Here is a 72,089-nt window from a genome sequence, read left to right as displayed (position 1 = left end):
AGAAATGAGGCCTCCAGTTTATTCACTGTGTCATAAATTTCTTTTCTAACACTCACCTTCTTTCAGTCCTCCTACTTCACTTCCTTTCACCTCTCATACCTTTCTGTTCTTTCTTACTCATTCTCCTTTCAATTATCAATGCACTATATTTCACTTACTCTTCATTTTTTAAGATTATAGCTCTTTGATGAGAATTGGAGGTAGTTCTGAAAAGAACTTTTGGTTTTCTTCTTTTAACTGAAGAGGAACAAAAACAGGGAATAGAAACTGCTCAACAGGAGCAAAAAGAAAAGAAAAAAATTAGGGGTGGGAAGGGCAGTGATGGTTCTCTAATGCCCGAACCATGAGCAGGACACTTTGCTCCCCATAGGTGAGGAGTTGATTGCAGTATCTGCATCTGACGACCCCATGGTTGAATGCAGGTTGGATGTTTGCTACCTGCCCCTGAGATTGTTCTCTTCCAGAAGAAGTTGCTCCTCCTGTTGATGTAGAGGCCCCACCTCTGGGAACCTCCTGTGCCAGAGCCCTGACACTTTCTCGGGCAAAATTCTGGGGGTGCCTGGTCTCCACATGGCGAATCATAGTGAAGTTGCCAAAAGAGTATTTTTTTTGGGGGTTACCCCGTGACAGGACCTTTTTGCAGATCCTGCACTCTACTTTTGGTGCATTCACCTTCTTCTGGTCTGCTGGAAATTTAAAGAATTTCCAGATGAAATGTCCCTTCACCTTTGGGGTAGGTGGCTCTTCATCAATGAAGTCATCTTCACTGCTGGATGATCTGGCAGCCATGATGAATCCAGGAATATGGAGCAGCAAAAAAGGCAGGTCTTTCAGTCACAAAAGTGAAAGAAGAAGTGAAGGAAATGGGTGGGGATTTCATTCATTGTAAAAAAAAACTGTTAGCAACCAATGAAAAGTGTTATTTTAGGGTCACATGACCTGACGCGCTTACGATGCGCGCTCGGGTGCACTTCCGGGTGCGTTTACGCAGCGCGATCGTAGGCGCTTCCGGGGCGCACACGTGGCGCGATCGTAGGCGCTTTTGCGTGCGTTTAGGCGCCGCGCACGTATGCGCTTCCGAGGGCACGTACGTTGCGCGCCGAAGTGACGTCATCAATCTTTAATAGAAATGCATAATCATTTTCCATATTAAAAAAAACAAATTTTATTTGTATGGTACGAAATGTTTTGCATTATTATTAACTTTTCATTCATATTTTTTTTTCACGAACGACAGTTGCGCTCTGGGTGCGCTTTCAGATGAGCTCTCGGAGAAGCTTACAGGAGAGCTTAGCTGAAAGCTTCCCGGAGCGCGCACCCAGAGCGCAAAAAAAAAAAATTATAAAAAAAATGAATACTTAAAAAAAACAGCAAATTGTAAAAAAAAAAAAGGTTAGAAACTCGATATACAAAGGAATTAGCATTTAAAAAACCTATGAAATACAATGAAAAAACCATAGGTTTCACACCAGTTATAGTTAGGAATTAGCATTTAAAAAACCTTTGAAATTCACTGAAAAAACCATAGGTTTAACACCAGTTATAGTTAGGAATTAGCATTTAAAAAACCTATTAAATTCACTGAAAAAACCATAGGTTTCACACCAGTTATAGTTAGCTGGAAATTTTACTGATATAAAACCATTGAAATTCCCACGTTATAGTTAGTCGGACTCACTATAACTTGCGCGTGCAATGCACTGCTGATGACGTCACATATTACATCACTCATGACATGGTCAGTGACATCACTCATGACATCACTGATGACACCATCCAGTGAATATGTGTCTTTCTGAAAAATAAATATTAGTGAGTTATGTTTAAATATTTAAATACATATATTAGTGTTTCACTTTGTGTATAAGTGGCTACATGTGTTGATAAGTAGCTACATGCGTATGTATATGGGTTATTTGATATTTTTATTAGTATTAGTATGAGTGTCTATATGGTTTGGTGGAGGTATTACTTAGCACATAGATGCATGAGTGACTGACTCTTTGTTTGTATGTGTTTTGAAGACAGCATATGTACAGGACTGTATGGGTGGATGAGTGTCTATATGTGTTTGTTAGTGAGTGAATGACTGTCTCACTAGTGTCTTTATCAGTAACTACATATGTTTTAATCTAGTATATATGAATATTGATGTATATAAGTGAGTATATGTGAGAGTAAGAGATTGTAAGATTTCCTGTTTAAATAAGTATGTGTTTCTATAAGTGATTGTTTAAGAGAATAAATATGTGTAATTTTCAATAGAAGTAAGGTGGAAGTGTGTGTATAACTCTATTTTCAAATAAATGGTTGTTCAATAGTTTATTTGCACGTGTGAATATGTGTGTGAGTAACTTTTGGATGAATGTCGGTGTGTAACAGAATGTATAGGTGTATCTCTTCATATGATGAGTGAGTATATGTATGAGTGACTATATAGAACTGTTGGTGAATGAGTGGATGAGTATATAGATAGTGGAAGTACAGAATTGCTTGTTGTAACTGATATAGGTATGTCCATTTTTTAAAAATTTCAGTTTCTATTTTTGAATATGTGTCTCAAGGGTTACTTTACACTGAGAGGAGGTCTGTCACTGTGTCACAAGGATGGTGTCATCAGTGATGTCATGAGTGATGTCACTGACCATGTCATGAGTGATGTAATATGTGACGTCATCAGCAGTGCATTGCACGCGCAAGTTATAGTGAGTCCGACTAACTATAACGTGGGAATTTCAATGGTTTTATATCAGTAAAATTTCCAGCTAACTATAACTGGTGTGAAACCTATGGTTTTTTCAGTGAATATATATATATATATATATATATATATATATTCACTGAAAAAACCATAGGTTATAGACCATATATAGTTAGGAATTCGCATTTACAAAACCTTATTTTACTCACACAAAGCCATTGAAATTCCATATATAGTTAGTTGCACTAACTATATATCGCGCACCCGCAATCCACTGCTGATGATGTCACATATTACATCATTCATGACATGGTCAGTGACATCACTGATGACATCACTGATGACATCTCAAATGACATCACTGATGACATCTCAAATGACATCACTGATGACATCACTGATGACATCTCATTTGACATTACTGATCACATCACTGATGATATCATTCATGTGATAATACGATGAACCTCTTCAGACTCTAATATAACCTTAGATACAATCAGTGTAAACAGACACTCACAGACTGTCACTCATCCATGGAGTTACTCACACATCTAGTCAGTCATGCAAAGAATCAATCACACCTCCATTTCCTCAACTATACAGTTATACAAACTTTACTTATTCAAACATATACTAACACATATTTACTCTCTTATACAATCCCTGATACAAGTTCACAATGATCCATACAGCCACTCACACATTCACTGGCTCTTATGCACAGTTATTTATATATGTCAACTCTCACATGACTGTGTTTTACATATGTACTTACTTTGACATGTAGCACTGAGATATCCATTCACTCACCAATACACTCATGCACACAGTCAACCGCCCATACAGCTGTTTCCACATGCACTTTTGAAACCATACATCTAGTGAATCAACTGCTCACACATCTATGCACAGAGTCATACACCTCCCAGCCACCCACACACACACTCAGTCTCCCATACAAATACTTGGGCAACCAATCAATAACCCATATAGTTACTCATATAGCTACTTATCAACACATGCAACAGTTTACAGAACAACAGACATAATGAGGCACAAATTAAGACAGTTTAGTCACTAACCCATGCACTCAGTGAGACACATTTAATCACTCACTCATACAGTCAGTCATGCACCTACTAAATCCTTCATCCAGACACTTATACATCCACTCATTCTTCAATATGTAAGACATATTTTAACTTTACAGAAACATACAGTCACTGGATGTTGTCATCAGTGATGTCATCAGTGATGTCATTTGAGATGTCATCAGTGATGTCATCAGTGATGTCACTGACCATGTCATAAATGATGTAATATGTGACATCATCAGCAGTGGATTGCGGGTGCGCGATATATAGTTAGTGCAACTAACTATATATGGAATTTCAATGGCTTTGTGTGAGTAAAATAAGGTTTTGTAAATGCGAATTCCTAACTATATATGGTCTATAACCTATGGTTTTTTCAGTGAATTTTCAAGGTTTTGTAAATGCTAATTCCTAACTATATATGGTCTATAACCTATGTTTTTTTCAGTGAATTTTCAAGGTTTTGTAAATGCTAATTCCTAACTATATGTGGTCTATAGCCTATGGTTTTTTCAGTGAATATATATATATATATACATACATATATAAACATATATCATCTGTATATCTATATAAATACAAACATAAATGCATGCATACATATACTTATATGCATACAGATGCATGTTATTTACATGAAAGTTGAAAAAACACTAATAAAAGCAAAGCTAAAAAGCCACCTCATTACAAACAGAATGGCTTTAACTTAAACGAGGGCGAGATCTATTGCATTTTCAATGCTTGTTTACTTTGGTTCCATCAAGAAGGCATTCAGATGTGTCACACATTTGCCATAAATTCTGAATGTTAGCACTCTAGTTGCACATTAGATCACTGTAGTAAAACTACTGCTCACCAGGGACGTCTGCTGCTGGTATTCAAAGTGCATGTTTCAGTCTGCATGTCAGAATTTTTTTAATGAAATAGAAGAGGATTTGAGAAGTCACTCAAAATGATCCCTAATTTTTCTTTCTGAAGCACTAATCATACTTTCTATGGCAAAATTAACCCCCTCATGTTGTTCCTTTTTAAATTGAGTGTTTTCAGACTTACCACTTCATTCCAATCAAGATGGCTTCTGGTGTGCCATACTTTTGTCATAAGTAAGACTGTTAGCGCTCTAGTTGTTCTTTAGAACACTCTGGGACATTCTGTCATTGGGCTATACTTGGGGTACATCTGGGTGATATTTGGGCTACATTTAGGCTCTTTTGTCTCTGGTGGCCATCTTGGGAGACTGTATGTCAGAATTTTTTAATGAAATTGAAGAGGGTTTGAGAAGTCACTCAAAATGTGCCCTATTTTTTCTTTCTGCACCACTAATCATAATTCATATGGCAAAATATACCCCCTCATTTTGTTCCTTTTTAAATTAAATGTTTTAAGAGTTACCACTTTATTCCAATCAAGATGGCTTCAGGTGTGCCATACCTTTGTAATAAGTAGGACTGTTAGCGCTCTAGTTGTTCTTTAGAACACTCTGGGACATTCTGTCATTGGGCTATACTTGGGCTACATCTGGGTGATATTTGGGCTACATTTGGGCTCTTTTGTCTCTGGTGGCCATTTTGGGAGACTGCATGTCAGAATTTTTTAATGAAATAGAAGAGGATTTGAAAAGTCACTCAAAATGTGCCCTAATTTTTCTTTCTGCAGCACTAATAATACCTTCTATTGCATAATATAACCCCTCATTTTGTTCCTTTTTAAATTAAATGTTTTAAGAGTTACCACTTTATTCCCATCACGATGGCTCCAGGTGTGCTATACCTTTGTAATAAGTAGGACTGTTAGCGCTCTAGTTGTTCTTTAGAACACTCTGGGACATTCTGTCATTGGGCTATACTTGGGCTACATCTGGGTGATATTTGGGCTACATTTGGGCTCTTTTGTCTCTGGTGGCCATTTTGGGAGACTGCATGTCAGAATGTTTTAATGAAATAGAAAAGGATTTGAGAAGTCACTCAAAATGTGCCCTAATTTTTCATTCTGCAGCACTAATCATACTTTCTATGGCAAAATATACCCCCTCATGTTGTTTCTTTTTAAATTAAATGTTTTAAGAGTTACCACTTTATTCCAATCAAGATGGCTTCAGGTGTGCCATACCTTTGTAATAAGTAGGACTGTTAGCGCTCTAGTTGTTCTTTAGAACACGCTAGGAGGCTGCAGTAGAACACAAAGGAATCAACTTACAGTCTCTGTCCTTGTTGGATGTACATGTTTTACTGAGAATGTCAGACTTCATTTTCACATGACTGAGAAAGATAATGTGAATTTACAGAAAATATGCTTTCAGTTTAGCTTATAGATCCCCTTCCAAACCACTGTGGGAAAATCATGAGATATTAGTTTTCTTTCAAACAATATTCATGATATCACAGCAGAAGGTTTTTTCACATGGTAAAATCACCTTAGAACCCACCACAATTCCTAAAACGAGTATGGTACCATCAACAAATGATTTATAATGTAACTAATGTCCTAAAACCCTCTATTAACTACAATGCTTTTTAATGAGGTGCTATCATGTATATTGGTCCCAAGATGGCTGCCAACACTTCTTGGATGAAGTGCTGACAGCCAATCAGATCAGATGTGTGGTTAGGCTCCGCCCAGATATATATCTTTTTTTGAACCTAAATTACTCAAAATCCACTGGAGCACATATATTGAGACCTAGCAAAGGCACATCGGGCTAACAGTCCCTACAATTTTGCCAAGTTTCGTGCAAATCCATTCAGCCGTTCGAGCTAAAAGTGAGGCCAACCGCCCTATGGAAATTAACATGGGAAAAACGCGTTTTGGGACCCCCCTTTTTTCTCGGCCCCCCCTTGATGAAACCCCCCCCAAATTGTCAGGGGCTGCTCAGAAACAAAATGTTCCATTTTCCTGAAAATTTCAGCCAATTCCGTCCACAAACGCCAAAGTTATTAGACATAGAATTTTCAAAAATCCCATAGAGAAAAAATCCTAACTATATATACCTACTGGCGACCGCCAGTAGGTAATATATATATATATATATATATATATATATATATATATTCACTGAAAAAACCATAGGTTTTACACACGTTATAGTTAGGAAGTAGCATTTGAAAAACCTATGAAATTCACTGAAAAAACCATAGGTTTGACACCAGTTATAGTTAGCTGGAAATTTTACTGACATAAAACCAATGAAATTCCACGTTATAGTTAGTTGGACTCACTATAACTTGCGCGTGTAATGCACTGCTGATGACATCACATATTACATCACTCATGACATGGTCAGTGACATCACTCATGACATCACTGATGACACCATCCAATGAATGTGTGTCTTTCTGAAAAATAAATATGTTTTATATATGTATATGTAAAGGTTGATGGAAGAATAAATGTTTAAATTATTGTCTTAATTAATGTTTTTTTTATAAAAATTGATTGGTTAACTGGCTTATTAAGTGTATCTTAGTGAATACATATATTGTCAAGTAATATTTAAATATTTAAATATATGTATCAGTGTTTCACTTTGTGTATAAGTGGCTGCATGGGTTGGTGAGTAACTACATGTGTGTGTATATGGGTTATTATATGTTTTTTAGTATCAGTATGAGTGTGTGTATAGTTTGGTGGGGATGTTACTTAGCACATAGATGTTTCAATGATTGACCCACTGTTTGTATATTTTTTGAAAACTGCATTAGTGCAGGACTGTATGGGTGGATGAGTGTGTATTTGTGTGTGTTAGTGATTGAATGCCTATCTCACTAGTGTGTTTATCAGTAACAAGATACATTTTAATCTAGTATATGTGAGTATTGATTTATATAAGGTCAGTTTATGTGAGAGTAAAAGATTGTAAGAGTTCCTTTTTAAATAAGTATGGGTTTCTATAAGTGATTGTTTAAGAGAGTACATATGTGTAAGTTTCCTTAGAATTAAGGTGGTAGTGTGTGTAAATCTGTATATGCAAATAAATGGATGTTTATTAGTTTATTTGCATGTGTGAGTATATGTGTGAGTAACTTTTTGATGACTGTCAGTGTGTAACAGGATGAGTGAGTATATGTATGAGTGAATATATATAAAACTGTTGGTGAATGTGTACATTTGTATATAGATGGTGAAATTACTGAATTGGTTGTTGTAACTGGTATGGGTATATCCACTTTTTTTAAAATGTTAGTTTCTATTTTTCAATATGTGTTTCAAGGGTTACTTTACACTAAGAGGAGGTCTGTCACTGTGTCACAAGGATGGTGTCATCAGTGATGTCATGAGTGATGTCACTGACCATGCCATGAGTGATGTAATATGTGATGTCATCAGCAGTGCATTACACGCGCAAGTTATAGTGAGTCCAACTAACTATAACGTGGAATTTCATTGGTTTTATGTCAGTAAAATTTCCAGCTAACTATAACTGGTGTCAAACCTATGGTTTTTTCAGTGAATTTCATAGGTTTTTCAAATGCTACTTCCTAACTATAACGTGTGTAGAACCTATGTTTTTTTCAGTGAATTTCATAGTTTTTTTGAATGCTAGTTCCTAAGTATGTAATCACGTTCGTAACTAGATAGTGTCACCGCCTACACGTCCTGAGAAGCGCATGTAAAGTCATGTGACTTGAAAACAAGACTTCCAATTGGTTCTTAGTAGTTTCTGTTCTGAAATTTACACGAAGCACTCCACCCACTTTCCTCACAATCTTTTCTACTCTCAAGAGACAACAACGTCGAGCATCTTCCGGAAAAGTTTGCTGAAATGGCTGCCGTTCTGCATTCATCTTCCGAATCAGAAGGAAATGAGCGACCACCGTTAAGAAGAAAAAAGGAATCTTTCATTTGGCAATTTTTTACTTATCCTGAAGATCAAAAGAAAGTGAATGCGCCAAAAGTAACCTGCACGATATGCAATTCGGAGCTCTCAAGGGGAAATCCAAATAAAAAATATTCCTTTTCTATACATACCATGCAGCGGCATGTTAAACAAAGGCACCCTGAGCATTATGCAAAAGCATCGACAAGAGCCCTGGCCACGCTATTACCATCAGAGGTGGCCAGCACATCTTCTGGTGGAGGACCTGTATCTCCATCGAGTGCTGAGATGGACTTGAGACCATATCTTGCGAAGGTACATATGAAATGCAACCAGTGTGCAGAAATTCTTTTGTATGGAGAGCAGAGCCTTGTTCTTATTAAACTCAAAATTGAAAGTCATAAATGCCCCAAGAAAAAATAAATTTCTTCACTTCATTTTCATACTATTACATACTGAAAAATGTAGTACAAACTTTAAGAAATCAAAAGCATCATACGACTTGTTTCCAAACAAAAAAAAAAAAAAAAAAGTTATTTTCAGAACTAACTATTTCTACCAAAACATGCTCCGAGAGCATCTTATGACATGTTTTTTCGCCGCTTCATTGTAGTGCGCGACCGGGTGAGCGCACCCTCCTATCGCATACAGGACCTGACACTTGCATGTGAAGTCATGTGACTTCTAAACAACACTTCTAATTGGTTCTTGGTAGTTTCTATTCTGGAATTTACACGCAGCACTCCACCCACTTCCATCACTTTCTTTTCTACTCTCAAGAGAGAACAACGTCGAACATCTTCCCAAAGACTTCGCTACAATGGCTACCGTTCCGCATTTATCTTCCGAATCTGAAGGAAATGAGCGACCACCTTTGACAAGAAAAACGGAGGCCACGCTATTACCATCAGAAGTAATCAGCACATCTTCCGGAGGACGACCTGTATCTCCATCGAGTGCTGAAATGGACTTCAGACCATATCTTGCGAACGTGCACATGAAATGCACGAACTGTGGAGAACTTCTTGTATACGGAGAGCAAAGCTTTACTCTAATTAAACACACAATTGAGAGTCATAAATGCTCCAAGAAAAGTTAAATTTCTTCACTTTATTCCGATAGTATGACATACTGAAAAATGTCGTAGCAACTTTAAGAAATCAAAAGCATCAAAACACTTGTTTCCAAAAAAAAAAAAAGAAAAATAAGTTATTTTCAGAACTAACTCTTTCCACCAAAACATGCTCCAAGAGCATATTATAAGATGTTTTTTCGCCGCTTTATTTTAGTGCGAGACCGGGTGCGCGCACCCTTCTATCGCGTACAGGACCTGACACTTGCATGTGAAGTCATGTGACTTCTAAACAAAACTTCTAATTGGTTCTTGGTAGTTTCTATTCTGGAATTTACACGCAGCACTCCACCCACTTCCATCACTTTCTTTTCTACTCTCAAGAGACAACAACGTCGAACATCTTCCCGAAGACTTCGGTACAATGGCTACCGTTCCGCATTCATCTTCCGAATCTGATGAAAATGAGCGACCACCTTTGACAAGAAAAACGGAGGCCACGCTATTACCATCAGAAGTAATCAGCACATCTTCCGGTGGACGACCTGTATCTCCATCGAGTGCTGAAATGGACTTGAAACCATGTCTGGCGAAGGTGCACATAAAATGCAACAACTGTGGAGAACTTCTTGTATACGGAGAGCAAAGATTTACTCTAATTAAACACAAAATTGAGAGTCATAAATGCTCCAAGAAAAGTTAAATTTCTTCACTTTATTTGGATAGTATAACATACTGAAAAATGTCGTAGCAACTTTAAGAAATCAAAAGCATCATAACACTTGTTTCCAAAAAAAAAAAAAAAAAAAAAAAAAGTTCTTTTCAGAACTAACGCTTTGTACCAAAACAAGCTTCAAGAGCATATTAGCTGATATTTTCTCGCCGCTTTCTTATAGTGCGCGACCGGGTGCGCGCACCAACCTATCGCGTACAGGCGTCGACACACGCATGTGCAGTCATGTGACTTTAAAACAACACTTCCGATTGGTTCTTACTAGTTTCTATTCTGCAATTTACACGGAAACCTCCACCCACTTCCCTAGAAAACCAGTTTATCGAAAAACTTTTAAAGCCTCCTCTTATGAAATATTCGACATCAATCACATAGCAGAGTACTAAATAGCACTATATACACTCCGTCCCTTAATTATAAGAGACTTATTGCTATGTAAAAGCAACTTTTGTTTTCACGCGATAATGTGAAATGCTGAGCCTATTACATAATTTTATTTCACATATATGTTACTATTCTCCTTCGAGCACTAACACCGTAGAAAATACCACCAATAGCGGTGATATTTTTTACACCGAGAACGGGCGATTTCTATCGCTTAGAGCCCTTACAATTATAACGTTTTATTTCCTAAGTCTCTGATCTCCAACTGTGCAACGTAGGTCCCCTGTGTGTCGTAATAAGGTCCATAAACAAAAACTACAGGGCCAGCATTATAAACATGCACAGAACCACAAAACGACAAGAGCCACCATGTTGATATATATCCTTAATATAATAAACCTCTGAGAATAAATACATATTTCCGTGGCACCCCATAACACAAATGTGGCGTCCTCTGACTCTGCTCCATTACCAAACACCGTAACTCCCCGCCCCCCTCACTTTTCACTAAACTCCGCACTCCACCCCACCCGAACGCCCTATTACAAACCCCCAACCTACCCTCCCTGCCCAAACCCACCATGAACCTCAAACCGCCCCTAGAAAGCTTATAAGACACAGGATTACTAAAACTCAAAGAATACGCAACAGGCAGATAATGTAAATAGTACATAAAGGCACATATTTTTTCCAAAATACTATTTAAAAACATGTTCTATTTTTTATAAATCTATCATGCATCTGACCCTCTAGAACTGCTTTCAAAACGTGAACTATAAACCTCTACTTTTGATTTTCAAACCATACACTTTCATCTGACCCTCTAGAACTGCTTTCAAAACGTGAACTATAAACCTCTACTTTTCATTTTCAAACCATACACTTTCAATTACATTATTTTTTTTTCCACAATTCATGTAATGTTACACACCTTTTCTAAAATACACCAGTCCCTATCATTTATAAGGATTTATTTTCAGTCTTCATCAGTGACACTTTCTTCACATATAATAGAAATCACTATAACTTTTTAAACGACAATGCTAACGCGGTAAAAATAATCCTTCATTTGCTTTCCTTTAAGAATGCACACTATGTACCCCACGCATGCGTTTCTTGATCTTTGTATTTGGCAGCGAATACCGACCTTGAATCGGAAGACATGAACAAGACCACCATTGTCACATTTAAAACTGAACGTTGCATCTGCTCACACACATATCTTTCACTAAGCTAACATTCACAGAAAACAGCATTGATGTAAAAAAAAAATGACCTTGCTTTACAACTCCCTCAAATCACTCCCTTATTTTTTAACGCATCCTCCAGTTCAAAAAAAGCTACTTTTTTGATAACCACTAAGCAATATATAAGTGACTAGACTCCTAGAGAATGTATCAAGTCATTCTGCTCCTCTCCACTGCATAGCCGGCGACCTAATTCTGTGGAGTTGCTATACAACCAGCGGTGCTGCGCCGTTTCCTTTACCATCTTGGTAAATTCAAAATGGATGTCCCTCCTGCCTTCGCAAACGAGCCGGGCCACTTAGAACTATTTCGACAGAGAATGCTTCTGTACTACGGCACCTTACCACTCTCAACTTTGAATACTTCATATCGATTATCATTTCGATATTCGTATTTCACCTGTGTGCAGCCTGTATTTCATTGCCTGAGCTGTGATTTCACGTGGGCCCTGGATTTATGTCTCTGCAATTTGGTACCTCCTGAACCGAATTACAATCACCTCATGAATCCGTTACTTGATCATGAACAGCTTTGTTACAACGGAGGGTTTATGGCCTTTGCAGCGATACAAGGAGTTCTGGGTCATTGGAATATATTCGCAGCGGCGCAAGATTTCCTAACAGAGAGCTACATCGAAAACCCACCGAGCTGCCCTATGATGGTAAAAGACGCTCCAATAATGACAGATCATGAATGCTCCTTTCATCTTCTCAATTGGATGGCTGACATGTTTTCAGATGATAACAATGATTTCATGTTAGAGGCACTTGCTGCATACTTTGCCTACACAATGGGCGGTTAACTCTTTCCTAACAGCGAGCTACATCGAAAACCCACCGACCTGCACTCTGATGGTAAAAGAGGCTCCGATTATAACAGATCATGAGTACTGCTTTACTCTTTTCCATTGGATAGCTGAAATACTTTCAAATCATAAAACTGATTTCCTGTTACAAGCACAAGCTACCTATTTTGCCTAAACAATGCTTCAATAACTCTCAAACAAGCCATTGACGTCCTCATTTCCTTTTGGTTTTCTATATTCTTCACGTTCTTTTCCATATTTTCTTTTGAAGAACAGACCTATTTGCTTTACTAGCAGTGGACATTATGATTTCGTGTTGTTTGACAGCTGATTCATAAAGTAATGATGTATAACCACTTGCATTTTCATATATCGTTCCTAAACTGAAAGGCCAGAGACCTTCTTCCATTTATTAAAATATAATATACTTCCTTATAAGAGTGTACAATGTTTTTTTCCAACTATATTCATTTTTCTACAACTATAGCGTTTGTATTCCATGTACTACTGACAATACCAATCACTGTGTTTTTTGCAATTTCTGTACTCATATTACATAATGATTTGCCTTTAAAACAGTACATTTCTAAATAAACATTTCAAATATTCACGGTTTCTCTTTTAATCCATAATCTCAACTGAAATGATTTCATATTGAAAAAATATTCATGGGTTCCACATAACCTTAACTGTAGTCACTGAGGACCTTATTTATGAAGACCTTCCGCCGCCGGTGCCTCATTTTTTAAAATGGGAAAAAGTAACGCACCGGTGGCGCAAGGCCTTCATAAATAAAGTCCTGAATGTTTTCTTTTCTCGACCTCACTTACTGATACTAGAACCTGCAAGCCAATTACGGCCCGTGAACTCTTTCTTAGTAGGTCGCGCACCGTAAAGACAGTTATACCACTGTTAACATTTTTTTTTTACTGTTACTAAGCACCGACACAGTTCCGCTTCACTCAGAGTTAATCACTGCTCCCACGCTTCTACAGGCCAGACGCTATGTCGTATTTCTCTCCTTATCACCCTTTCATCTCTACAATAACAAACAGTTGTCCGCCTGCCACCAGAGAACAGGCTCAGATACAGAGGCACCAAAGAGTGAACCCATCACCAACTGCCATCTCCGGCTGTTTCCATGGTTACACCTCATTCTGCACCTTGCTGAAGGCACAGGTCAAAAGTTCATGTCTTAACATTCTACAACAAACTAATAACACTATTTTCCCTCCAGAAACACCTGCCAATACACAGCTCTGTTACATATCTTGTTTTTTCACACCCAATAGTACTTTTCGTTTAACATAAACATTAACCTGTTCAATCTCCACTTGTTACAATCAACCAATCATTTTTATTTTTTAAACCACACCCAGCCTCTTCCTTTTTCTTTATTTAGAATTTCAACTTCTAACTACCATTCCACTTCCAGAACCGATCGGAGGACGACTACAAATCCCTTGAAAATGAAGGTCTGGCTAATAGGACACAGTTATATTCACTGGAGTGAAAAATATGCAGTAAGCAGACGAATTTGCAACCTCAGCTTGCCAAATGTAGACATAACATGGATTTCCAAAAGAGGATTGAAATGTCACCAATTGATTCCATTGGTGAAAACTTTTATGCATCTCCCAGAACCAGACCTTATAATTGTGCACTGTGGTGGGAACGATCTAGGCACAATCACTGGGGTAGGTCTGGAAATGCTTCTAAAAGACACCTTTCGACAATTGATGACACTTTTTCCTCGATCTGCCTTGGTATATTCCAATATATGCCAAAGACAGAAATGGAATTGGTCCAATCAACATTGTGCACAATTTGAGAAAGCAAGGAGACATGTAAATAAATCTGTTTCTGCGTTCCTCAGAGATTATAGCATGGGTTCTATTTACCACAACAACTTGCGATACCACATGCAAGACGTCTATAGGAGAGACGGTGTTCATTTCACGAATGAGGGAAACAGAATCTTCCTCTGCAACATCAGGCTCTGCATCGGTACTTACTTATAAATGCAGAAAACACTCAATTAACACAAGGGCTCTTTTCAGAGCCACCTTATATCTAAGCACTCAAAATTCTGATTTATCTCCATTTTCACACTCTTGTAAATAGGTGTGCGCGACCGGGTGTGCGCACCCCGTATTTTTTTTCGGGGAAAAATTATATCTTTTCGCGTTTAAGGGCATTACTGCACACCCCGAGAAAAGCTACGCAGCAAAACAATCTCTAACTTCTCCCCTTTCCATGTTTCAACGCTTTGAAATGAACAATATATTTACTCGCAGTGACAAAAAGGCGGACAAAACTTCCTGATTTCCTTCGAATCGAACGTTAACAGACGTCACGCAGCCAAAAAAAATTCCGCTCACGCGCAGCCGCTTGGGTGCGCGCACGTGTGCGCGCCTATAGATATATAATTGACTTTAACTTTAGTTTTCTCAACAACTACTGAGCGGATTTACACCATTCTAAAAAAAGCGTAATCTGCGAACAAGACTCTACAGTTTTGGCAAATTTCTTATAAATCCATTCAGCCGTTCGACCTGTAGCCGAGTCTAAAGGTCCTATGGAAAATAACATGGAGAAAATACGTTTTGGGACCCCCCTTATATCTCAGCCCCCACTTGACCAATCCCCCCTAAACTTTCAGGGAAGGAGCGCAGCGGACCGAGCCATCTTCTTTGAGATATTTGCAAAGACTCATCCACCAGGGCCAAAGTTATTCCAAATAGAATGTTGAGGATTTCCTATGGAAACTAGGTCCTAACTATAACTACCTACTGGCGACCGCCAGTAGGTAATATATATATATATATATATATATATATATATATATATATATATATATATATATATATATTCACTGAAAAAACCATAGGTTATAGGCCATATATAGTTAGGAATTTGCATTTACAAAACCTTGAAAATTCACTGAAAAAACCATTGGTTATAGACCATATATAGTTAGGGATTAGCCTTTTCAAAACCTTATTTTACTCACACAAAACCATTGAAATTTCATATATAGTTAGTTCCACTAACTATATATCGCGCACCCGCAATCCACTGCTGATGATGTCACATATTACATCATTCATGACATGGTTAGTGACATCACTGATGACATCACTGATGACATCTCAAATGACATCACTGATGACATCACTGATGACAACATCCAGTGACTGTATGTTTCTGTAAAGTTAAAATACTTCTTACATATTGAAGAATGAGTGGATGTATAAGTGTCTGGATGAAGGATTTAGTAGGTGCATGACTGACTGTATGAGTGAGTGATTAAATGTGTCTCACTGAGTGCATGGGTTAGTGACTAAACTGTTTTAATTTGTGCATCATTATATCTGTTGTTCTACAAACTGCTGCATATGTTGATCAGTAGCTATATGAGTAACTGTATGGGTTATTCCTTGGTTGTCCAAGTATTTGTATGGGAAACTGAGTGTGTGTGTATGGGTGGCTGGGAGGTGTGTGACTCTGTACATAGATGTGTGAGTAGTTGATTCACTATATGTATGGGTTCAAAAGTGCATGTGGAAACAGCTGTATGGGCGGTTGACTGTGCATGAGTGTATTAGTGAGTGAATGGATATCTCAGTGCTACATGTCAAAGTAAGTACATATGTAAAACACAGTACATGTGAGAGTTGACATATATAAATAACTGTGCATAGGAGCCAGTGAATGTGTGAGTGGCTGTATGGATCATTGTGAACATGTATCAGGGATTGTATAAGAGAGTAAAGTAAATATGTGTTAGTATATGTTTGAATAAGTAAGGTGTGTATAACTGTATAGTTGAGAAAATGGAGGTGTGATTGATTTTTTGCATAACTGACTAGGTGTGTGAGTAACTCCATGGATGAGTGACAGTCTGTGACTGTCTGTTTACACTGATTGTATCTAAGGTTATATTAGAGTCTGAAGAGGTTCATGGTATTATCACATGAATGATATCATCAGTGATGTGATCAGTCATGTCAAATGAGATGTTATCAGTGATTTTATCAGTGATGTCATTTGAGATGTCATCAGTGATGTCATTTGAGATGTCATCAGTCATGTCATTTGAGATGTCATCAGTGATGTCATCAGTGATGTCACTAACCATGTCATGAATGATGTAATATGTGACATCATCAGCAGTGGATTGCGGGTGCGAGATATATAGTTAGTGGAACTAACTATATATGAAATTTCAATGGTTTTGTGTGAGTAAAATAAGGTTTTGAAAAGGCTAATCCCTAACTATATATGGTCTATAACCAATGGTTTTTTCAGTGAATTTTCAACATTTTGTAAATGCAAATTCCTAACTATATATGGTCTATAACCTATGGTTTTTTCAGTGAATTTCATTGGTTTTTTAATAGCAAATATCAAAAGCTGTAAAATGTCAAGTACGTGATAGGTAAAAACTTTTTCGTGTTTATGCACGCTGATGTGCTTTGAACGCTGCCCCCCTCCCCTCTTTTCTCTTAGTAGTACTCTCTCTTTGCAGATAGTGAAGAGTAGTTAACGCAGGCCTTTACCCCTGTTGTAATCCGTCATGCCTGCTTGTCTCTCCATTTGATTGATTGTTATCCAAGTATTTACTGTTTTACAATTGATTCTCTTTGGTTCATTCTCTATTTACAAACAAGCACAAAGTCGCAATACTCTGTTTAGTCTTTGCAGATAGTGAAAAATCGTGAAAAATCGTGTAAAAAAATAAAATTAATCGAGCAAAATCAGTAGGCCACTAATTGGATCTCTTTTTTACCTCGCTAAAATAGAAATATTAGGAACAACCCTTCATGAGAAATACGAAAATAGTGAGATGAACTGAGCTCCACACCGTGAGGGCTGCAAGACAGTTCGGCTCCGTCACCCACCCCGCCCAAAATAACGACAAACCCTATGCAAATATTAAAAATATATACAACACACCAGCAAAGAAACAGGGTAAAACATTTTATTAAATAACTATTTACATAACTATTTTATACTTTTTATTGCCCGATCCGGCTAGCTCAATCGATCGAGCATGAAACTCATGCACTCTGATAGCAAGCGTTGCTACTGATGATATGCAGACCAAAACTGGTTTTCAGTTTGTACATTTTTCTAGATTTTTCCATCCAAGGTTGGTTGAGTTTGTAGAACGATGGCTTCAGATTTTCAACATACGGTGTGGTGGCGCGGACTGGGAGGGGGCGCTTCGCTCCTGCCCCCTCCCCAAGTAAGATTTTCATACGTGAAAGTACGTTAATGGTTTTGGTCCCTGAGTTGCTTCAATGTCACTGCCATTCTCAAATGGCATAAGTTCTGGATGTTGGGTGCCATAGTTCAGAGTTCTGAGCAGCGCTTGTAACACTATCTGAAGCTTATTTCCACCTACTGCAGCTTCACTATTCTCAAAGTAAGTGAGTGTCGTTTGTGGACCTGACTGCATTTGAAAACAATGTGATATGGTACCTCCCTAAACCGCTTGATGGAGGCCCCCGAGGGGCGGTGTGATGGCACGGACTCGGAGAAGACGCTTGGCTCCGACCCCCTCCCCAAGTCTTATAGCACCGGTTTAGCCTGAGATCGCCCCCGACATAGGCAGCCGGCTCCCGGGGTCCGGCGGAACTTTTTGCCTTTTGATGACTCTTCTATTCTGGACCTTGTCCCACAATCCGTTTGACCTGAAGACACGCTGTAGTGGGGCGCCCGTTTACCGTTTTAGTTGCCATTCCGTCCGCTTTTGCTACACTGTGCCTCTTCCGCCATTCAGCTGTTTACCGCCCGCTCTTGCGACTACAGCGTCTCGCTCACCATGTAGTTGAGTTGCTCCCGCTCTTGCGATGCAACGATAAGCGACTGCCACAGGACTCTCAAAATGGCGGCCGGCTCTTCAGATTTGGGCGTTGTCCACTAAAATGGCCCTGGGACACCTTGGAACTCGGACGCTTCCCTGATAGGGCTTGGGTCCCATTCTCGAAAGCGTCCCCTCAGCCGTGAAGATTCTACAAAAGTCTTGGGGGCCCCCGACTCCCGCAGGCTTCTGGTGGGGAGCGGCTGCCATGTTTACTCGTGGAATGGCCACGACGGACCTACGAGATGGTAGTGCTCTCATGCTGATGCCAGCTTTAGTCTGAAACATCCAGAAACACTGTAGACTACCAATTCGATCAGGTCCGGTAGCGCCCCAACATGACCCGGTAGAGAAGAACTTGCCCTCCCCTCTTTGACTGATGGTTCTTGTTGCCTGTCCCCTCTGTTGTCATTTTACAGAACTTTTTGGACTGCTAAAAGAGGTTGTGTTCCGAACGCTGGTTGGTGGAGACATTTTGACTATATTCTTGACCTACGTTGTCGCGTAATGCGTTATATGACACGCCGCGTTAGCGCACCCGGAAGTGATCCGGGGCGCGGCGCGCAGCGCGTACCGTAAGCATAACAGGTCATGTGACTTGTTAATAAAACTTTTTATTGGTTCATTTTACTTTTGTTATTTTAATAATGAAAAGCTTGGTCATATGACCTAAAAAATACGCTTTTTATTGATTTCGAACTTTTTTTTTTAAAACATATATGTTTTAATATTCCAGGCTAATGTACTTTCCCGGAAAATTTACAACTGTCCTGCAAGTAAAATATATTCCTTTTTCGAGAAAAAGGGTGTTTCTTCGTTCCATGACGGAGCCGTTGAGTAAAAGAGACTCGGCCTGCTGTCTTAGTCGCCGATACGCCTGATTATCAGATTCTTATCGATCACTTTATGTTGCAGGAGTGGAAAACACAACTGCCCTTGACCATTTATCTTTACTGCGTTCCTACATATTATACCTTTTATCCGTCATGTAATTGGACTGCTTTATTTCACTTGCCTTTTACTGATTCGAAAACAGTGAATAAAAGTAAAAACTTTACCAATGTAAATACTACTACCATGTTTTGTTTTAAAAACCTTTATTGTGAAAATGTCAGTATACAAATACGGGCCTATAACCACGTGGGCCGGCCACGGAGCAAACTGAAATCGTATATGATGAGGAGACATTTACATTATAGAGGAACGTAACGAGCGAGCCATTAGGTTGCAAGAACTAAGGTGTCTAACAGTTGCGGAATCGGTGGACGTACATTTTGTAATTAAAATACGACAGGGCCACTTACAAAAAAGTTATCTAGATATACATTTGCGTGCAAGTACCATGGGTGACGTTAATTCGAACTTTCAATAGTACAGTAATCAATAACACATCAGAACTTAATATCAATAGGGATGTCGAAATATTCAATCAATTCTCGTCCCCGCCCGCCATGAGCATCAAAACTGCATTCATATCTCGTGATATCAAGGTTGTTCAACCAGTACACAACAAGGAGTTACGAGTCCCATTTATACCGGCGCCATTTTGGGCGAGGCCGGGCAGGTCCAAGATATAGTCAAAATATCTCCACCAACCATCGGCCAGACCAGAACCCCTTTCGGCCCTTTATCCTACAAGATGGTGTCTTCCATTCAGAAAATATTGTTGGCAGCATTTTGAAAGGAAAGATAAACAGCCGTTCTCCTAGTGAGTCTCACATTGTTACATTTAGGAAGAATGTTGAAGAGTAGTATGTGGAAAATCTGAAGCCATTTTTCTACAAACTCTCAATCAGCCATGGATGGGAAAAAAAATCCTGAAGAATGTACAAACTGAAAACCAATTTTTGTCTGTATAGCATCAACAGCAACGCTTGAGTCAGCTTTGTGTCAAGCCGCCATTTTGATTCAATCAATGATGTCCCCCTGCACACATTCAGGGACCTGGTCGTGTCTTCAGATGAAACGGATTGTGGGACAAGAAGTAAAAAGGAAAAGGAAAAAAGTTCAGCCGGACCTCGGGAGCCGGCCGCCTATGTCATGTGCGACCTTTGGCCACACCATGGCAATAGTGAAGCTGCAGCAGGTGCAAATAAGCTTCAGACAGTCTTACAAGCACTGCTCAGAACTCTCAACTATGGCACTCAACATCCAGGACTTGCCATTCGGATCTTGGCGCCTTGTGCTGGTTCCGACCTATTCACACATCGGTCCACTACTGACATCACCTCATAAGCCAACGGGGCACCCCACGCCGACTTTCGGTGAAGCATTGTAGGATGGCCACACCAGTGCGGCAACTTGCTGGACACCACCTCGGTGCCATCCGGATCTCGGCGCGTTCGAGTCACTGTACCGCAAGAGCGGGAGAAACTCAGCTGGACACGCCGTCTTTCGGCGCAGCATTGTAGGATGGCCACACCAGTACGGCAATTTGCTGGACACCACCTCGGTGCCATCCGGATCTCGGCGCGTTGTGCTGCCTTCGGCCTACTGTAGCCGCAAGTGCGGACGCAACTCAGTTGGACGGCGAGTGAAAAGATAAGGGGCGCCCCACTGCAGCCGAGGAGCCTCCATCTTGGGGGAGACGCACAGCCCCCACTGACTGACGCGACCTCACAGGCCAATGGGGCGCCCCACGCCGACTTTCAGCGCAGCATTGTAGGATAGCCACACCAGTGCAGCAACTTGCTGGACACTAACTCGGTGCCATCCGGATCTCGGCGCGTTGTGCTGCCTTCGGCCTATTCGCACATCGGTCCGCTACTGACGCCGCCTCACGTGCCAACGGATTTTCTACGCTTTTTGTAGCCCTATGCCGCATAACAGGTCATGTGACTTGTTTATAAAACTTTTCATTGGTTCATTTTACTTTTGGTTTCCTAAAGATGGAAGGCTTGGTCATATGACCTAAAAATAACACTTTTCATTGGTTTAGAACATTTTTTTTTCCCAAACGATGAAAGCCCCACCTTGTTTCTGGATGATTCAGACTGAAGCTGGCGTCAGCATGAGAGCACCACCATCTTGTGGCTCCGTCGTGGTCATTCCGCGAGCAATCATGGCAGCCGCTCCCCACCGGAAGCCTGCAGGAGTCGAGGGCCCCCAAGACTTTTGTAGAATCTTCACGGCTGAGGGGACGCTTTCGAGAATGGAGCCCAAGCCCTAGCAGGCAAGCGTCCGAGTTCCAAGGTGTCCCAGGGCCATTTTAGTGGACCAGACCCAAAACCGAAGAGCCGTCTGCCATTTTAAGAGTCCTGTGGCAGCCGCCTATCGCTGCACTGCAAGAGTGGGAGCAACTCAACTACATGGTGAGCGAGACGCTGTAGCCTCAAGAGCGGGCGCAACTCAGCTGGATGGCCGCCACCTGGGGAGGCCCGTTCACGCCGCCTCCCCCACGCCCCCCCGGGCCGCCCCACGCCAATTTTCGGAGCAGCATTGTAGGATACCAAAACCAGTGCGGCAGTTTACTGGACATCACCTGGGTGCCATCCACATCTCAGCGCGTTCTGCTGCCTTGGGACTATTCGCACAACAGACCGCTACTGACGAGGCCTCCCCCCGCACCACCCGGGACGCCCCACGCTGTTTTTCTGAGCTGCATTGTAGGATCCCAAAAACCAGTGCGGCACCCAGGTGACATCACCTGGGTGCCGTCCAGAACTCAGCACGTTGTGCTGCCTTGGGACTATTTGCACAAAAGACAGCTTCTGACAATTGTTGCTTTTTTTGTCAAAAATGTTTAAATGTTTTTACAGTTTTTGTTCCGTTCGTTATATTTAAAAGTTAATAAAGTTTTATAATCCTACTTTGTTGGAGTGCTATATATTTTTAAAAAATCGGGTGAATGGGGCCTTGAATCGGGTTATTGTCATGTGTGGGCTTTGCAAGTGTACTGCTACAGGATCGGACATTTCAAACTCAAATGCACGTTCTTTTTCTTACCTTTCCGAAGCATGGAGCGCAATAGCAGGCAGAGAAAGGGTGATGCAAGTGTTGAACACTGCCTGGCCTGGCAAGTTGCTGGCAGTGCCCCCCCCCCCGCCCGCTCCTGAAAGAGGACACACACACACCGCAGCCCCGAGTACTTCACAGATCTTTAAAAGACCATGCGCTTGTTCATGAGACTTAAATGGTTTATCACCCCTTCTAGAACCCCTGAATCGACCCTCTGACGTTTCCTGGAAGAATTACCACGTAACACAATACCAAGCCTTGTCAGCTGAAACCCCCGAGGAATCGTGGGGCATATTATCAAGGGGGTTTATCTCCGCTTTTTTGGCTTTAAAAGCCAAGAAAGCGGAGATAAAATTATCTTCCTATTACCAAGCTGTCGCTAACATCAGTTAGTGACAGCTAAAAGGAGATAGCGACCATCTTGGGCCCCGCTTTGCATGTCAGTGATATTTATCACTAATGACATGCAAAGTGGGCGTGCCAAGATGTTAGCGACTGGAAACAGTCCCTAACATCGCTATCTCCTATTACCAACTTTTGGAGATATTCGCGCTAAGCGCGAATATCTCCAAAAGCTAACGCCTGCCCTGAGCAGTTCTTAGCCATGTTATCCAATGGAAGGTGGATAACATGGCTAAGAGCATTTGCTCGATAATGCATGAATATCGCTGACTTTTCAGCGATATTCATGCATTGCGGCCGTTTTTTATCGCATTTGCGATAAACCTTGCTAATAGCAAGGTTTATCTGCGATAAAAATCGCCGATGTGCAGCGATAATTTTTGTCTCTAAACAAGTTAGAGACAAAAATTATCGCTAGTTGTTGGTAATATGCCCCCGGGTTTTTGCTTGCAGAAATCGGGAGGCGGGAGACTAGCACTGAAATCAGTAGTCTCACGCCTGAATCTGGAGGGTTGGCATGTCTGGATTCTCTACAGCTGGGGCCATAAACTACATCCGCAGGGCTAGGTGATAGCCTGGGACTGGCCTGGCATCTAAAATGGCTGCCGTGCACGACAAAATTGTGGCATTGGAAAAAAGGCAAGATGGCGCAGACAATGTTTATCAATAAGGATTCATTTATAACAAAATATTTTATCGCACTGACAAATTGGCGGTCAACACTTCCTGATTTCCATCAAATCGAACGTTAACAGACGTCACGCAGCAAAAAAAAAAAAAAAGCTCACGCACAGCCGCTGGAAGACATGTATCAACATATATGAGCCTCCTCAGCCACCCTCAGAAAACATACGGGATTAGGATACGTCTCCCGCACCCCCTTATACCTAGTAATTTAATTAAAACGAAGCACAAAATGGCGAATTCCCGTTTCGCTACCAGTTTGCGGCCCAGTTCGCGGCCCGGGAAGCGCTTCTACCGTGAAAAATATTTTTTTTTTATTTTCCCCACGGGACCCTTTAATAACCCCAACAACATTCCTAGGGGGTCAAGAGGGGTATACCTTGCCCCCTTTCATTAAATTCCCCCTTCGTTTTTCACCTCTTCTTCTCTCTCGATCCTACCGAGAGATAAGATGGCGGCCGCTCCTGACTGTTTAGAATGTTGACAGACACCGGGGAGCCAATCAGCTACGCATCCCAAAGTTCTGTTTCGCGAAAAGTAAGCGGACCGGAGCGCAGCCCGGAGCGCTGTTACAGATATATATCTTGTTTTGAACGTTAATTTCTCAAAATCCACTGGAGCACATATATTGAGACCTAGCAAAGGCACATCAGGCTAACAGTCCCTACAATTTTGCCAAGTTTCGTGCAAATCCATTCTGCCGTTCGAGCTAAAAGTGAGGCCAAAGGCCCTATGGAAATTAACATGGGAAAAACGCGTTTTGGGACCCCTCTTTTTTCTCAGCCCCCCCTTGACGAAACCCCCCCAAATTTTTAGGGGCTGCTCAGAAACAAAATGTGCCATTTTCCTGAAAATTTCAGCCGATTCCGTCCACAAACGCCAAAGTTATTAGACATAGAATTTTCAAAAGTTCCATAGACAAAAAATCCTAACTTTATATACCTACTGGCGACACGCCAGTAGGTAATATGTATATATATATATTCACTGAAAAAACCATAGGTTATAGACCATATATAGTTAGGAATTCGCATTTACAAAACCTTATTTTACTCACACAAAACCATTGAAATTCCATATATAGTTAGTTGCACTAACTATATATCGCGCACCCGCAATCCACTGCTGATGATGTCACATATTACATCATTCATGACATGGTCAGTGACATCACTGATGACATCACTGATGACATCTCAAATGACATCACTGATGACATCTCAAATGACATCACTGATGACATCACTGATGACATCTCATTTGACATTACTGATCACATCACTGATGATATCATTCATGTGATAATACGATGAACCTCTTCAGACTCTAATATAACCTTAGATACAATCAGTGTAAACAGACACTCACAGACTGTCACTCATCCATGGAGTTACTCACACACCTAGTCAGTCATGCAAAGAATCAATCACACCTCCATTTCCTCAACTATACAGTTATACAAACTTTACTTATTCAAACATATACTAACACATATTTACTCTCTTATACAATCCCTGATACAAGTTCACAATGATCCATACAGCCACTCACACATTCACTGGCTCTTATGCACAGTTATTTATATATGTCAACTCTCACATGTACTGTGTTTTACATATGTACTTACTTTGACATGTAGCACTGAGAAATCCATTCACTCACCAATACACTCATGCACACAGTCAACCGCCCATACAGCTGTTTCCACATGCACTTTTGAAACCATACATCTAGTGAATCAACTGCTCACACATCTATGCACAGAGTCATACACCTCCCAGCCACCCACACACACACTCAGTCTCCCATACAAATACTTGGGCAACCAATCAATAACCCATATAGTTACTCATATAGCTACTGATCAACACATGCAACAGTTTACAGAACAACAGACATAATGATGCACAAATTAAGACAGTTTAGTCACTAACCCATGCACTCAGTGAGACACATTTAATCACTCACTCATACAGTCAGTCATGCACCTACTAAATCCTTCATCCAGACACTTATACATCCACTCATTCTTCAATATGTAAGACATATTTTAACTTTACAGAAACATACAGTCACTGGATATTGTCATCAGTGATGTCATCAGTGATGTCATTTGAGATGTCATCAGTGATGTCATCAGTGATGTCACTGACCATGTCATGAATGATGTAATATGTGACATCATCAGCAGTGGATTGCGGGTGCGCGATATATAGTTAGTGCAACTAACCATATATGGAATTTCAATGGTTTTGTGTGAGTAAAATAAGGTTTTGTAAATGCGAATTCCTAACTATATATGGTCTATAACCTATGGTTTTTTCAGTGAATTTTCAAGGTTTTGTAAATGCTAATTCCTAACTATATATGGTCTATAACCTATGGTTTTTTCAGTGAATTTTCAAGGTTTTGTAAATGCTAATTCCTAACTATATATGGTCTATAGCCTATGGTTTTTTCAGTGAATATATATATATATACATACATATATAAACATATATCATCTGTATATCTATATAAATACAAACATAAATGCATGCATACATATACTTATATCCATACAGAAACATGTTATTTACATGAAAGTTGAAAAAACACTAATAAAAGCAAAGCTAAAAAGCCACCTCATTACAAACAGAATGGCTTTAACTTAAACGAGGGCGAGATCTATTGCATTTTCAATGCTTGTTTACTTTGGTTCCATCAAGAAGGCATTCAGATGTGTCACACATTTGCCATAAATTCTGAATATTAGCACTCTAGTTGCACATTAGATCACTGTAGTAAAGCTACTGCTCACCAGGGACGTCTGCTGCTGGTATTCAAAGTGCATGTTTCAGTCTGCATGTCAGAATTTTTTTAATGAAATAGAAGAGGATTTGAGAAGTCACTCAAAATGATCCCTAATTTTTCTTTCTGAAGCACTAATCATACTTTCTATGGCAAAATTAACCCCCTCATGTTGTTCCTTTTTACATTGAGTGTTTTCAGACTTACCACTTCATTCCAATCAAGATGGCTTCTGGTGTGCCATACTTTTGTCATAAGTAAGACTGTTAGCGCTCTAGTTGTTCTTTAGAACACTCTGGGACATTCTGTCATTGGGCTATACTTGGGGTACATCTGGGTGATATTTGGGCTACATTTAGGCTCTTTTGTCTCTGGTGGCCATCTTGGGAGACTGTATGTCAGAATTTTTTAATGAAATTGAAGAGGGTTTGAGAAGTCACTCAAAATGTGCCCTAATTTTTCTTTCTGCAGCACTAATCATAATTCATATGGCAAAATATACCCCCTCATTTTGTTCCTTTTTAAATTAAATGTTTTAAGAGTTACCACTTTACCACAATCAAGATGGCTTCAGGTGTGCCATACCTTTGTAATAAGTAGGACTGTTAGCGTTCTAGTTGTTCTTTAGAACACTCTGGGACATTCTGTCATTGGGCTATACTTGGGCTACATCTGGGTGATATTTGGGCTACATTTGGGCTCTTTTGTCTCTGGTGGCCATTTTGGGAGACTGCATGTCAGAATTTTTTAATGAAATAGAAGAGGATTTGAAAAGTCTCTCAAAATGTGCCCTAATTTTTCTTTCTGCAGCACTAATAATACCTTCTATTGCATAATATACCCCCTCATTTTGTTCCTTTTTAAATTAAATGTTTTAAGAGTCACCACTTTATTCCCATCACGATGGCTCCAGGTGTGCTATACCTTTGTAATAAGTAGGACTGTTAGCGCTCTAGTTGTTCTTTAGAACACTCTGGGACATTCTGTCATTGGGCTATACTTGGGCTACATCTGGGTGATATTTGGGCTACATTTGGGCTCTTTTGTCTCTGGTGGCCATTTTGGGAGACTGTATGTCAGAATGTTTTAATGAAATAGAAAAGGATTTGAGAAGTCACTCAAAATGTGCCCTAATTTTTCATTCTGCAGCACTAATCATACTTTCTATGGCAAAATATACCCCCTCATGTTGTTTCTTTTTAAATTAAATGTTTTAAGAGTTACCACTTTATTCCAATCAAGATGGCTTCAGGTGTGCCATACCTTTGTAATAAGTAGGACTGTTAGCGCTCTAGTTGTTCTTTAGAACACTCTAGGAGGCTGCAGTAGAACACAAAGGAATCAACTGACAGTCTCTGTCCTTGTTGGATGTACATGTTTTACTGAGAATGTCAGACTTCATTTTCACATGACTGAGAAAGATAATGTGAATTTACAGAAAATATGCTTTCAGTTTAGCTTATAGATCCCCTTCCAAACCACTGTGGGAAAATCATGAGATATTAGTTTTCTTTCAAACAATATTCATGATATCACAGCAGAAGGTTTTTTCACATGGTAAAATCACCTTAGAACCCACCACAATTCCTAAAACGAGTATGGTACCATCAACAAATGATTTATAATGTAACTAAAGTCCTAAAACCCTCTATTAACTACAATGCTTTTTAATGAGGTGCTATCATGTATATTGGTCCCAAGATGGCTGCCAACACTTCTTGGATGAAGTGCTGACAGCCAATCAGATCAGATGTGTGGTTAGGCTCCGCCCAGATATATATCTTTTTTTGAACCTAAATTACTCAAAATCCACTGGAGCACATATATTGAGACCTAGCAAAGGCACATCGGGCTAACAGTCCCTACAATTTTGCCAAGTTTCGTACAAATCCATTCAGCCGTTCGAGCTAAAAGTGAGGCCAACCGCCCTATGGAAATTAACATGGGAAAAACGTGTTTTGGGACCCCCCTTTTTTCTCGGCCCCCCCTTGATGAAACCCCCCCAAATTGTCAGGGGCTGCTCAGAAACAAAATGTTCCATTTTCCTGAAAATGTCAGCCAATTCCGACCACGAACGCCAAAGTTATTAGACATAGAATTTTCAAAAATCCCATAGAGAAAAAATCCTAACTATATATACCTACTGGCGACCGCCAGTAGGTAATATATATATATATATATATATATATATATATATATATATATATATATATATATATATATATATATATATATATATTACCTACTGGCGGTCGCCAGTAGGTAGTTATAGTTAGGATTTTTTTCAATGTTAAATCTCAAAATTCTATTTGGAATAACTTTGGCACCGGTTGACGAATCTGCCTGAAAATTTCCTGAAAATGGCCTCGTCAAGCTCCGGTCCTTCCTTGAAAGTTTGGGGGGGATACGTCAAGCGGGGGCAGAGATAAAAGGGGGGTCCCAAAACGCGTTTTCCCCATGTTAATTTCCATAGGGCGGTCGATTTCACTTTTAACCCGAACGGCTGAATGGATTTCCACCAAATTTGGCAAAATTGTAGGGATTGGTAGCCTGATGTGCCTTTGCTATGTCTCAAGATATGTGCTGCAGTGGATTTTGAGTAATTTAGGTTTCAAAAAATATATATATCTATAGCAGCGCACCGGTGCGCGCACCAGGGAGCGCTCTGGGCGCGTGACGCGAGGTGCGCATGGAAAGCTGATTGGCTCTCGGGTGTCTGTAAACATTCGAAACAGTCCAGAGCGGCCGCCATCTTGTGTCTCGGTAAAATCGAGACATAAGAGGTGGCTAAAACACAGGGGGAACTGACCATAAGGCGTCAGGGATAGACCCCTTTGACCCCCTAGGTTTGATGTGGGGGCTATAAAAGGGCCCCGCGGGGCATTTAAAATATTTTATTTTTTTTGTTTTGCGCGGGGGAAGCGCCCGGTACGCGCACCAGGTAGCGCACCGGAGAGCGTAAAATGAGGGAAAAAGATGACAGAGTTTTTAAAAAATGAAGTTTTTATTTAGAAATTGGAGGTAGTTCTAAAAAGAACTTTTTTTTTCTTCTTTTTGTTGTTTTATATTTTTTTGTGTTTTTTGAACTTTTTGAACTTTTTTTGGCTTTTCTAAACAGTTTTATATTTTTTTTGTATTTTTTTAGGGGGAGAAACAAAAAAAGGGAATTGAAACTGGCTCAACTGGAGCAAAAAAACAAAAAAAACAAAAAATTACTTCTTTTTGGGGCACTTGTGATTATCACCTGCAAGGACAATGAGCTTAACGCTTTTTTCGCCATAGGCGATAAGCTTGCCACATGCAGAACAAGTGATTTTAAAATCAGCAAATCTCGGCTGAATGCAAGGCATCACCTCGGATGTTTCTGGTTCTGATGAGGTGGGTTGGTTTCTTTGGGAGGGGGTCCTTGATGACTGGGGGAGGTTACTGGCCAGTTCCTTTTAACTCTGCACGAGAGTAGTTGTTTGGGTGCTTTCTGGTCATGTGCCGAATCATGGTATAGTTACCAAAAGAATATTTTTTGTTTGGGTTGCCCCGTGAAAGTTCATCATTGCAGATGAGGCAAGTCACCTTGGGCGCATTCACCTTTTTTTTCCCCTCTGGGATTGAAAAAAACTGCCATACAATGTGTGGTTTGGGTTTGTAAGGTGTATTTTCTTCTGGCAGCCATCTTCTTCTCCCCTCCTCCTCTTCCTCTTCCTCCTCCTCCTGTTCTTGACCACCAATATAATTTGGAGCTGGTCCTCTTGGTGGTTGTGGTGGTGGTGGTGGGGCAGATGCACCAGCTGATGCTACTACTGAAGCCATTATTTGGAGCAAAAAAGTAGAGAGAGCAACAAACAGGTCTTCCTCAGTCAAAGGACAAAGTCAGAATAAGGAAAAAAGGTGGGGTCTTTCATCATTTAGAAAAAAAACTGTCCTGAACCAATGAGAAGTGTTATTTTCAGGTCACAAGACCAGGGGCTTCATCATTATGAAACTAAAACTGTTATGAACCAATGAAAAGTGTTATTTTCTGCTCACATGACCCGACGCGCTTACGCTACGCGCCCGGGGCGCGCAGCGTAAGCGCGTCGGAAGTTTACGTTGTGCGATCGTATTCGCTCGAGTACTTCCGGGTGCGCTTACGCCGTGCGTATCACGCGGTCGCGGCTACGCGATACGTCACGATCATGTTTTCGTTTGCGATATTGGCGCTCACGGGACGCTCCCCGGAGCGCGCCAGGGGGCGCTTTTCAGAAATACGCTTTTCGGGGCGCACTCCGGGGCGCGCTCTGGGAGCGCTCCCCCCAAAAATTTAAAAAAAAAAAAAGGGATAATTGTAGGGACAGGTAGCCCTATTCTGAAGTGGTTTGTAAAAAAATTAACTTTATAAAAATATGTATTGTGCTACATTGGGCTTAATATATGTTAGAGCCAAAATGTAGCCCAAATGTAGCCCAAAGTAGCCCAATGTAGCCCAAAGATGGCCACCAGAGACCAAAAATTGTAAATGTAGCCCAAATTTCAACTAGATGTAGCCCAACTGTAGCCCAATGACAGAATGTACCAGAGTGTTAAAAAGAACAACTAGAGTGCTAACAGTCTTATTTATAAAGTGAAACTTATAGTTAGGAATTAGCATTAACAAAACCTATGAAATTCACTGAAAAAACCATAGGTTTCACACCAGTTATAGTTAGGAATTAGCATTTAAAAAACCTATGAAATTCACTGAAAAAACCATAGGTTTCACACCAGTTATAGTTAGGAATTAGCATTTAAAAAACCTATTAAATTCACTGAAAAAACCATAGGTTTCACACCAGTTATAGTTAGCTGGAAATTTTACTGATATCACATATTACATCACTCATGACATGGTGAGTGACATCACTCATGACATCACTGATGACACCATCCTTGTGACACAGTGACAGACCTCCTCTCAGTGTAAAGTAACCCTTGAGACACATATTCAAAAATAGAAACTGAAATTTTAAAAAAATGGACATACCTATATCAGTTACAACAAGCAATTCTGTACTTCCACTATCTATATACACATCCACTCATTCACCAACAGTTCTATATAGTCACTCATACATATACTCACTCATCATATGAAGAGATACACCTATACATCCTGTTACACACCGACATTCATCCAAAAGTTACTCACACACATATTCACACGTGCAAATAAACTATTGAACAACCATTTATTTGAATATAGAGTTATACACACACTTCCACCTTACTTCTATTGAAAATTACACATATTTATTCTCTTAAACAATCACTTATAGAAACACATACTTATTTAAACAGGAACTCTTACAATCTCTTACTCTCACATATACTCACTTATATACATCAATATTCATATATACTAGATTAAAACATATGTAGTTACTGATAAAGACACTAGTGAGACAGTCATTCACTCACTAACAAACACATATAGACACTCATCCACCCATACAGTCCTGTACATATGCTGTCTTCAAAACACATACAAACAAAGAGTCAGTCACTCATGCATCTATGTGCTAAGTAATACCCCCACCAAACCATATAGACACTCAAACTGATACTAATAAAAATATCAAATAACCCATATACATACGCATGTAGCTACTTATCAACACATGTAGCCACTTATACACAAAGTGAAACACTAATATATGTATTTAAATATTTAAACATAACTCACTAATATTTATTTTTCAGAAAGACACATATTCACTGGATGGTGTCATCAGTGATGTCATGAGTGATGTCACTCACCATGTCATGAGTGATGTAATATGTGATGTCATCAGCAGTTATAGTGAGTCCGACTAACTATAACGTGGGAATTTCAATGGTTTTATATCAGTAAAATTTCCAGCTAACTATAACTGGTGTGAAACCTATGGTTTTTTCAGTGAATTTAATAGGTTTTTTAAATGCTAATTCCTAACTATAACCGGTGTGAAACCTATGGTTTTTTCAGTGAATTTCATAGGTTTTTTAAATGCTAATTCCTAACTATAACTGGTGTGAAACCTATGGTTTTTTCAGTGAATATATATATATATATATATATATATATATATATTACCTACTGGCAGTCGCCAGTAGGTAGTTATAGTTAGGACCTAGTTTCCATAGGAAATCCTCAACATTCTATTTAGATTAACTTTGGCCCCGGTGGATGAATCTTCGCGAATTTCTCAAATAAGATGGCTCGGTCCGCTGCGGTCCTTCCCTGAAAGTTTGGGGGGGATTCGTCAAGTGGGGGCAGAAATAAAAGGGGGGTCCCAAAACGTGTTTTCTCCATGTTATTTTCCATAGGACGTTTAGACACGGCTACAGCTCGAACGGGTGAATGGATTTATAAGAAATTTGGCAAAATGGTAGAGTCCGGCTCGCAGATTACGCTTTTTTTTTAATGGTGTAAATCCGTTCAGTAGTTGCTGAGAAAATTAAAGGTAAAGTCAATTATATATCCATAAGCGCGCACGGGTGCGCGCACTTGTGCGGCTGTGCGCGAGCGGAATTTTTTTTTTGCTGTTTGACGTCTGTGAACGTTCGATTAGGAGGAAATCCGGAAGTGTTGACTGCCATTTTGTTAGTGCGAGTGAATATATTGTACATTTCAAAGCGTTGGAACATGGAAAGGGGACAAGGTAGAGATTGTCTGGCCGTGTAGGTTTTCTCAGGGGGTGCAGTAAGGCTCTTGAACGCGAAAAGAATTTTTAATTATTTTTTTTTAAAGTTGCGGGGTGCGCGCATCCGGTCGTGCACACCTATTTACAAGAGTGTGAAAATGGAGATAAATCAGAAGTTTGAGTGCTTAGATATAAGGTGGCTCTGAAAAGAGCCCTTGTGGTAATTGAGTTTTTTCTGCATTTATAAGTAAGTACCGATGCAGTCTCATGTTACAGAGGAAGAATCTGTTTCCCTCATCCGTGAAATGAACACCATCTCTCCTATAGATGCCTTGCATGTTGTAACGCAAGTTGTTGTGGTAAATAGAACCCAAGCTATAATCTCTGAGGAAAGCAGAAACAGATGTATTTACAAGTTTCCTTGCTTTCTCAATTTGTGCACAATGTTGATTGGACCAATTCCATTTCTGTCTTTGGCATATATTGGAATATACCAAGGCAGTTCGAGGAAAAAGTGTCATCAATTGTCGAAAGGTGTCTTTTAGAAGCATTTCTAGACTACCCCAGTCAATAGGCCTAGATTGTTCCCACCACAGTGCACAATTATAAGGTCTGGTTCTGGGAGATGCATAAAAGTTTTCCTCAAAGGTATCAATTGGTGACATCTCAATCCTCTCTGGCCAATTCACGTTATCTGCACATTTGGTAAATCAAGGCTGGAAATTTGTCTGTTTGCTGCATATTTTCCACTCCAGTGAATATAGCTGTGTCCTAAAAGCCAAACCTTCATTTTCAAGGTAGATGCACTTGTACTCCGATGGGTTCTGGAAGTGGAATGGTAGTTAGAAGCTGAAAGTCAGGATAAAAAAATGGATGAGGCTTGGTGTGGTTGAAAAAATAAAAATGATTGGTTGATTGTAATACCTCAAGATTGAAGACTACGTTGCATGTTAATGTTTATGTAAAACGAAAAGTACTATTGGGTGTCAAAAAAATGACATGTAACAGAGCTGTGGCTAGGCAGGTGTTTCTGGAGGGAAAACAGTCTTCTTAGTTTGATGTAAAACGTTGAGATATGAACTTTTGACCTGTGCCTTCAGCCAGGTGCAGAATGAGGTGTTACTATGGAAACAGCCAGAGAAGGCAGTGGGTGATGGGTGACTTTTATGTGACATTGAAAATATTGTAACTGACAATCAACTGAAATGTTAGTTTGATTTCAAAATTTTGCGGGAAGAAATATAATTGGTTGAAGACACATATATGAGTCTGTATTGACAGGATATCTGTGCCATTGAATTTTGGTTGGAGTGATAGAAGCATTATTCAGAGTTTCGCAAACGAATATCTGTCTTGTGACTGTCACTGTTCTACATCGTACAAAGCATCTGTAACTGTTTGCTTTGTCATGTACTGTAAAATGTGGTTTAGTCACTAAAATTGGTTCATTTTCCTCACAGTCTCTGAGTAACCTCATTTTTGGCTGTCATAATGTCTTGTATTTTTAAAACTATTTTTCCATTTCGTTTCTTCACTCTTTATCGACATTATTTGTTTGCAATTATTAGTTTTACATTTTGCATAATAAATTTCAATAAGCTAAATGGTGTTCAGTCATGTTCTTATGTAATCTTTTACTGTTAGTTTTTTTAACCCTTTCGATGCTGATGACGAGCTGGGCTCGTCATGGTGCACGGTGGTCGTGTGCTGATGACGAGCCCAGCTCGTCATGAGCCCCACCCTCGGGGGAAGCGCTGGCGCTCCCCCCGAGGTTCTCTGATCTTCGTTGTTTTGCTCGGGGCGGCAGCGGAAGAGCTTCCGCTGCCGCCCCCGCCCCCCCCCTGGGAATCCCTGATGACGTCAGCGCGCACAGCGCGTGCTGACATCATCAGGGATTCCCTGCGCTCGGGAAGCCATTTGCTTCCTGCGCGTCTGGACAGAAGGTGAGTTTCTCGTGTCCGGCGGGGGTTTGGGGCCGCAAAGAGGCATCAGGGGAGAGGAAAGAGATTTTCCTTTCCCCTGAAGTCTCTTTGCAGGGCATTTCTGCCTCACGATCGCGCACAGCGTCGCGATCGTGCGGCGGAAATGCCCCCACTAGCACCAGGGATTGTAAATTTAGCTTTTCGGAAGCGACCCCTTGGGCAAGGGTCGCTTCCAGGTGGGCAGACATTTTCTTGACGATTTTCTGCCCCCCCTGGGGGCAAATCGGCCCGTTATTTCGGCCGTTTTGCCCCCAGGGGGGGCAGAAATAAACCACTGGCACCAGGGATTATTTGTTTTGGCAATGTTTGTTTTTGGAAGCGACCCCTTGGGTAAGGGTCGCTTCCTGGGGGCCTTTATTTTGTCGTTTATTTTCTGTCCCCCCTGGGGGCAAATCGGCCTGTTTTTTTTGCCGTTTTGCCCCCGGGGGGGTCTGAAAATGCCCACTAGCACCAGGGATCGTGAAATTAGCTTTTAGGAAGCGACCCCTTGGGCAAGGGTCGCTTCCAGGTGGGCAGCCATTTTATTTTCGATTTTCTGCTGACCCTGGGGGCAAATCGGGCCGTTATTTCGGCCGTTTTGCCCCCGGGGGGGCAGAAATAAACCACTGGCATCAGGGATTTTTTATTAGTGCATGTTTGTTTTGGGAAGCGACCCCTTGGGTAAGGGTCGCTTCCAGGGGGCCTTGATTTTGTTGTTTATTTTCTGTCCCCCCCTTGGGGCAAATAGGGCCTTTTTTTGCCATTTTGCCTCCGGGGGGGGGGCAGAAAATGCCCACTAGCACCAGGGATCTGTTTTGAGGCAATGTATATGTTTTGGAGGCGACCCCTTGGGCAAGGGTCTCTTCCTGGTGGCAAGTAATTGTTTTTGAATTTCTGCCCCCCCCTTGGGGCAAATCGGAGTGGTGTTTGCCTGGCGGTGTGTGTAGTGGTGCTTGGCTGGATGGTGTGCGTGGAGTGATACTCGGCTGTATGTGCACGGAGTGCTGCTTGGCTGGCGGTGTGTGTGGAGTGGCGCATGGCTGGATGGTGTGCGTGGAGCGGTACTTGGCTGTCTGTGCACGGAGTGGTGCTTTGCTTGCGGTGTGCGTGGAGTGGCGCTTTGCTTGCGGTGTGCGTGGAGTGGTGCTTGGCTGGCGGTGTGCGTGGAGTGGTGCTTGCGGTGTGCGTGGAGTGGTGCTTGGCTGGTGGTGTGCGTGGAGTGGTACTTGGCTGTCTGTGCGTGGAGTGGTGCTTGGCTGGCGGTGTGTGTGGACTGGTGCTTGGCTGGCGGTGTGCGTGGAGTGGTGCTTGGCTGGCGGTGTGTGTGGAGTGACCACGTTGCGTTTTGCGCTGTTTCCTGTCGCAGCCACTATGCCTACCCACGCAAGTGAGATACCATTTTTCTCGGGAGACCTGGGGGAACGCTGGGTGCGTAGAAATTTGTTGATCCACGCAGATTCCGGAACTTTCCACCACAGAAATGTGAGGAAAATGCGTTTTCTTTCCCAATTTCTTAGCTTTGCAAGGGATTCTGGGTAAGGGAACCTGGGGGTAGGCAGTCGATTCAACCCATCCTGAATTCCCCTGGGTGTCTACTTTTCAAAAATATATAGGTTTGCTAGGTTTCCCTAGGTGCCGGCAGAGCTAGGGTTCAAAAACAAAAGGTAGTCTCTTTGCCCAAAAAGGCCACAATTTCACAGAAAAATTGAGTTGTGACCACGTTGCGTTTTGCGCTGTTTCCTGTCGCAGCCACTATGCCTACCCACGCAAGTGAGATACCATTTTTCTCGGGAGACCTGGGGGAACGCTGGGTGGGTGGAAATTTGTTGATCCACGCAGATTCCGGAACTTTCCACCACAGAAATGTGAGGAAAATGCGTTTTTTCCCCAATTTCTTAGCTTTGCAAGGGATTCTGGGTAAGGGAACCTGGGGGTAGGCAGTCGAGTCACCCCATCCTGAATTCCCCTGGGTGTCTACTTTTCAAAAAAATATAGGTTTGCTAGGTTTCCCTAGGTGCCAGCAGAGCTAGGGTTAAAAAACAAAAGGTAGTCTCTTTGCCCAAAAAGGCCACAATTTCACAGAAAAATTGAGTTGTGACCACGTTGCGTTTTGCGCTGTTTCCTGTCGCAGCCACTATGCCTACCCCCGCAAGTGAGATACCATTTTTCTCGGGAGACCTGGGGGAACGCTGGGTGGGTGGAAATTTGTTGATCCATGCAGATTCCGGAACTTTCCACCACAGAAATGTGAGGAAAATGCGTTTTTTTCCCAATTTCTTAGCTTTGAAGGGATTCTGGGTAAGAGAACCTGGGGGTAGGCAGTCGAGTCACCCCATCCTGAATTCCCCTGGGTGTCTACTTTTCAAAAGTATATAGGTTTGCTAGGTTTCCCTAGGTGCCGGCAGAGCTAGGGTTCAAAAACAAAAGGTAGTCTCTTTGCCCAAAAAGGCCACAATTTCACAGAAAAATTGAGTTGTGACCACGTTGCGTTTTGCGCTGTTTCCTGTCGCAGCCACTATGCCTACCCACGCAAGTGAGATACCATTTTTCCCGGGAGACCTGGGGGAACGCTGGGTGGGTGGAAATTTGTTGATCCACGCAGATTCCGGAACTTTCCACCACAGAAATGTGAGGAAAATGCGTTTTTTTTCCCAATTTCTTAGCTTTGCAAGGGATTCTGGGTAAGAGAACCTGGGGGTAGGCAGTCGAGTCACCCCATCCTGAATTTCCCTGGGTGTCTACTTTTCAAAAATATATCGGTTTGCTAGGTTTCCCTAGGTGCCGGCAGAGCTAGGGTTCAAAAACAAAAGGTAGTCTCTTTGCCCAAAAAGGCCACAATTTCACAGAAAAATTGAGTTGTGACCACGTTGCGTTTTGCGCTGTTTCCTGTCACAGCCACTATGCCTACCCACGCAAGTGAGATACCATTTTTCTCGGAAGACCTGGGGGAACGCTGGGTGGGTGGAAATTTGTTGATCCATGCAGATTCCGGAACTTTCCACCACAGAAATGTGAGGAAAATGCGTTTTTTTCCCAATTTCTTAGTTTTGCAAGGGATTCTGGGTAAGAGAACCTGGGGGTAGGCAGTCGAGTCACCCCATCCTGAATTCCCCTGGGTGTCTACTTTTCAAAAATATATAGGTTTGCTAGGTTTCCCTAGGTGCCGGCAGAGCTAGGGTTCAAAAACAAAAGGTAATCTCTTTGCCCAAAAAGGCCACAATTTCACAGAAAAATTGAGTTGTGACCACGTTGCGTTTTGCGCTGTTTCCTGTTGCAGCCACTATGCCTACCCACGCAAGTGAGATACCATTTTTCTCGGAAGACCTGGGGGAACGCTGGGTGGGTGGAAATTTGTTGATCCACGCAGATTCCGGAACTTTCCACCACAGAAATGTGAGGAAAATGCGTTTTTTTTCCCAATTTCTTAGCTTTGCAAGGGATTCTGGGTAAGGGAACCTGGGGGTAGGCAGTCGAGTCACCCCATCCTGAATTTCCCTGGGTGTCTACTTTTCAAAAATATATAGGTTTGCTAGGTTTCCCTAGGTGCCGGCAGAGCTAGGGTTTAAAAACAAAAGGTAGTCTCTTTGCCCAAAAAGGCCACAATTTCACAGAAAAATTGAGTTGTGACCACGTTGCGTTTTGCGCTGTTTCCTGTCGCAGCCACTATGCCTACCCACGCAAGTGAGATACCATTTTTCTCGGGAGACCTAGGGGAACGCTGGGTGGGTGGAAATTTGTTGATCTACGCAGATTCCGGAACTTTCCACCACAGAAATGTGAGGAAAATGCGTTTTTTTTCCCAATTTCTAAGATTTGCAAGGGATTCTGGGTAAGGGAACCTGGGGGTAGGCAGTCGAGTCACCCCATCCTGAATTCCCCTGGGTGTCTACTTTTCAAAAATATATAGGTTTGCTAGGTTTCCCTAGGTGCCAGCAGAGCTAGGGTTAAAAAACAAAAGGTAGTCTCTTTGCCCAAAAAGGCCACAATTTCACAGAAAAATTGAGTTGTGACCACGTTGCGTTTTGCGCTGTTTCCTGTCGCAGCCACTATGCCTACCCACCCAAGTGAGATACCATTTTTATCGGGAGACCTGGGGGAACGCTGGGTGGGTGGAAATTTGTGGATCCATGCAGATTCCGGAACTTTCCACCACAGAAATGTGAGGAAAATGCGTTTTTTTCCCAATTTCTTAGCTTTGAAGGGATTCTGGGTAAGAGAACCTGGGGGTAGGCAGTCGAGTCACCCCATCCTGAATTCGCCTGGGTGTCTACTTTTCAAAAATATATAGGTTTGCTAGGTTTCCCTAGGTGCCGGCAGAGCTAGGGTTCAAAAACAAAAGGTAGTCTCTTTGCCCAAAAAGGCCACAATTTCACAGAAAAATTGAGTTGTGACCACGTTGCGTTTTGCGCTGTTTCCTGTCGCAGCCACTATGCCTACCCACGCAAGTGAGATACCATTTTTCTCGGAAGACCTGGGGGAACGCTGGGTGGGTGGAAATTTGTTGATCCATGCAGATTCCGGAACTTTCCACCACAGAAATGTGAGGAAAATGCGTTTTTTCCCAATTTCTTAGTTTTGCAAGGGTTTCTGGGTAAGAGAACCTGGGGGTAGGCAGTCGAGTCACCCCATCCTGAATTCCCCTGGGTGTCTACTTTTCAAAAATATATAGGTTTGCTAGGTTTCCCTAGGTGCCGGCAGAGCTAGGGTTCAAAAACAAAAGGTAATCTCTTTGCCCAAAAAGGCCACAATTTCACAGAAAAATTGAGTTGTGACCACGTTGCGTTTTGCGCTGTTTCCTGTCGCAGCCACTATGCCTACCCACGCAAGTGAGATACCATTTTTCTCGGGAGACCTGGAGGAACGCTGGGTGGGTGGAAATTTGTTGATCCACGCAGATTCCGGAACTTTCCACCACAGAAATGTGAGGAAAATGCGTTTTTTTCCCCAATTTCTTAGCTTTGCAAGGGATTCTGGGTAAGGGAACCTGGGGGTAGGCAGTCGAGTCACCCCATCCTGAATTCCCCTGGGTGTCTACTTTTCAAAAAAATATAGGTTTGCTAGGTTTCCCTAGGTGCCAGCAGAGCTAGGGTTAAAAAACAAAAGGTAGTCTCTTTGCCCAAAAAGGCCACAATTTCACAGAAAAATTGAGTTGTGACCACGTTGCGTTTTGCGCTGTTTCCTGTCGCAGCCACTATGCCTACCCACGCAAGTGAGATACCATTTTTCTCGGGAGACCTGGGGGAACGCTGGGAGGGTGGAAATTTGTTGATCCATGCAGATTCCGGAACTTTCCACCACAGAAATGTGAGGAAAATGCGTTTTTTTCCCAATTTCTTAGCTTTGAAGGGATTCTGGGTAAGAGAACCTGGGGGTAGGCAGTCGAGTCACCCCATCCTGAATTCCCCTGGGTGTCTACTTTTCAAAAATATATAGGTTTGCTAGGTTTCCCTAGGTGCCGGCAGAGCTAGGGTTCAAAAACAAAAGGTAGTCTCTTTGCCCAAAAAGGCCACAATTTCACAGAAAAATTGAGTTGTGACCACGTTGCGTTTTGCGCTGTTTCCTGTCGCAGCCACTATGCCTACCCACGCAAGTGATATACCATTTTTCCCGGGAGACCTGGGGGAACGCTGGGTGGGTGGAAATTTGTTGATCCACGCAGATTCCGGAACTTTCCACCACAGAAATGTGAGGAAAATGCGTTTTTCTTTCCCAATTTCTTAGCTTTGCAAGGGATTCTGGGTAAGAGAACCTGGGGGTAGGCAGTCGAGTCACCCCATCCTGAATTTCCCTGGGTGTCTACTTTTCAAAAATATATAGGTTTTCTAGGTTTCCTTAGGTGCCGGCAGAGCTAAGGTTCAAAAACAAAAGGTAGTCTCTTTGCCCAAAAAGGCCACAATTTCACTGAAAAATTGAGCTGTGACCACGTTGCGTTTTGCGCTGTTTCCTTTCGCAGCCACTATGCATACCCACGCAAGTGAGATACCATTTTTCTCGGGAGACCTGGGGGAACGCTGGGTGGGTAGAAATTTGTTGATCCACGCTGATTCCAGAACTTTCCACCACAGAAATGTGAGGAAAATGTGTTTTTTTTGTCATATTTTTAGCTTTGCAAGGGATTCTGGGTAACAGAACCTGGGGGTAGGCAGACGAGTCACCCCATCCTGAATTTCCCTTGGTGTCTAGTTTTCAAAAATGTATAGGTTTGCTAGGTTTCCCTAGGTGCTGGCAGAGCTAGGACTAAAAAACTAAAGGTAATCTCTTTGTCCAAATAGCACAAGATTTCACTGGGAAATTGAAGTGCAACCACATTGCATTTTGAGTTGTTTCGTTTCGCAGCCACTATGCCTACCCACGCAAGTGAGGTACCATTTTTCTTGGGAGACCTGGGGGAACGCTGGGTGGGTGGAAATTTGTTGATCCACGCAGATTCCAGAACTTTACACTACAGAAATGTGAGGAAAATGTGTTTTTTTTGTCAAATTCTAAACTTTGCAAGGGATTCTGGGTATTAAAGCCTGGGGGTAGGCAGTCGAGTCACCCCATCCTGAATTTCCCTGGGTGTCTACTTTTCAAAAATATATCGGTTTGCTAGGTTTCCCTAGGTGCCGGCAGAGCTAGGGTTCAAAAACAAAAGGTAGTCTCTTTGCCCAAAAAGGCCACAATTTCACAGAAAAATTGAGTTGTGACCACGTTGCGTTTTGCGCTGTTTCCTGTCGCAGTCACTATGCCTACCCACGCAAGTGAGATACCATTTTTCTCGGGAGACCTAGGGGAACGCTGGGTGGGTGGAAATTTGTTGATCCACGCAGATTCCGGAACTTTCCACCACAGAAATGTGAGGAAAATGCGTTTTTTTTCCCAATTTCTAAGCTTTGCAAGGGATTCTGGGTAAGGGAACCTGGGGGAAGCAAGTCGAGTCACCCCATCCTGAATTCCCCTGGGTGTCTACTTTTCAAAAATATATAGGTTTGCTAGGTTTCCCTAGGTGCCAGCAGAGCTAGGGTTAAAAAACAAAAGGTAGTCTCTTTGCCCAAAAAGGCCACAATTTCACAGAAAAATTGAGTTGTGACCACGTTGCGTTTTGCGCTGTTTCCTGTCGCAGCCACTATGCCTACCCACGCAAGTGAGATACCATTTTTATCGGGAGACCTGGGGGAACGCTGGGTGGGTGGAAATTTGTTGATCCATGCAGATTCCGGAACTTTCCACCACAGAAATGTGAGGAAAATGCGTTTTTTTTCCCAATTTCTTAGCTTTGAAGGGATTCTGGGTAAGAGAACCTGGGGGTAGGCAGTCGAGTCACCCCATCCTGAATTCGCCTGGGTGTCTACTTTTCAAAAATATATAGGTTTGCTAGGTTTCCCTAGGTGCCGGCAGAGCTAGGGTTCAAAAACAAAAGGTAGTCTCTTTGCCCAAAAAGGCCACAATTTCACAGAAAAATTGAGTTGTGACCACGTTGCGTTTTGCGCTGTTTCCTGTCGCAGCCACTATGCCTACCCACGCAAGTGAGATACCATTTTTCTCGGAAGACCTGGTGGAACGCTGGATGGGTGGAAATTTGTTGATCCATGCAGATTCCGGAACTTTCCACCACAGAAATGTGAGGAAAATGCGTTTTTTTTCCCAATTTCTTAGCTTTGCAAGGGATTCTGGGTAAGAGAACCTGGGGGTAGGCAGTCGAGTCACCCCATCCTGAATTCCCCTGGGTGTCTACTTTTCAAAAATATATAGGTTTGCTAGGTTTCCCTAGGTGCCGGCAGAGCAAGGGTTCAAAAACAAAAGGTAATCTCTTTGCCCAAAAAGGCCACAATTTCACAGAAAAATTGAGTTGTGACCACGTTGCGTTTTGCGCTGTTTCCTGTCGCAGCCACAATGCCTACCCACGCAAGTGAGATACCATTTTTCTCAGGAGACCTGGGGGAACGCTGGGTGGGTAGAAATTTGTTGATCCACGCAGATTCCGGAACTTTCCACCACAGAAATGTGAGGAAAATGCGTTTTCTTTCCCAATTACTTAGCTTTGCAAGGGATTCTGGGTAAGGGAACCTGGGGGTAGGCAGTCGAGTCACCCCATCCTGAATTCCCCTGGGTGTCTACTTTTCAAAAATATATAGGTTTGCTAGGTTTCCCTAGGTGCCGGCAGAGCTAGGGTTCAAAAACAAAAGGTAGTCTCTTTGCCCAAAAAGGCCACAATTTCACTGAAAAATTGAGCTGTGACCACGTTGCGTTTTGCACTGTTTCCTTTCGCAGCCACTATGCATACCCACGCAAGTGAGATACCATTTTTCTCGGGAGACCTGGGGGAACGCTGGGTGGGTAGAAATTTGTTGATCCACGCTGATTCCAGAACTTTCCACCACAGAAATGTGAGGAAAATGTGTTTTTTTTGTCATATTTTTAGCTTTGCAAGGGATTCTGGGTAACAGAACCTGGGGGTAGGCAGACGAGTCACCCCATCCTGAATTTCCCTTGGTGTCTAGTTTTCAAAAATGTATAGGTTTGCTAGGTTTCCCTAGGTGCTGGCAGAGCTAGGACTAAAAAACTAAAGGTAATCTCTTTGTCCAAATAGCACAAGATTTCACTGGGAAATTGAAGTGCAACCACATTGCATTTTGAGTTGTTTCGTTTCGCAGCCACTATGCCTACCCACGCAAGTGAGGTACCATTTTTCTTGGGAGACCTGGGGGAACGCTGGGTGGGTGGAAATTTGTTGATCCACGCAGATTCCAGAACTTTACACTACAGAAATGTGAGGAAAATGTTTTTTTTTTGTCAAATTCTAAACTTTGCAAGGGATTCTGGGTATTAAAGCCTGGGGGTAGGCAGTCGAGTCACCCCATCCTGAATTTCCCTGGGTGTCTACTTTTCAAAAATATATCGGTTTGCTAGGTTTCCCTAGGTGCCGGCAGAGCTAGGGTTCAAAAACAAAAGGTAGTCTCTTTGCCCAAAAAGGCCACAATTTCACAGAAAAATTGAGTTGTGACCACGTTGCGTTTTGCGCTGTTTCCTGTCGCAGCCACTATGCCTACCCACGCAAGTGAGATACCATTTTTCTCGGAAGACCTGGGGGAACGCTGGGTGGGTGGAAATTTGTTGATCCATGCAGATTCCGGAACTTTCCACCACAGAAATGTGAGGAAAATGCGTTTTTTTCCCAATTTCTTAGTTTTGCAAGGGATTCTGGGTAAGAGAACCTGGGGGTAGGCAGTCGAGTCACCCCATCCTGAATTCCCCTGGGTGTCTACTTTTCAAAAATATATAGGTTTGCTAGGTTTCCCTAGGTGCCGGCAGAGCTAGGGTTCAAAAACAAAAGGTAATCTCTTTGCCCAAAAAGGCCACAATTTCACAGAAAAATTGAGTTGTGACCACGTTGCGTTTTGCGCTGTTTCCTGTCGCAGCCACTATGCCTACCCACGCAAGTGAGATACCATTTTTCTCGGGAGACCTAGGGGAACGCTGGGTGGGTGGAAATTTGTTGATCCACGCAGATTCCGGAACTTTCCACCACAGAAATGTGAGGAAAATGCGTTTTTTTTCCCAATTTCTAAGCTTTGCAAGGGATTCTGGGTAAGGGAACCTGGGGGTAGGCAGTCGAGTCACCCCATCCTGAATTCCCCTGGGTGTCTACTTTTCAAAAATATATAGGTTTGCTAGGTTTCCCTAGGTGCCAGCAGAGCTAGGGTTAAAAAACAAAAGGTAGTCTCTTTGCCCAAAAAGGCCACAATTTCACAGAAAAATTGAGTTGTGACCACGTTGTGTTTTGCGCTGTTTCCTGTCGCAGCCACTATGCCTACCCACGCAAGTGAGATACCATTTTTATCGGGAGACCTGGGGGAACGCTGGGTGGGTGGAAATTTGTTGATCCATGCAGATTCCGGAACTTTCCACCACAGAAATGTGAGGAAAATGCGTTTTTTTCCCAATTTCTTAGCTTTGAAGGGATTCTGGGTAAGAGAACCTGGGGGTAGGCAGTCGAGTCACCCCATCCTGAATTCGCCTGGGTGTCTACTTTTCAAAAATATATAGGTTTGCTAGGTTTCCCTAGGTGCCGGCAGAGCTAGGGTTCAAAAACAAAAGGTAGTCTCTTTGCCCAAAAAGGCCACAATTTCACAGAAAAATTGAGTTGTGACCACGTTGCGTTTTGCGCTGTTTCCTGTCGCAGCCACTATGCCTACCCACGCAAGTGAGATACCATTTTTCTCGGGAGACCAGGGGGAACGCTGGGTGGGTGGAAATTTGTTGATCCACGCAGATTCCGGAACTTTCCACCACAGAAATGTGAGGAAAATGCGTTTTTTTCCCCAATTTCTTAGCTTTGCAAGGGATTCTGGGTAAGGGAACCTGGGGGTAGGCAGTCGAGTCACCCCATCCTGAATTCCCCTGGGTGTCTACTTTTCAAAAAAATATAGGTTTGCTAGGTTTCCCTAGGTGCCAGCAGAGCTAGGGTTAAAAAACAAAAGGTAGTCTCTTTGCCCAAAAAGGCCACAATTTCACAGAAAAATTGAGTTGTGACCACGTTGCGTTTTGCGCTGTTTCCTGTCGCAGCCACTATGCCTACCCACGCAAGTGAGATACCATTTTTCTCGGGAGACCTGGGGGAACGCTGGGTGGGTAGAAATTTGTTGATCCATGCAGATTCCGGAACTTTCCACCACAGAAATGTGAGGAAAATGCGTTTTTTTCCCAATTTCTTAGCTTTGAAGGGATTCTGGGTAAGAGAACCTGGGGGTAGGCAGTCGAGTCACCCCATCCTGAATTCCCCTGGGTGTCTACTTTTCAAAAATATATAGGTTTGCTAGGTTTCCCTAGGTGCCGGCAGAGCTAGGGTTCAAAAACAAAAGGTAGTCTCTTTGCCCAAAAAGGCCACAATTTCACAGAAAAATTGAGTTGTGACCACGTTGCGTTTTGCGCTGTTTCCTGTCGCAGCCACTATGCCTACCCACGCAAGTGAGATACCATTTTTCCAGGGAGACCTGGGGGAACGCTGGTTGGGTGGAAATTTGTTGATCCACACAGATTCCGGAACTTTCCACCACAGAAATGTGAGGAAAATGCGTTTTTTTTCCCAATTTCTTAGCTTTGCAAGGGATTCTGGGTAAGAGAACCTGGGGGTAGGCAGTCGAGTCACCCCATCCTGAATTTCCCTGGGTGTCTACTTTTCAAAAATATATAGGTTTGCTAGGTTTCCTTAGGTGCCGGCAGAGCTAAGGTTCAAAAACAAAAGGTAGTCTCTTTGCCCAAAAAGGCCACAATTTCACTGAAAAATTGAGCTGTGACCACGTTGCGTTTTGCGCTGTTTCCTTTCGCAGCCACTATGCATACCCACGCAAGTGAGATACCATTTTTCTCGGGAGACCTGGGGGAACGCTGGGTGGGTAGAAATTTGTTGATCCACGCTGATTCCAGAACTTTCCACCACAGAAATGTGAGGAAAATGTGTTTTTTTTGTCATATTGTTAGCTTTGCAAGGGATTCTGGGTAACAGAACCTGGGGGTAGGCAGACGAGTCACCCCATCCTGAATTTCCCTTGTTGTCTAGTTTTCAAAAATGTATAGGTTTGCTAGGTTTCCCTAGGTGCTGGCAGAGCTAGGACTAAAAAACTAAAGGTAATCTCTTTGTCCAAATAGCACAAGATTTCACTGGGAAATTGAAGTGCAACCACATTGCATTTTGAGTTGTTTCGTTTCGCAGCCACTATGCCTACCCACGCAAGTGAGGTACCATTTTTCTTGGGAGACCTGGGGGAACGCTGGGTGGGTGGAAATTTGTTGATCCACGCAGATTCCAGAACTTTACACTACAGAAATGTGAGGAAAATGTGTTTTTTTTGTCAAATTCTAAACTTTGCAAGGGATTCTGGGTATTAAAGCCTGGTGGTAGGCAGTCGAGTCACCCCATCCTGAATTCCCCAGGGTGTCTACTTTCCAAAAATGTATAGGTTTGCTAGGTTTCCCTAGGTGCCGGCAGAGCTAGGGTGCTTTTTGCCATAAAAGGGTCAATTTGTAACTGCAAAATTGAGGTGTGACCACGTTGCATTTTTCGCCGTTTCCTATCGCAGGCACAAGGCCGACCCACACAAGTGAACGACTAATTACATGTTTGAGTACAGTCATTTCAATAAAGATTTAGGGGCAGATTAACATGCTCCGTGCGGCAGTTTTGCTTCACTTGTCACATGTTAAAAGTGATGCTAAAGTGGCGTAAGGGGATTGTAAATCTGCCCGACATTTTTTTGCCGTCTCAAAGGCATTTGTAAGTGAAAGGGAGCGACTTCGTTTTATGACTGTAGGAGGTACTGAGCCGCTGGTATCTATTTATGTGAAGAAATTTATAGAATTTAAAGACTGAAAAAACGGGAAAGGTGGACTAATTATTTTGTCCATTAGCCATGTTGCAGTTGTGGCTTCGGATACTAAAAAGGGAAAAGTGTTTAGGCGTTGAATGTGGAACATTGAAAAAAAACGTGTGTTATGGAAAGCAAATGTGTTTTGAAAATGAAATGTAAAGGTTTAAAGCAGGGGTCTCCAAAGCGGTCCTGGGGGGCCAGATCCATGCCACATTTTAAAAAATTACTACATGTATTTCAATGGGGATATCCAAACAATATGGCATGGATCTGGCCCTTCAGGACCGGTTTGGAGACTCCTGGTTTAAAGAGAGAGGAGAAAATTAAGATAGTTTCAGGGCTTTAAGTTGGCCGGGTCTGTTCCAGTTTCATGACAGGCAGTTTCTTAAAGGTAGGCTTGCTGTGTATTGGGCTGCACTTTTGAGGCCTGGCGTAGGCAGACTTTTTAGGTAAGTTGTGCAGCTATTAATCTGTGTCAAAGGTATTAGTACTTAGTTGCTGTAGGTATGATGTTATGTGTTGTACCATACCTATATGTAAAAAATTAGAGGGCAAAATTTACAGTGTGGTTTGTGGCCGAGAGCTGCAATGGTGGGTGAGAGTTCAGAGGGGAAAGTGTTGGGGCTAAAGGGAAAAAAAGAGTTGTGAGATAGGATTATGCAGAAGTTCTTGTAACAGATACGTTCTTGCACTAAGTTAGTGGAGTCAGTATACATATATCTGTGTTGCTGTTTTCGTTTTCTCAACATACAGTTTTTGTGCTGTTTACTTTATATATTTTAGTGTGTCTGGCTCATTCTCTGTATCTCTGTCTACTGTGCAGTTTTTCTCCATGTTGCCTATTCTTTGATTTTTACCGTTGCTGTCTCTCATACAATTTCTCTCTATGCAGTTCTTTTTCTCCCTCACATGGGCCTTTAATTATGAAGGCCTTGTGCCGCCGGTGTATCACTTTTAACATTGGAAAAAGTGACGTATCTGTGGCGCAAGGCTTTCATAAATGAGACGCTTTGTGTCCTATTCTTTTTGTTTCTCTTGGTCTCTTTGTTTTGGTTGTGCTTTTCACTATATTTATTCATTTCTGTGATTGTTTTATTTTTGGCCTGAAAGCACTCTTACCTTCACTGTCCCTTGTGATATCTCTCTCCTTCTAATGCTCTTTTTGTATGCTTCTCTGTGTCCTGCTCTCAGTCTTCCTCCTAGATTGTCTGTATGGTGGTGTACATCTCTTTTCCTCTTATTCACTCTTCTTCTCTCAATCTTTCTCTCTCTTCTGCTTTGTTTGTCCATCTCTGTGTTCCTTCTGCTGTCTCTCACCCTATTGTAATGTTTGCCTGCTGTCCTCTCTGTCTCTGTACCTCCTGTGTTTTGTCTTCTTTGTTCTCTGTCTGTTATTTCTACCTTGTGACTCCGTCTGTATGGTCATCTTTTTCTTTATTGTACATTCCCTTTCTTTCTTGACTTGTCAGTGGTGGTGTTATTTTTCTGCCTATCTGTTTGTGCTTTGAATGCTAGTCGGTCTCTTTTTGTTCCTCTTCCTGCTACTGTCTCTCTCTTTCCTGTAGTCTGTATCTCTCCTGTCCTGTATCTATTTTTTACTCTATATTTGATATTTTATTTTATATTTAGTTATGTCATGTGTTGAATAAACAATTATTCAACTTAGTTAGGCATTAGGATATCTAATGGTAGAGAATCTTAGGGAATTTATCTGCTATGCTTGTTCTTTGCTACAATGGCTCTATGTTGTGTAATAAATATATCTGTAATATGTTAATTCAATTTCATTTTTTCTCTTTTTTATAGTGTTTGGTGCTGAACAGCATAACCTGCCTTCCACTTCGCTGAATTTCAGAAATTATATTCTTTTTTTCAGGTGAGTTGGTAGTTTTGAAAGGCAATTTTTTTGTGTGCATATTAAAATAATAAAGAAGATTTTTTAAAATATTTGTAAAGTTTCAGGTTGGACCATGATGTTATCTTCTATTTTTGCCATGTCTGTATCTGCTTGTACTAGATATGTATTTTGAGATATTTTTCCACTGACAGTTGAAATTATCTTTTTATGGGCCTGGTGCATGTGTTCTTTTTGATGGAGTTCTGGTTTACGTATCATTTGAGTATATTTCTTTCCGGTTTCCATGGAATAATTCTTGCGAGTGTTCATTATTTTTGAAATCATGCTGTATTACCTTTGGCAGTCTTTTTTCTTCATTTACAGAGGGGTATTATGATATGGCTCTTGGTGTGATGGGCATCTTTCCTGCATATCTCTGACTGTACTATCTATAGGCACTGTTTTACATATATTTGCAGAGCTTTATTATGATGTGGTTCTTCATGGTTAGCATGAAATTTTGTATATGCTATGTAATTCACATGCTGAGTATGCTGTTCAAACATAAAAGCAACTGTCTCTGTGGGAAGTAGTAATCTGTTAAGTGAATGTTATGGTTTGTACAATGTTAGCCTTCCCTTCAGAGTGTATATAGTTTGAATAGCACTTTGTAGTGGTGAACTCAGAAAATGGATCTCTAAAAATTAATTATAAAGTTTATCAATATTTCTGATATCTAGAAAATCTAAAAACAAATTTTACAGTAAAATGTCTTTTTACAGCAGTAATTATTTAATGCAAAAAAATAGGAACAGTGTTAATGTTTAGGGTTATACTGCCAATTTGTTTTCAAAACAAGAGGAAGGTGCTATCTTAATATATGTAGTTAATAAGTTAGAAATTATAAAAATATATGTAGTTTAAAAATTTGTAAAGGTACTTTTAAGTTATTTATTTATGAAAAAGATATAATTTAGTCTTTATAATTTTTTTAAAGGATACAGAAGATCGAAAAGTAAATAGAGATGGAGAAATGTTCTCAACAAAAAGAAATTCATTTTGAAATTATTAATGAACTGATGGAGGAGTTATTAGAAGCAGTGTTTCAGGAGGAAATAAAAAATGAAGATGATGACTTTATGGACATTTCATTGGACTCTGCTTACTTAGAGATGGTGGAAGGGGATGAGGAGTGTTTTGAAGATGAGGACTATGAATTACAAGAAGTACCTGATGACGTTATGCTTGAACTTCTTTTAAATTATGAACTTTTAAATGAATAAAATTATTTTTGATAGTAAAGCATTCTTGAAGACAGTTTTCTTGTCCTATTCGTCGTTCATCTGCTTTATGAGAGTGACAAGACATGTTCTCATGAAGTGTATAAGAGATTATAGTAAAAAAGATTAAAGCACTAGGATGACCGATAGGTCTTGAAAAAAGTGTACTGTTTGTATGCTTTAAAAAATAGAATTAGAAAATACGTCTATAATGTTAACACAGCTATGGACTGTCATAAATTTAGAACCAACATTCACTACAGGATTTCCTACTCTGTTCAGAGACTGTTTCTTTGTCTTTATTCTAGTTAGAAAATGAATCTGTGGTTTTAATGTGTATGTTATATGCTAGTAGCCAACTATAATATTTGTTATGTTTGTGTTTTGCAGATTGTCATTTTCATCAGAAACGTAAATTAGTATGCCGACCAGAAGTGAAAAAAGAAAGCTCTATAAACGGACATACAATTTGATGAAGAAAGAAATTCAAGAATTATCAAAACAAGAAAGGACGGATAAAAAGAAGAGTGCTCCTGGTAAGAAAACCAAAGCTTTTTTAAGAAGATTATGTCAAAGGAAAAGTGTTATCGATAACGTTCAAAAGGAAAAAAAGTTATCAGTATCTAGAAGGGGAAATGGAACAAAACATAAAAATGTTTCTGGAATCAGCAGAGAGGAAAATGTTTATAGTAAAACTCGGACGAATCAGTTTACGGAAATCAGGAAGCGTATGTTTTATAACAGAGTAGTTCCGAATTTATTAAAAAGGAGAAAGTTTGTAAAAGAAGATCTGCTTTTTATAAGAAGAAAGAACATATAGAGGGTGTTGTTCAGCGCGCGTTTGAGACAAAAAGAAAATTATTTATTTTAGTAATTAATAGAATAAATACACTAAATAAGGCAATCCGAGTTTTAAAAGCTAAAAGGAAATGGAAGAGACACATAAATAGAAGTAATTTTTGTAAAGTGTTTTCTGGGAAGTGGATGCATACTTCAACTTCTGAGCCATTTTTTAATGAAGAGAGTTACTTTCAAAGTAACGAATTGTTGCATGCAGTTGACACCAGTGGTCGAGCATATGAGGTGAAGGATGGTTGTGCAATTGAGAAAGAGAAAATTGTGGTTAGAAATTCAGAAGAGGTGATGGCTGGAGAAGTTTTAGAGGGACGTCCTAATGTTCCTGTTTACAGTTGGAATTGTAGTATCATTTGTAGTGTACGACAGGATTAAATTGATTTATTTCGCAATTTCTTACGTAAGTACACTAAGGAAAGTCTTAAAAAAAATTGTAATGTTGCAAGAATTAGATCATTGCAGAGTGTGAGAAAAAATAGGTCTGCAAGGCCATTCTCTGGCTTGTCTTTCTAAAAAAATATGCCAGAGTGTGTTTCATCACATCAGGATGTTAGCAGTACATCATAGCAAAATGAGAAAATTAGTGAGAAAGTTGTATTATGCAAAAAGTTCAGCACTTAAACTTAAACAGTTAAATATTGCTCTTTTGCATGGATGTGAATTAGATGTTAAGAAGATTTGTGGAGAAATTGAGGTAAGTTATTTTGGTCCAGAGGAAGATAATGCAGAAACTGATAAAATTATAGAAGGAAATGTGTTTGAAAGTGTTGGAAATTTTAATATTGAAAATTTTGAACAGGAAATAACAAAGTTTAAGGTCATCGCAGGTGGGAAACCAGATTTTCCTTGTGTGTGTTATAGACGCATTCATTACAAAAGTCAAACTAGGTTAGTTGATTTATATTTAAAAAGTGAATATGAAAGTAATAGTCAATGGAAAGATTTTGCAAGTTATTTGTTGGTGGAAAACTATTTTGATTTGGGTTTTGAGCAACATATTTGTAAATATTGTTATAATAAATTAAATGAAAATAGAATGCCTGCTAGAGCTGTCCATAATAATCTTGAGTTGATTAATATTCCATCGGAACTGATGGATTTAAATACTTATGAGACTATTCTGATTCAATGTGTACATCCGTTTCAGGCTATTGTTCGTATGGAGCCTAAGACTGGCAAATTAAAAGTAAGAAAATCTGGCAAGATTTAGTGCATGTTAGAAAAGTCATAAAGGCAACGTTGTATTTAGTCCAAAATAATAAGTACTATAAAGATGTATATGTAGAAGAAGAAGAAGTAAGTGAAGAAGAGGACAATTATTTGTCTATTGGACAAATTGAAAAAGTTGACTTATCCAGAAGTGAAGAAATTTATGAGCATTACAGTGTTCATCCACTGCATTCCAAAGAAGCAATAGGGAATGCTATTGAATTATTTCAGATGAAAAAAGCAAAAGGAAATCCTATTAGTGTATGGGAAGAAAGTTTGGAAGGTCGTTGTTTTCCACAGTTATTCCCTACAGGTAAAGGTACACGATATGATGATCGACCTATGCAGGTTCCTGCATCTGAGTACCGGACAACAAGATTACAATCAGAAGATCTGAGGTTTCGCCAATGCATTCCATATTTGTTTCATCTTCTGTTTGAGAGTGACTTATCTGGTCTGTCTTATGCAGAAACCATATCGTAAAAAGTGGAGTTCATCTGCAAAATATTTCAGCAAAGGAATTTATGGATAAAGTGCAACAGAAAGATAGTGTTTTGGATTCACACCTAATTAATTTAATGGCTTGCCAGCGTGGTACTAATGAGTATTGGTACCGTTGTCATGGAGATTTGAAGTGCATGCTTAGAAACTTAGAGGCACCTACATGGTTTTTAACTCTAAGCTGTGCAGAGTATGCTTGGGAAGATTTACTTGAATTTCTTCAGGAGGCGAATGCAAACATAGAAAATATAAACTACAAGACACCTGGAGAACTGTGTTCGTTAGATCCGGTTAATGTTTGCAGATATTTTAATCATAGATTAGAAGCTATGATGTCTTTTATTACAAACAAGAAAAATCTGCCTCTTGGTGAAGTACTGGATTTCTTTTGGAGAAAAGAATATCAAGCAAGAGGTGCTCCTCATATTCATATGCTGTTATGGATCAAGGATGCTCCTAAATTTGGAACAGACTCGGATGAGACTGTACTGTCTTTTATTGAACAGTATGCCACTTGTGACATACCTAATAGTACAACTGATAAGGTCTTAAGAGGAAAAGTGTTGCGCTTTCAAAGTCATCGTTGTGGAAAATATTGTCGGCGAAAATTCAAATCAAACAGTAAATTCTACACCAAATGTCGTTTTGGATTTGCACGACCGGTACTTTCAAAAGGAAGAGTCAACAATTTGATGTCATCTTTGCGACATAACATCAGAAGAAGGTCACCTAAAAATATGTACAATTTAAGAAGAGGTGAAGAATCCAAATATATAAATGACTATAACCCAGTAATTTTGTCCATGTGGAATGCTAACATGGACATACAATATGTTGCAGACAACTCTATTGCTGTGGCTCGATATGTAACGTCTTACATCACGAAATCTGAAAAGAGGGAACTGAAGGAGATGTGGGAAGACATTTCTCATGAAAAGAGCAAAGCAAGAAATTATATATGTACAGTTTGAAGATGTTGTCTCATCGAGAAATTGGAGCATATGAATGTTGTGATCGGTTATCATCAGCAAGTCTTTATGCAAAATCAAGGACAATCCTCTGGGTGAGTTTGGGTCTTGCAGAAACACGAAACCGTGTTCTGAAACCTGTGCAAGAAATTGAATATTTAGGCCAGAAAGAACCAAACAGTACAGACATTCTGAAAACAAATATGTTGGATACATACTATCCAAATAGAAGTACTCTGCTTGAAAACATTTGTCTGTATGAAATACTTCAAAACTACACTTTTAAAAGGAATATTACAGAGAATATTGATAAAGGTGTACACGCTGTAATTGGACATGAAGGATGTCTGGTGAAACAAAGAAAAGGACGCTTGATTAATCATCGAAAACTGAGTTGCGATACACCTGACAAAAGAGAATTTTACTATTTAGCTCTTTTGCAACTCTTTAAACCATGGCGTACAGAAGAGGAACTACTTGGTGACTTTGATAGTTATGAAGATTCATTCAACACATCTAAAAGTAGTATTGAATGTCCTTTTTTTAGTAATTATCTCCAAATGTTGAATGATGCAATAGAGCAAGAAGCAACAATTGCAGTGGAGATTGCTAGAGATAGATCACAAGGTAGTCAAAGTTTGGCTTCATTAAGTCAAGATCCACTGGGACAACCAATTATCCAAAATGAAGCAGCCACTGCCATGGATGAGGTAGAAAGAGCAATGCAGCAAGGTTAAGAGGAAGTAATAAACTTAGAAGAATTAAAGAAACAATTTAATCTTGAGCAAAGACAGATATATGATGAAGTGACGGAGCACATTGAGCATGGCTTTCGTCATGAGAAAAAAGATTGCTCATGTATGTCATTTGAACCTATTCGACTATATGTAAGTGGAGAAGCTGGAACTGGTAAAAGTTTCCTAATTAAAGGAATTACTACATATCTACAGCAAAGAACACAGTCAACACTGTTGTGTGTTGTTACTGCTCCAACTAGATTGGCAGCACATAATATTAAAGGTATCACTTTACATCGTTTACTGATGCTGCCAGTTGAACATGAAAATAAATTACTATATCACAAGCTATCTGGAGAAGCTTGTTTTGTAGTTTCTAGAGTCCTTAAAAAAATGAAACTTCTTATTATTGATGAGGTAAGCATGGTATCCAATTTAATGCTTACTTTTGTGCATTTAAGAATGCAACAGATACTTAAGACAGAGTATGATGTGTTATTTGGAGGTAAACATGTCATAGCTTTTGGAGATCTACTGCAGCTAGCTCCTGTGAAAGGACAACCTATATTTGAAACTGTTACGCATGAGGTGACCAGAAAGTGCCTGGGCAGTATTGGAAATGTTAATATATGGTCACATTTCAAATATACTGAACTGATTAAAAATATGCGACAGGCAAAGGATACTAAATATGGAAATATTCTTCAAGATATAAGGATTGGAAAACTAACTGAAGATGCGAAAGACACTCTACGAACACGATTACTTTCCAAGCTGTTTCCTAATGAAGAGAATGTACCTGAGAAAATATATAGTAAAGAGGTAGCAGATAAGTCAGTCATATGCTTGATGCCAACTCTCAAAGAATGTTCAGTTTTTAATGAGAAAATGTTGAATTTAGAAAATCAAGAAATTAAGAAACTGGAAGCTAAAGATAGAATAGGGCATGAAGGTAGTACTATTGTTTTGACTGAAAAATGAAGTTAAAATTGGATTCTCTTCAGAAATCTATATCTAAAACTGCTGACTTAGAGAAAAATCTGTATGTATGTTTAAATTGTCGGATAATTTTTTACATGTAGAAAGAGGATTGGTAAATGGAGCAATGGGTAATGTTGTTGGTTTTGTCAATTACTCAAATAGAGATGAGATTGAATTTTTAAGAATAAAATTTGATGGAATTGAGGAAGTTCAACAAATTAGTCGCTGTTCAACTAGTTTTTTGCTTGTGAAAGACTTATATGTCCGTCGGAAGCAATTTCCAATTTGTTTGGCATATGCAGTGACTATTCACAAATCTCAAGGTTTAAGTGTAGATTGTGCTTTGGTAAATATTGGAAGCACTGTATTCAAAGAGGGTATGGCGTATGTTGCTTTATCTCGAGTTAGAACTTTATGTGGACTTTATCTAATTGATTTTGATGAGACAAAGATTAGTGCAGATTTAAATTGTGTGAAGGAGTATAATAGGTTAAGAAGAGAATATGCTCCAAGTTTACCTCAATATCCTTTAATTGAAAGGCGTATGATTGGTCAGAAAAGGAGAAATGAGGAAAAATGTACCAAAGTAGTCGAGAAATGAAGAAAAAAAGATGTAGCTGTCGTTGGTAGGCGTAAGACAAAGGTTAGTATTGAAGAGATTGTTGGATTTAAGTTTGAAAACAGGTCTGGTGTCAACTGCTATGCAAATGTAGTAGTTAATGTTGTTTTTTTTCTAAAAAATGTTAAGCAACAGATTGTACAAAATCGGGAGCAAACATTTTGTTGTTCATTAAATTCTGTATTTGAAAAATGTAGCCGTGGTGATAGTGAAGTAGCAAGTGTTTCAGAACTAAGGAATGTTTTAGACATATGTGCAGGACTAAATCAATTTTCTCAGAATATTCAGCAAGATTGTCAGGAATTTATTATGTATATGTTTACAGTTTTGCAAGATGAAGGTATAGATATTGATAGTCTTTTTGGCCTTTCTTATAAATGGGCACATAAGTGTGATAATTGCTCATTTTCAAGTATTACTGATAAACACAGTAAAAGATTTATATATATAACATTACCAGACTGTAAAGAAGTGTCTTTTAATAAACTAGTTGAAGATGCGCATCAGAACAGGTCTGTTCTCAATGTAAGTCTGAAATGTTATCAACTTTATTTATCTACAGAAATGGACAATATGTAATTTTAATGTTTCAACAATGCAGAGCTGATGGGAGTAAATTGTCAACTTTAATAATAAAAATTGTGGCTTCTCAAGTATCTATTTCTAGAAGAACATTTGTAACTGTAGCCATTATTTTTCATGAAGGGCCTTCAACATCATCAGGACATTACACAGCTTATTTGAAGTGTGCAACAGGCTTGACGCTTTGCAATGATAGTCATTTGACTTTTAAGAAACGTTTGCCTTTTGACTTAACTAACTCTTATCTGCTATTTTTGCAACCCAAATTTCAGTAAAATTACTTGGTGTAGGAAGATTAATACTGTAAAGATATGAAACTCTGTTGTTTAGAAATATCATGTGACTGAGGGTGTGCAAATCTAGAAATGAAATTTGTATTTGGCATAGTGATAGCATCAGGTACAAGTTTACTTAATGTTTGATGGTACAGCACACATTACAATTTTTAACTGGAAAGATTCAGAAAAGAATATATAAGACTAAGATTAAGAAATTTCAGAAAATAACTACTTAACTCATACTATTTGGCCACGCGGAAAAATATGAGACAAGAAAATGAATGCTCCAGATAATTATTTTAGGTTTAAAGCATTTTATTGATACAAAGAAAACATAGGGAAAGGGAACAGGAGGTTAGGGTTACAAACAGTGCAATAAAAGAAAGAAGCGCAACTCCGGGGTATTGGCGAGGAACAGTTCTTCAGTCCAAAGGAGAAGCAATGATAAATGGCAAAAGAAAGTGCAACCCGTGCAACCCCTGTGCGCATATCCAACACCCCAATCTGAGCAGTGAAAGCCATTAGCAACCCCACGAAACACAACCCAATCCCCCCTGCCCCCCCTAGAAAAGGAAACAATTCCCCAACTTCCCCCAACCCCCCGTCCAATGGCCCATCGCTAGCAATATTCGCCCCAAGAAAACGCACCCCCCCACCCCCAGGAACCCAACCCCCACTCATCCTACTCCGCCGGGACTACCGGCGGCGTCAACCTTAGAAGCCTGAGGTACTTTGGGCAGGTGATCTCCCTAAATTCGGTGGACAGCAGCGCAAGGAAGGGTTGCCACAGCTCCTCAAATTGATCTCTCTCCCGCGCCACTGTGAGCGACAGTTTCTCCATCCCTAACACATGCCATAGCCTATGCAACCAGCCCGTAATGGAGGGGACAGTGGCGGTGCGCCAGTGGATAAGGATGTTCTGGACCGCAGATCCCTTCGCAATTGCAATCTGCCTACCCCTGCGGGACTTCAGTGGATACATCAGATCATTGGGAAGGCCCAGCAAGACATACGCCGGGAAGCGTGGCAGCTCGATTTCAAAGTGCTTATCCACCTCATCCAAAACCTCCTTCCAATAGGCAGTCAGCACGGGGCAATCCCAGAGAATGTGTGAGAGGGTACCCACCTGCCCGCAGCCCCGCCAGCACCCCTTGTCGGTGTGTCTATGCATCTCGTACAATCTCTCCGGGGTATAGTACCAGTATGTGGACACCTTAGTGAAGGTCTCCGTAAGGCCAGTATGGTACGCTAAGAGCCGTGCCCGGTATGCTATCTTATCCCATTCCTTGTGGCTAAGTGTCCTACCCAATTCCCTGTGCCATCGCTCCCTCCCTGGGTTGTAATAGTGAAACGGCGGGGGCTGCAGATACTTGTATAGATCGGAAATCAGTTTAGCATCGGAGGTCCGAATCACCAGCCACCGCTCATACGGTGTAATTTGACGAGCAGCGGAGTTTCGCACCTGGGGCTGGAGGGCCCAATGCCGAACCTGCATATAGCGCAATCTATCCAGCTCCGTCAGGCCGAAGTCCTGCCGAAGTTGCTGAAAGGGAATCACGCCTTCCGGCCCGTAGAGCTGGAAGAGCACTCTGCAGCCCGCGGTCGTCCAATGGGAAAAAGCCCCCGGCTCCATCCCCGGGGAGAAATCCAGGTTGCCCACAATGGGCGTGAACGGCGAAGGGAAGGTGGTAAGGCCCCGAACCTCGCAGACCGCATCCCACACCCTCAGGGGGACCCGCGTGACAAAAGAAGCGTAGAGGTTAGGGGGACGGTGCACGCGGCGCAAAAACGGAACCTCCTGCAGGGTGCGGCCCACCACCGCCTGATCTTGAAAAAGCCAGTGCTTGTCGGACTCCCACCTGCTCCATTCCACTAAGTATCGTAGCTGCGCCGCTTGAAAGTATTTACGGAGGTCCGGGATACCAAGCCCCCCCGCCTCCGGGGCAAGCGTGGAGAGGACCCTCTTCATCCGCGGTTTGCAGCCTTGCCAGACAAAGCGGGAGATGTCGGCCTGCGTCTGTCGAATCCAGTCCACCGGGGGCTGGAGAGGCAGAGCACGAAAAAGATACAGTATCTGGGGCAGCACCGTCATCTTAACCGCCGCGATTCGTCCAAGCCAGGACAGTAGGCCCTTATTCCAGTGGCCGAGCTCCTCCTTGATCTTCCTACCGAGGGAAGCGTAATTAGTCTCCACCATCTCCGATAACGTAGGTGCTAGGAGAATCCCTAAGTATGGCACCGTGGACGAGGACCATTGCATGGGGAAGAGGCGCTGAAGGTCCCTCCTAGTATCCGCAGACAAAGACACGTCCAGGGCCGCTGACTTGCTCATGTTCATTTTGAAGCCGGCCACTCGTGCAAAGGTGTCCAGCTCCTGCACGCAAGCGGGTAGTGATCTCCTAGGGTCGTCCAAGGTCAGCAGGACATCGTCCGCATAGAGGCTGACTGTGTGGACATACTGGCCCATTTTAACCCCGATAGCATCCGGGTTGTTTCGGATCCTCTGGGCAAACGGCTCCATATAGAGGGCAAACAGGAGCGGCGAGAGGGGGCAACCCTGCCTCGTGCCGCGTTCGATGGCGAAGCCGCGAGAGCTACATCCATTGACTCGCACCGACGCCGAAGGATGTTTATAGCAGTTGAATACCATAGTGCGGAATTTATCACCGATTCCCAGTTTCCTGAGAACCAGTTCGAGATATGGCCAATGAACCCTATCAAAGGCCTTCTCCGCATCAACCGACAGCAGCATTCGCTCCCCCGGGATCCTCGAGGCCTTCTCCAGAACATGCACCGCCCCCTTGGTATTGTCAACCGTCTGCCTTCCGGGTACAAAGCCAGCCTGGTCCGCCTCCACCAGACCGGGGAGATGCCGGGCCAGCCTGGACGCTAGAATCCCCGTATACAGCTTGAGGTCAACATTTAGGAGCGAGATGGGTCTATACGAACCGCATAAGGCCCGGTCCTTCCCAGGTTTCGGAATTACCGAGACTGTCGCATTCAGGAGATCCGGTGGGATGGCTCCCGGGTCGGAGAAGGAATTATACAATCGAGCCAGCACAGGGGCCACAACCGGGCAAAAAGTCTTGTAAAACAGGGACGTGTATCCGTCCGGGCCCGGGGACTTACCATGCTTCAGTCGAGCTATAGCGGAAATCACCTCCTCCACATGAATGTCCCGCTCCAGATACTCCGCTTGAACGGGTTCCAGCACCGGGAGGGTCACCGACTCCAAATAGTCTTCGGCGTCTCGCGGCGAGGAGGGCTCCCCAGCGTATAATGACTCATAGAAGCTGCGGAAGGTTTCCGCCACCTTGGCGTCCCCGGAAACGGCCACCCCGTCTGCACCCATCAGTTCCTTCACTACACTACGCTGCTGCGCAACCCGGAGCCGATGTGCCAAAAGCTTGCCACATCTGTCCCCCCTGTGTAATAGGTATGCCTCAAGCGCAAGGCAGCATATTCCGCTCTATGAAGGTCCAGCGCCGACAGGAGCTTCCTTGCAGCCTTCAGCTGCCTCCACACCCTTGGAGCCCCCGTACGGCGGTGGACCTGCTCAAGCTCCCGAACCTGAACAGTCAGTTCATCCCTCTTCCGCTGCCGTTCCTTATTTTCGGCCGAGGAGATGGAGATGAACTCCCCCGGAGGACTGCCTTCAATGCCGCCCATTGTGTTGCTTGGGAAGTATCGGTGTTGCTATTGTGAGTCTGATAGTCCCGTATGACCTCCTCAATGCGTTTCACTACCGTCTTTTTGTGTAAGAGTGTATCCCTGAGGTGCCACATCCCCCGAGAGGGGGAGGACGCCGGCCACACGAACTCGCCAGCAACCGGTGCATGGTCAGACAGAGTCAGGACCCCAATGTCCGCCGCCGTGGTGGCGGCACGCACTGGACCGCTCACAAGGAGGTAATCCAATCGAGAGTAAGTGCGGTGTGCATGCGAAAAATAAGAGTAGTCCCTATCCGTGGGATGCATGGAGCGCCAAAGGTCGTGTAGGTCCATGTCTGCAATTCGGCCCTTCACAGCCTGGGACAATTCTCCTGTCTGCGGGGAACGCTGCGCCGACCTATCCAGAACAGAGTCAAAAACAATATTAAGGTCCCCCCCTAAGATGACATGTCGGTCGGGAGAGGCAGTGACGTCCACCAGCACAGAATCCAAGAAGCGCTCCTGGTGTTCATTTGGGCTATAAACGGAGCCAACTGTGAACGCTATGCCTCCCAAGCACAGGCGATATGCAAGAAGCCTCCCCTTCTGCTCAGCATACTTATACAATACCTCCCCCTTAAAGGAGCGCGCTATAAGAATGTCCACCCCCGCGGTTTTGGTCGCTGCAGAGGAGAAAAACTGGGTGGGAAATTTCGCAGAGCGCAACCTGTGGCAGTCTCGGGACAGTAAGTGGGTCTCCTGCAAAAGGCAGATGTCAGCCTGCGTCCCCTCTAGCAAGGACAAAATCGCCCTGCGCTTCACGGGATTATTCAGTCCCTTAACATTAAGGGTCACCACCTTCAGGGACGACATGCCTCCCAGGGAACAGGAACGCTATGTTGCGGGTGGGGAACAAGCGGGTGGGGCGCGCGGGGCCGCTGCGCGGGATAGGCCAAAGTAGGCCAAGCATGGGCATGGACAACATCGGACGGGACTTCCCCAACTTTGAAACAACCCCTAACCCCCCCCGAAACACACTCATGGCAACCAGCCAAATACCAACGTAAACACCCCATTGTCCCAGTCAAGCCCCAAAACGGGCAAGTCCGTAGAAAAATAGAAAAGTGGACGTTCAGCCACTCACCTCCGTCCGCTCCCTCCCGACCCCCCCCAGCCCCGAACCAGGCATCGAAGAAGCTAAGAACATCTCCCCCCGGAGTGAGTTTAGGCCATCATTGCCACGCCTTTGGAGTCAGCCAAGTCCCTGGCTGCCGCCCTCAAAGCGTCGGCCATGTCAGCTCTGATAGTAGGGGAATCAGGGCGCCCAGCGCTAGCCGTCGACTGTCTCCTTGCTGACCTTCGCCGGCACCTTCTCTCCGAGCGCCTCCACGACGGAGTGGCTCCCTCCTCCTCCGTGGCCGTAAGCCCTAGGACCCCGCAGATGTCCTGCAAAGAGCGTAGTTGATGCAACACTCCATTCCATCGGAAGATCAGGCGAAAGGGATGTCCCCAGGAATACGGTGTCTCGTTTTCGCGCAAAAAGTCTGTGGCGATCGTGAAGGACCTGCGTTTCTGCAGAGTGATGGCGGACAAATCCTGATAGAGCGCGACAGGCCGCTCTCGGAAAGTCAGGGGCTGCTTCCTACGGGCCTCGGCCATGATGCGTTCCTTAAGCGGAAAGTCGGGCAGGAAAGCCAAGATATCTGAGAGGGGCGCCGATGACTGGCGCTGTCGACCAACCCTGTGCGCTCTGTCAATGCGAATAGGGAAGTCTGCCGCTTCCCCCAGGATCTCTCGAAACAGGTCTTGCAGATAGCCCACCAAATCAGCCCCTTCGTCCGTGTTGTTCCTCCGTGACCTGTTCTCCAGGTCCTCAGAGTGGGCCTGAAGCTCAACACACTGCTCCCGGAGTCGGAGAACGTCCTGCTGGAGGTGGACTATCTCGTCGTCCCGGCGCTGGGCCGCTGTCTCCACCGTCTCCACTCGCTCACCGAGGCCCTCCACTTCCCTGCGCACTTCACGGACCTCGGTGGCCACCTCACGTTTTAGCGTTTGGAAGTCCTCTTTGAGGGAGCTAAACAGTTCTTCCATAAAAGACCTTGTTACCGGGGGTTCTCCCCCAGTCGCATCCGCCGAGGCCCGGGAGGACCCCGGCGACGGCTGCGTCCTGTCCCGCAGCTGCTGGGCCCTGCCAAGCATGTCCGGCAGGGTGCGGTCCCCCTTCCTCGATCGACCTCTTCCAGTCATTTCAGGCGCTGTAGTCGATGAGTGGGCACAGGCCCAGCCGCTTCAGGAATGTCCTGCAGCTAGGAAACACTCGGTGTGGGGAGCTCCCAGCCGATCGGAGTGCTGCGTCACAGGCGACAAAATGGCGGGCAGCCCTGGCACTGCCAGCTGTTGGCGCCTAGTCGAAGCGGCTATAGGGAGCAAAATCAGGGGCCACCCGTCAGTGCGCTTCACCCAGAGGTAGCCTTGCAGCGGCGAAGGGTACAGACACCCGCCAGCAAAGGACCCCGGAGGAGGCCAATGACACCAATCCCTCGGGGACAAAATGGCGGCCGGGTGGGCTCCGGCAGAACGGCCAGGTTCGGCGACACCACCCGGGCACCTCAGGAACCAAGCAATCTGAGAAGTTCCACAGCCGGAACCATACTGTTATGGTGAAAGGCCGGTAGATCCAATCCCGTCCCTCAGCCGAACGTCCCCCGAGCACGGGACCGGGTCCCTCGCAGTTCGGGGCGGCACCGCCTCAGGTCCGGGCGCCAAAGAACACGGCCAAGGTCCTCCGCGTAGTTGGTTCTCAATCTGTAGCTCCCTTTGAATCTCCGGCAAGTGCTGGGACGGACTCCCTCCAGATCGTTAGGTTTCAGCACCAGGCCCAGCCGGGACGCCTGGACAGCACACCAAATCGCTCCGCCTCCCGGGCGCTCCGTCGTTCCTCGATCTTCAATCGATCTTTTGAGGTGCTTTCGCCAGGGCGATTGTGACCAAAGTGACCTCAATGTGCGCGCCAGGTTCTCCGCCACTCTCCTCTCACACGCTGAGCATCAGCGGGGGGAGAAAAGCGTAAGAAAAGGGCTCGAGCCTAGTCGGGTCGGAGGAGCTGCAGGAGGAAGCGTCCGCTCACCCCGCCATCTTGGCCACGCCCCTCCCAGATAATTATTTTAGAACATTTATGGACACAACTTTTTTGAGAGGTATTTAAAAGATAATGAGTTAACTTATACTATTTGGCCACGCGGAAAGGTATGAGAGAAGAAAATGTGTACTTAAGATAGATTTTTAAAGAAGATACTTGCACAGGGCTTTGTTGAGATATATTTAAAAATAGGTGGTATAGTTTAATTAGTTTGTAACTGTGGAAGATGTACTGTGCTTACTCAAGAAATTGCAAATTAGAGAAAAACATTTAAGACATGTTTTTTTCAGGTATTTATATTATGTATGGAGATCTTGTATGGGTTTTTTTCCCCCGCTGTTACATGATGATTAATATTGAAATCACTGTTTATAGTGAAAATCAATGTATTCTGAGGACAGCAAAAATAAACCATGTAATATGTTGTTTAGGTTATTTTGTTACATTGGATTTAGAAATATGTATTATAACAGATTTTTTTACTGTCTTCCACAGATATTACATTTATAAGGTAAGTACAACTAATAACATCCGAGAGTTTTGTCTGCCTCTCTCTTATCCTTATTGTTTTGATCTCCTTCCTTTCTCAGTACTGTTTAGTCACACTTATTCCGTTTAACTCATTCACATTTTGTGTTGTTTAATTTTTTTCCTGTTTCTGTAACATCTTTTCTGTCACTATCTTATTCAGTCTATCTATCTCTTCAGTTTGTTTCTACTGTTGTCTCATGCGGACTCACATTTATTGACCTTGCATCACCTTTGTTTCTAGAATCTTAATTTGTTTGTCTTACTGTATCTAATATTTGTTCCCTTACTTTGCTTTCATTAATTATGCTCAATTCTTACAATTAAAAGTAAAGGGCCTCGCTTATGAAAAGCCTTGCGCCACCGATGCACCCATTTTTGCCATGTTAAAAGTGACGCATGGGCGGCGCAAGGCCTTCATAAATAAGGCCCATACTTTACTTCTCTAACCCTACTTTATTTCTATTTATATGTGTCTTGCAGTGCTTGTCTATTTGTACTCCGTTTACTTTCTGTTACTCACCCTTTTTCACTCTGTTTCTCTTACTGTTTTTCCTTTATTTTATTTATCTCCTTAAGATATTCCTGTACTCTTACTGTGTTTCTTTAAGAGACTGTTTACTTTGTGTACTATCACTGATCATACTTTTATTTTCTCTCTTACTTTACTTTCGTTTAGACACCCATTCCTTCAGTGCTATTATCTCTTTCAATTAACCCCTTCGCTGCCGGGCTAATTTCCCCACAGCGCGGGGGGAGGGGGGCCGCGCACGGCGCCGCTGTGCTTATGACGAGCCCAGGCTCGTCATGCAGCACGGTGCTCGTGTGCTGGTGACGAGCCTGGGCTCGTCATGACCACGCCCGCGCAATGGAAAGCTCAGCACAGCGGGGAAATTAGCCCCGCGTGTGAGCGTTCCACGGCTCATGACGAGCCTAGGCTCGTCACCAGCACACGAGCACCGTGCTGCATGACGAGCCTAGGCTCGTCATCAGCACAGAAGGGGTTAATTATGTTACTTATTGATTTATATACTAGACATTCTGTCTCTGTCTCTTTCTCTCTCCCTTGGTCTTTTTTTCTTTTACTTTCTGTTTTATTCACTCCTACTTTTTTTGATTTATTTAATGTACATTATAATCTTATTTTTACTTTTCTTCCACAGATACTATGTTTTTAAAAGAAATTTACTTTTACTTTGTTACTATTTCTTAGGTAAGTATAAAAAATAAAGAAACTTTTCCATCACTGTGTCATTTCTTTGTCTATCCTCGTTATACCAGTGTCATGTTTAATATAAGCACTTCCACACAGGATTGGGTGCATTGTCATAAGGAGTGCCTTAAAAGTGATTTAATGAAATCAGCGACATTTCACTGATTGAGTTCAGCAACACTGATATATGAAAACATTGGTGGTAAATGATATTAAATATTAAATGGTGTTCTTTCCAGGACTTTAACTCCTTTGCTGCGGTGGCAATTCTGCCTCAGCGTTAGGGGGGCGGGGGGCTGAGTGGCGCTCGCATGCTCATGATTGAGCCACTCCTTCACGAGCCGCGGTTGAGCTGTGCTCATGACAGAGCAGGTCCGTCATGGCCCTGCTCAATCAATAGAACACGCCGCGCAGGCGCAAAATCAGTGCTGCGCAAGTGCAGCAGCAGGGCCATGACAAAACCGCTCCGTCATGAGGACAGCTCAGGCGATGCTCATGACGGAGCGGCTCTGTCTTGAGCATGGGAGGAGTTAAGGGGTGTTAAAAAAACTGGGGGGTCTCTTCAAAGAGAGTGTTGGTTGTAATTTAGAGGGCACTTTAAAACACAAAGGGGCAGATTTATGATGCCCTTGCGTCTCTTTGCGCCACAATTCCGTCACTTTATTTGATGCAATGACGGTGCAAATAATGCGCCATATTTACAACGTGATGCATCTAGGCGATAAGTCTTGTTGTAAAGCCTTGCACCATAAGGAAGTGTTCCTGTGCAGGGGGGGGGGGGCGTTCCAGTGCAGGAACGCCTCTTGAAAGTGGCTGAGTGAAATCTATGAGATTTCACTCAGTCACTTTCAGACCAATGCTGCCTCAAACCCCTGCATGTGCTTCAAGCAGGCCTAGGTCTTGACGCAGCATTGTGAATATGGGGCACCCCCCAGCCTTGCTGGAGCTGCGTCACACTTGCGACGCAACTGTAGCAATGTACCACCTTTCCGGCACAGATGTGTTATGCATCTGTGCTGTTTTTGCACCATGGTGCGCCACATTATAAATGTGGCGCACCATGGGTGGCGGAGCAGTGGCGTACTGTGGCGCAGATTAACTGGTGCATCCCTGGGGATGCGCCAGTTAACATAAATCTGCCCCATAGGTTAAAAATCTGCGCTTAGCAGAGTGTTGGGGCTCTGTAGTGTTATGTTTTTTCTGTCATTCTATGTAGATATGTAATATTGCAAGTTTTTGGTCAGGAAAAAGAAGCCATGACTATTGGCTTTGCGAATGATTGCAAGATTCTAAAAATAAAAAAGCAGCAACCATGGCATTGTTCAATATAGTATTGTAAATACTTATGTTCAAGAATGATGAGAGAGTAAAAGAAGGTTAACCTGATCTTTTAAACTTATTCACAGGCTTCTTTAAAGGAAGTGTTCTATATGATTGTAGCGTGTGTGTTTCACTTTTTTATACCTAACACAATCCATTCTGTATGCTGTAGCAGGAGGAGTACTACATACTTGAATATCCTTCAGTGCTTATTTTCATTTACTAAGTGGTAATGAGACCTACACAGAACTTCAATGGGCGGGAGGGGCTGCTCCTGTGCTCCTGGAGGACTGCGAGGCCGCTGCAGCAGTGGGAGTGAGGCCTCTCAGAGGGGAGCAGCGCAGCTCCTTTTGATGGCCACAATTGCAGATAACAGGGTATGGACGTCAGTGTGCGCGGCACCCCTGGCATCTTATTGCGGCGCACAGGGGAGCCGCGGTGCATAATTTGAGAATCAGAGACTTAGGAGATAAACCTTCATAATAGCAAGACTCCTAAGCGATAAAAAATTGCCGCTGCTCGGCGTTGTAAATATCGACGGTATGGGCGGACTTTTCCACGGTGTTAGTGCTTTAATATCAATGGGAACACATATGTGATAGTAAATGCTGTAACAGCCGCGGTACTTAACATTATCGCGTGAAAACAAACGTTGTTTTCACACAGTAATGTGTGCCTTGTAATTAGGGGACGGGGTAGATTTAGTTTTATTTTCTACACTCTTATGTTAACGATGTCGAATGTTTGATTAGAGCAGGCTTTAACAGTCCTGCGATAAACTAGTTTATTCCACCTCTGTTACTCGCAACGCCTCTTTTTGTGATCGGGTGTTTTGCCCTCCAACCACATTTTGCATGTGCTTTGACCTACGCCCACTTTGCATGTCAGTAACTTACTGTACGCAACATATGCAAAGTGGTCTTACGGCAGGCGATGTAATGCTGTTTTCAAGAAGGTGCAGCAGAATATTTTCAAGGAACATTAACGCCACTTTTATCGGAAGAAAACCGCAGATATAGCGGCGATAACGGGGTTGATAATATGCTCTATGAATTGCAATCGAATCTAATGTTAGATGTAAAGACAACTAACGTAGGTTTCAGTTGCAATTCATAGATCATATTATGAAGGCTATTATCATCGTTTTATCGGCAGTGTCCTATCGATGAAACCGACGATAATGTATTACGTCTCCTGGGGCGTGGCTTGGACGCCGATCGGGATGGTGGCGTGAGCTTGCAGCTCCGCGCAGGGTCCCACTATTTCTCCTGAAAACTGCACCCGGAGCGACCCCTGGTCGGTGTAACTGGCCTACGAAAAGTTGGGGAACCACTGGAGAGCGGCGGAGAGCACTTAGGGGTTTGCTGGCCCTGAGGAGACCTAGTAAGACGACGGCCAAGGTGTTGCTCAGAGTGTGAAGAAAATGGCGACGGCACGGGTCGATGGCCTCTGAAACCGAAACTGAGCGGAATTGGCATCGGCTGGCGGGGTGGCCCGCCTCTGCGAGATCGGAGTAGTAGGAACTGTAGGTGCGGACCTGAGAGTCGGAGAGTTTGGTGACCAACATTGGATTGGGGTACTGGGGGCGAGCACTCGTCTCTACTTCTTCTCCCCCTCCCCCTCCCCCGGATCTGGCGACAGTGGGGTGGACGGCGCTGGACCTTCTGATCCTTAGAGTTGCGGACACTGCGGAGGCACTCTGTCGCGATCATTGCTGAAGCGCACGTCCCCCTGGGCGGAGGTTATTGGAACTTGGCGAGGCCCTATGCCCGTGAAGAGGCGACGGAGACACCTAAGATGGTGGCTGCGGGGGGAGCGACCATCACAGAGCAGGGCCGGGAGGACGCGGCCGCACTATCCCAGGTTGGCGAGGCCTCCCCGCCGATGATGGACCAAGAGCAGAGACTGCATCGGCGCCTGGATGATATACTGGATGCCATCACCTCGACCAAGGAGGCTTTGCAGCAGAACATTGCGCAGGTCGCTACGGGGCTGGGGCTCCTGAGAGCGGATCATGCCAAGTTGGCGGATAAGGTAAAGGACCATGAGCAGCTCTTATTGGGCCTGAAACCAGCGGTGGTGACCGCGGAACATAAGATAACGGACATCCTGACCCGGCTGGGCATGCTGGAACGACGAGCGGAGGATGCCGAAAGCCGCAACAGACGGAACAACGTGCGGGTCGTAGGCCTGCCGGAACGAATTGAAGTGGAGGATGCAGTGGCCTACATGGAGGAATGGTTCCGGACTGTGGTGGCACCGGAGGGACTCACTTCCTTCTTTACATTGGAGCGAGCACACAGGGTGCCGGCTCGCCCACCAGCGCTTGGCCGCCCCCCCAAACCGATGGTGGTGAAGCTCCTTCATTATAAGGACCGGGACCTCCTAATCCAGAAAGCTCGGGCCTCGAGCCCATATGAGGTGGAAAACAGCAGAGTCACGATCTTCCCGGACTACACTCAGGCGGTCCAGAAGAATAGGGCATCCTTTCTGGCAGTGAAAAAGGAGCTGAGGGAGGAGGGCATCCAGTACTCCTTGCTCTTCCCGGCCAAGCTGCGGATAATCCTGGATGGGACCACGCACTTTTTTCAAACTCCGGATGAAGCATGGATGTGGTTGGAATCATATCGAGCTGGCACGGACAGGAATAACAAAAGCCGGCGAGATAAGCCTAAACCGCCTCAGGTCCGGAAGTCTGAAAGGATTCGCTCCCGCACTAGGCTTCAGCGAGAGAAACGGGAGGCCCAAATGGCTGCAGACAAAAGAGAGGCGCTTGCAGCGACGGCGGCCATCACGAGATCGCAGCCGGAGAGTGAACTGGCGGCGACGGACTCTGGCGAAGACGGTGGCAGGACCGGAGAGGAACTTTCGGAAGCGGAGAGCTTGAAGGGGCCGGTGGTCACCCCCAGACGTCTGATGAGATTTTTCATGGCTGACCCTTCAACGGGACTTGGACACTGTTTTTGGTAGGGTGGCATCCTGTTATAACTAGTTGGGTCGCCAGGTAGGGTGCCGCATCGGCATTGAGGGATGGAAGGCGCGGGGCGCGAGCTCCGCTTGCCGGGGTCGGCGATAACTCACCCCCCCAGGGCCCTTAAGGCCTTCTGTGGTGGCGACCACAGGTTAGTCGGATGTGTGTTTGGTTAAAGGTTTGGATTGGGGCTGACACCGGGTTTGTGGGCTCCGTCCTGGGGAGTGGGGTTTGGGGAGTTTCTTTTTCTATAGTTTGTTTCGGGGGGGGCAACTGCTATGGTGTGGGTATTAACTGGCTGCACTTGAACTGGATTGCTCTATGCTGGTATGGGGACGTTACCTAACTTGAAATGCCTAACGTGGAATGTCCGAGGACTGCGAACTAAGGTCAAACGCCACAAAGTGCATGCTTATTTGGTGAGGCGGGGGGTTCAGGTTGGCATGTTACAGGAGACTCATTTAACAAAACAGGAATGCACTGCACTACAGAAGAGATGGCGGGGTCAGGTCTTTGGCACCACTTACTCAGCGTTTGCTAGAGGGGTATTGATATGGGTGAGAGCAGGGATACCGTTTCAGGTGTTGAATCAATTGGTGGATCCTGAGGGCAGATATGTGGCGGTAGAAGGGAGGTTGTATGGTCGGGATGTGGTTCTCAGCTGTGTATATGCTCAGAATGTTGATCAGGCCCGCTTCTTCGATGGTTTATCCGGATCCTTGGCTTCTTTCCTAGCGGGTCCTGTGATACTGGGAGGGGACTTCAATTCGATCACGGATGTGGCCTTAGACAGATCTCATCCTCCCCTTGTTGATTCCCCGGTACGTAAGCTGGCCATGCATAGGAAGGATTGGCAAGAAAGATGGGGACTGTTGGATGTGTGGCGGGAACAACACAGGGATGTTAGGGACTACTCCTTTTTCTCAGCACTCCATGCTCTACATGTTAGAATTGACTCAGTACTGTGCAGCGGTCCCTGGCCCCATTGGTCTCCCACATGGAGTATCTGGCCAGAACCATCTCGGATCACAATCCTCTGCTGGTGCATGTCCAATGGCAGCGGGCGCGTTCCGCGATTCCAACATGGCGGCTCCGGCCCGACACACTGGAGGACTCGGTGTTCAGTGATGCAGTCCAACGGGGCATTGATCAGTATATTAGTGAGAATGAGGGTACAGCTACATGTAGGTCCACTGAATGGGACGCGATGAAAGTGGTGGTGAGAGGTGTATGCTTGGGTAGGTTTTCGAATGCTCGAGTGTCGGTGTTGAATGCGCTTGCCAGTGCGGAGGAGAAACTGAGGGAACTGGAGCGGCGTAGGCCGGATCAACCGGAATTGCAAGCCCAGTTGCTGGAGGCCAAGGAGGTGGTGGCCACCGAAACGGAACAGTTACGGAGCTATGACTACAGACAATACGGCATTAGAGCGCATGCTGAAAGGGATAAGGTGGGTACGCTCCTGGCTAGGCTCGCTAATCCTGAACTTAGAGGCTGCCCGGTCTTGAGCATCAAAAATGTACTAGGGGAGACGGTATATTCCCAAACAGCGGTGCTGGAGTGCTTTCGGGCCTACTATGCGAAGTTGTACGAGAGTCAGTTAGGAGTGGAGGCGTGCGAAATCGCGGCATATCTGGAGTCAATGCAGCTTCCGGTACTTGACGATGACGATGCAAAAGACTTAGGTGGTCCTATCACGCTGGCCGAGATCAGGACGGCCATTAAGCATATGGCGAGGAATAAAACGCCCGGGGTGGATGGCCTACCGATAGAATTCTACCAGAAGTACGTTGATAGTTTGGCACCCAGACTACTGGTGGTGTATACGGAGGCTTACAGGTTGGGGTGTCTGCCCGGATCAATGAGGGAAGCACTGATAGTGCCGTTGCTAAAACCCGGTAGGGAAGCGACTGATGTGAGGTCTTAC

The sequence above is a fragment of the Lissotriton vulgaris genome, chromosome 3_1, assembly GCF_964263255.1.
Source record: "Lissotriton vulgaris chromosome 3_1, aLisVul1.2, whole genome shotgun sequence".
Taxonomy (NCBI): Eukaryota; Metazoa; Chordata; class Amphibia; order Caudata; family Salamandridae; genus Lissotriton; species Lissotriton vulgaris.
The sequence above is the reverse complement of the archived record's forward strand: the minus strand, read 5'-3'. Positions refer to the sequence as shown.